The sequence below is a fragment of the Phocoena phocoena genome, chromosome 1, assembly GCF_963924675.1.
Source record: "Phocoena phocoena chromosome 1, mPhoPho1.1, whole genome shotgun sequence".
NCBI lineage: Eukaryota > Metazoa > Chordata > Mammalia > Artiodactyla > Phocoenidae > Phocoena > Phocoena phocoena.
Genome location: NC_089219.1, coordinates 107,622,842 through 107,694,930, shown reverse-complemented (window position 1 = coordinate 107,694,930; position 72,089 = coordinate 107,622,842). Strand labels below are relative to the sequence as shown.

General features: G+C 40.1%; 2 protein-coding genes across 5 annotated transcripts; one reads left to right on the top strand and one right to left on the bottom strand.

The window, feature by feature from the left end:
* The first annotated feature begins 12,393 nt into the window (after positions 1-12,393).
* Positions 12,394-27,502, top strand: PDZK1 (PDZ domain containing 1). Of its 3 annotated transcripts, none has more exons than XM_065888450.1 (8): positions 12,394-12,603; positions 13,595-13,841; positions 15,589-15,725; positions 16,959-17,154; positions 19,492-19,688; positions 24,682-24,906; positions 25,580-25,870; positions 27,449-27,502. In XM_065888450.1, the coding sequence occupies exons 1-8, from the start codon at positions 12,394-12,396 to the stop codon at positions 27,500-27,502; spliced, it is 1,557 nt and encodes a 518-aa protein (XP_065744522.1). The 3 variants fall into 3 exon arrangements, with proteins under 3 accessions (XP_065744522.1, XP_065744521.1, XP_065744523.1); XM_065888449.1 differs by having other exon boundaries at positions 25,580-25,874; positions 27,426-27,502; XM_065888451.1 differs by lacking the exons at positions 15,589-15,725; positions 16,959-17,154.
* A 1,030-nt stretch (positions 27,503-28,532) lies between these two features.
* On the bottom strand, positions 28,533-68,898 carry GPR89A (G protein-coupled receptor 89A). 2 transcript variants are annotated; one of them, XM_065874333.1, is made up of 14 exons: positions 68,702-68,898; positions 60,261-60,320; positions 58,721-58,824; positions 54,092-54,198; positions 52,833-52,934; positions 49,861-49,981; positions 49,134-49,214; positions 41,704-41,813; positions 39,691-39,779; positions 38,668-38,760; positions 32,070-32,165; positions 30,350-30,439; positions 29,336-29,401; positions 28,533-29,196 (listed from the first exon to the last, which is right to left on the bottom strand). In XM_065874333.1, exons 1-14 carry the CDS (start codon positions 68,741-68,743, stop codon positions 28,990-28,992), a joined length of 1,368 nt encoding a protein of 455 aa, XP_065730405.1. In that variant the 5' UTR covers positions 68,744-68,898; the 3' UTR covers positions 28,533-28,989. The 2 variants fall into 2 exon arrangements, with proteins under 2 accessions (XP_065730405.1, XP_065730413.1); XM_065874341.1 differs by lacking the exon at positions 32,070-32,165 and having other exon boundaries at positions 68,702-68,895.
* Between the last annotated feature and the right edge of the window lie 3,191 nt (positions 68,899-72,089).

Here is a 72,089-nt window from a genome sequence, read left to right as displayed (position 1 = left end):
CACCATCTACAGTTGCTGACTTAACATCACCAGTCTCCACCAGTTGTATTTTTCCAACAAAAGTCTAGTGATTTCTTTGTCTTACTTATGACATGGATGCATGTAAATGCTGAAGAGGCAGCATTTCTCACAAGGGTATGATGTGCAGACATGCCTGGTCAAGCTTCCTCCTTGCTGAAGTTCAAAGTGTTTTACAGCATGGAGTTTAGTGCAAAGTGAGTCACATTCAAGTTGAATGTTACCCGAGAGTTCCTGCCCTCTCTTCCCCTCTCTTCATGCCTCAATGAAACAGAAATAATTTACTGTATGGTTACATCCTAGGTTATACAAATATCCTTCCCCAGTTGCAGTAACTAGGATTAAACATTACTCCCCACTGTCTTGCTAAGTTTTCAGGTGTTGGTTACATAAGTGCCTTGTGAGGAGAGACTATGTTTTCTTTGTGGTCCGATAATGACTGCACCATTGATTCCTAACTATTAGATAAGATGGTGGTGGGTCCAGAGTACTCGTGACTAACAGTTGTAGGGTTACTGTATTTATGGAATGATCCACTACATCCTGGATTTTGGGAGACAAAGAAGACAATATTGGGGCATTTTCTTACCTGATGGTAGTCATTGCATCTGGCTGTCACTGATGACAGTGCCCTTCTGATTTTCCCTCTCTAAGAAGAATGCTGTTTATCCCACATCCTTTCTCTAATCTTTTGGAAATCCAGTGATGTTGTCTGGTGAGTGAACCTGTTCACTCATCACTCCCCAGTGACGATGATCCACCCATACATCCGTATATCAAGTGATGCTTCCCTCACTCCATCTTCTCCACCCTTTTCTGTCCCTTGGGTCCCTTGGCTGGTGTATCTTGTACTCACATCTATTAGAGCTCATCTGCTCCAGGTGTTGGGACTCTCTGGTCAGCTTAGCTCTGTAAAAGCTCCCTGGAATCTTATACCTCCTCAATATATGGCATTTGGTTCTATTTTTATAATTCCCTAGCTTTCAGACTTACATGATACTTCTGGGTTTAGGGAAATCTGAGTTTATTATTTGAGCTTGATTTCATGGAGAACAAAATCTCAGCCCTGACTTTTCAGCAGCTAAAACTAATGTTGCAGAGGTGGTCCAGAGTGAGGAGATAGAGAATCCCTGGCCTGACAGTCAAGATTCCTGCCCATCCCTAGTGCATCACTCAATCTCTTGACTGCGTCAAGAGGAAAATCAGGAAGATTGCTCAAATGTCCTCACAGGAAATGGGATTCCCATTGACTCAGGACTCTCACCAGAGAGCAGGGAAGATGGGGCACCTGGAGTGGGCTTCCCTACTCCAGATGCTATTCTCAGATTGCTTTACATGATCCATCTTCAGTAATCTTTGCTGCGTCCATATGCATTTCCTGTTTCAGGTGTATTTCTATCTCCAGCTCAGAATTAAGGAAGTCACGCATGTTCTCACAGCTGGCAAGTGGTGACACCGGAATCCAAAAGTGGGTTTGGCTTTAAAACTCTTGTTCTTTCTAATGTATTTACCCAAACTAGAATGCTGAGGGAAGATGGAAATAAAAATACAGACTCCCTTCACATCAGCTGCATACCTATATGGCCACTTTAGACTTTTTGTTAACTGGAAACTACTCTGTTCTAGACATCATTTAAGAAGACTTTTCCTGTGTCAACCCCTTAATTTGCAAAACTGCTCCCTCAGCCCCTTCTTCTTCCCTCTCCCCATTCATCCTGCCCAGCCAGTCCCTGCAGCACTTCATCTTTCCCAGGGGACACTTGTGGCTTCTCTTCCTCAAAATTCACACTGGCCCCACTGTCTCACATTCTAATGAGTTCTGGGCTCACTGCGAACATAGAAACCCTCACCTCCTAGCCTTCTGTTTGTAAACATGTCACGCTCCAACTTGGGGTAAAAGTTACCACTTTCTCCTTCTATTCTTGTTAAATATTATAGTGAGAAGAAGCCATGAGAAACCATGCTGATTGTTCTGCTATAAATTCATGAGATCTGTTTATCTCTCTAATGAAGAAATATATTTAGCCTGAGTTGTTTCTTAGAAATTTTTATTCAACGCGTTGACTCATTATAGTGAAATAATGCTTCGGCTTTGGAGAGCCTTTTTGCCAGGGTTATAACCTGCCCGTCCAGGGATTCAAGTCTGTTACTTTATGTGAAGTTTCTTAAGACTTTGAAATAGCTGCCAGATTTTAAAAATGGGGACATTTTGCATAAATCTAGACTTCCAGGTTCTCTTGAGAGATTGGAAGGTCTGGCACACTGGGCTCTTATTTCCTCATAGCGGCTGTCTTTTGGTGGTAAGTACAGCTAATCCACCATCCTCTCCTGGCCACCTTCATGGATTTATCAGTTTGAGCTCAGTGGAGATTTTGGTCCACATTCTTGAAGTTCCTGATTTGTCTTGGTAAATTGACCTCGTCTTCCTCTTTATCTCATTTTTTCCACGTCTCTCCTGCCTCGGTAGAGGTGTTCCATCTCATCAAGGCCAAACCCATTTGCTGTGCTCTCCATATCATCCCTTGATATACAAACATTAAAAATAAAACCATCCACAAACCCTGCTTTCCCCTTAAGCTGCTATCCCAACTCTCTCATTTATCTGTTTCAAGATGTAACTTTATTCATGGCCTCTGTTATTTACTAGTATTCACTTGCTTCTTAGTCCCTTATCTGTCCTGAACTTGCATTTCCTAAACTTAGCGGCATTTTCTGTTTTCATTCTCTTTACCTCTTAGCGTCATTTTGCATTGTTAACTATCCTGTCTTGAAATTCTTCTTTTAGCTTGGACTGTAAAGTCTTGGCCTTCTGATCATTCCTTCTCAGCTTCATCTTCTTGTCGCCTAGATGTCGGTATCATGCAAGGCTTTATCCTCGGCTCTCTTCCTTTCATGTTCTCACTCCCTTGTGTCACCGAGCACTGCCATGAGGACTCTAGTCCATCATCTCCTGAGCTCCAGGCTCACACTTCTGTCTACCTGCAGGATGTTCTGCCAAGTCCTCTGATGTAAAACTGCCTCAAACTGACTTTGCCATCTCATTCCTCATAGCTACACCATTTTTTTTTTTTTTTGCGGTACGTGAACCTCTCACTGTTGTGGCCTCTCCCGTTGCGGAGCACAGGCTCTGGACGCGCTGACTCAGCGGCCATGGCTCATGGGCCCAGCCGCTCCGCGGCATGTGGGATCTTCCCGGACCGGGGCACGAACCCGTGTCCCCTGCATCGGCAGGCGGACTCTCAACCACTGCACCACCAGGGAAGCCCACCATCTTTTTTTTAAATTTAATTTTTAATATTTTAATGTTTATTTATTTATTCATTCATTTTAGCTACACCGGGTCGTTGTTGTGGCATGCGGGATCTTTTAGTTGCAGCATGTGGATTTCTTAGTTGTGGCACGCGTGTGAGATCTAGTTCCCTGACCAGGGATTGAACCCAGGTCCCCTGCATTGGGAGTATGGAGTCTTACCCACTGGTCCACCAGGGAGGTCCCAGCACCATCTTTTATCTTTTTATTTTTATTTATTTATTTATGGCCGCGTTGGGTCTTCGTTGTTGCGTGCGGGCTTTCTCTATTTGTATCAAGCAGGGGCTACTCTTCGTTGCGGTGCGCGGGCTTCTCATTGAGGCAGCTTCTCTTGTTGTGGAGCATGGGCTCTAGGTGCGTGGCCTTCAGTAGTTGTGGCACATGGGCTCAGCAGTTGTGGCTCGTGGGCTCTAGAGCACAGGCTCAATTGTTGAGGCTCATGGGCTTAGCTGCTTTGCGGCATGTGGGATCTTCCCAGACCAGGGATTGAACCCGTGTGCCCTGCGTTGGCAGGTGGATTCTTAACCACTGCGCCACCAGGGAAGTCTCCTGCAGCATCTTTTTTTTTTTTTTTTTTTTTTTTGGCGATACGCGGGCCTCTCACTGTTGTGACCTCTCCCGTTGCGGAGCACAGGTTCCGGACGCACAGGCTCAGCAGCCATGGCTCACGGGCCCAGCCGCTCCACAGCATGTGGGATCTTCCCAGACCGGGGCACAAACCCGTGTCCCCTGCATCGGCAGGCAGACTCTCAACCACTGCGCCACCAGGGAAGCCCTGCAGCATCTTTTAATGGTACAATTTTTATGCCAGTAACCAAGGCATGAACTTGTGAGTTGTTTTTTTTTTTTTTTGCGGTACATGGGCCTCTCACTGTTGAGGCCTCTCCCGTTGTGGAGCACAGGCTCTGGACGCGCAGGCTCAGCGGCCATGGCTCACGGGCCCAGCTGCTCCGTGGCATGTGGGATCTTCCCGGACCAGGGCACGAACCCGTGTCCCCTGCATTGGCAGGTGGACTCCCAACCACTGCGCCACCAGGGAAGCCCTGGTTTTTTTTTTTGACCTCTTCTTTTCTAACACCCAGCCCAAGTGGGCAGCATTACTTGGAAGATGTATTAAGTCTTGAGCTGCTGTAACAGAATACCACATGACAGAATAACAGAAGCCCATGTGGCTTAAATAGAAATTTATTTCTTCACAGTTCTAGAGGCCAGAAGTCCAAGATCAAGGTGCCAGCATTGTTGGTTTCTCCTGAGGCCTCTCTCCTTGGTTTGCAGATGGTGGCCTTATTACTGTGTCTTCACATGGCCTCTTCTCTGTGTACATGCACTTCTGTGTCTTCTTATAAAGATGCCAGGCCCCACCTTTGTGACCTTATTTAGCCTTAATTATCTCTTTATAAGGCTGTATCTCCAAACGGTCATAAGGCCTCAACATAGGAATTTTGGGAGTGACAAAACTGATTCCATACAGAAGGGGAGTCTAGGAAAGTTATCAAGGGTGGTTAGTAGAAAAAACTGAGCAAGGGTAATAAATCCAGGGAAAGTATACCACTTATGGGGAAACAGACAGAATGAAAAGATGGCCACAGAATTAGGGTATCCTGGCAGCTCAGAGCTGAGAGGAGCCAAAAGCACAGCTACGTTCACATTGAGTGGTGACCTTAGAAGACTGAATTGTGCATGTACCACTCTGTGCAACGAAGCCTCTTGAACCCACAGCAAAACTGTGTGTGAGTGAGGTAAGCAGTAATTAGGGAGAGGAATAGGGACCTCTTGTATTTCCTGGACACTAGCCACGGTCAGTGTAAATAAATATTTTGGACATCTGTGTTGTACCTGTCCTGTCTGAGACCATCTCTGCATGGAGAAATCTGAGAGGACAGGATTGAAGAGTTAATACCACATCACTCAGTCCTCTCTGTAGTTCCTCCACCTCTGTCACCTCCATTCTATTCTCACAGCTGCCGGCTGGGGCAGGCCTTCATTGCATGTGAGTAGGACCATTACAAGAGCATCTTTCTTGACCTACCTCCAGTATGTCTTCGCTTCAGTCCATCCCTCTTGGAGCCCACCTCTGATCCTGTCCTTCCTCGGCTTATAACCTTTGCGTGGTCCCTGACCACCAAACTAAGGCCAGATCCCTTGGGCTGGTATTCGAGGCCTTTACAGTCTAACCTGTCATCTATGACGAAAGGACATCTTGGCTGTCCTCCTGTTGTCTTTTCTTCAGTCACGTTGAGTTTTAGCTCTTCTTTGACCATACCCAAGAACTTTCCCACTTCCATGCCTGAGGTCCACGCTATTCTTTGTGGCTAGAATGTTCTCTTCCTACTTCTGTACCTGTTGAAATCCTACCTATCTGTTGTCAATGTCTAAATCAAATCCTACCTAATGAGTGAAGCTTTCCTTAATTTGTCCCATGTTGTAGGTCTCATGGCATTTATATTCTGCTCATAGTGGTAGCTTTTTTTGTACTAAAACTTTTCCTTCACCCCCATTTAACTATAAAGTCCTTGAGGATAGAGCTGTTGTTTCACTTTATTCCATCAACCACTTAACAGTGTTTTGTGTATAAGTGTGAGGCAAATATTTGTGGCACGGACAAATGAAATCACATTTGGGGTAATATGTCTTCTTGATGTTCAGTAGAATTTTGAGGGGCCTGTGTGCATGATCCCGAACAATCTGCACCCACTTCCATATGCTAACTGGAGAATCTAATTGATTGGCCTCAGACAGGAATGGAGCTTGGGTTTCCACCCATAGCGTGATGGAGCAGGAGAAATGGCCTCAGCTCTTAGGGTGGTTAGGTTTGCTGGCCAGGGGAGGGCCCCCTCAGACTTAATTCCTTGGACCAAGAGCCCACGGGAGCTGTTAAAGGTTGTTTTCAGCTGCTGGATTCTGTTTCCTGGCTCAGAACTAGAACGTGGGGTGGGAGGCAGGGTCACAGCCTTTAGGTTGCCACAAACTTCCATGCTGCTGGCCGGGCAGGACTGTGGGCAGAGCTGGATCCTGAGGGCCTCTCCTAACCAGGCTGCCACCTTGGTTTCTCAAGTTGAGTAAAGGTGAGCTCAAGGTAGCCGTTAATATTTCACCCAACCTTGACATTCTTCTCTGACCCATGAGGGTGTTATCCCAAGACTGAGGGGAGAGAAGGGAAGCTGGGAGCAGCAAAGGGTAGTTTTGATCACTAGTTTCTTAAACTCGTGGGGATTCTAAAAATGCTTATGTTCAGGTTTCAAGCCTGGATTGAGTAAGTAGATCTGAGGCGGGGTTTAAGCATCTGTTTTTATAAATCTCTGCAGGTGATTCTGTGGGCCTGCTGGGATTGAAATTAAATTTGTAAGGTGATTGTGAGGATTAAATGAGATAATGTAGCATGCCTGACATATGGTGAGTTTTTAAACGGTAACGTGATTTATTATTACTGGCATCACCTGATGGTCTACAGATTTACACTGTCAACTAAGTAGATCTGTTCCCTCAGATGGAACCAGCTGCTGACTTTGGGTAGACAGCTCCCAGGGCTGAGGAGACGAATAAATATCCTCTAATTATTTCTGACTTCATTTTCCAGGAGTTGTCTTTTCCTTCTTCAGAAGAATTTGCTCTTCCCTGGCTTGTGTGTTAGCTGATCTATAGCAATTTCAGGATTCTTTTACAAAATAATACCTGGAAGCTTACAGGAGTTAGACAAATAACTCTGCTTTAGAGCAGGAAATAATTCGGAGAACCCTGTGTTCCATTTTGTATTGGGAGATGCTTTGTGTTCTTGTCAGGTTCCCACTGACCTTGAGACTCTCAAATATTTCTCAGGAGATCATGGATTTTTGATGAGCTAAGTGGCTTTAAGATCCCTTCACTCCTAGCCCTCCCCCGCACTGGAGGGGTACAGGGGCGCTTAAAGACATTCACGCCCATGGTATTTTTTAATGGGACCTTTCCATTTACAGCACCTATCGTGGAACAGGGGACTCTCTGACGTGCCGGGTGACAAGGCAGGCAAGCTTCACTACAAGTCCCACTGATGTGGGAATCAACTGAAATGGAGTCTCACTCTTTCTCCAACTAGCCCTGCTGAGGAAGGTCCTGTAGGTTCCAGCCCCAAACACACAAACTGAAGGGAAAATGAGGCTTCCTCTTAGCCTGGGCCAATTAAGCTGAACCCTTCTGGCTGTTTGAGTCTCACTTTTGTGGTTGTGTTCCTCTCAGGAACAGCTCCTGCCCGGACTCTTGGCTCTGTGCAGCACCGCTGGGGAGGGTGGGTGTTGACTCGGATCGTGTGTGGGTCCATTTTGATGGCTGCCTGGAGCCGGGGGACCTTGGCTACCTTGGCCTTGGGAGAGTCCCCTGGGTCCTACCAGCTATTTTTCTCCTGTGGAAAATAGCCCAGTTGCTTCAGTTCTTTCTTTGGTCACATTCACAGGTCCTACCTACCCTCCTCTGTTGTCATTAGCTATAGTTCCTAACTTCTAAAATGTACCTACTTTTTCTTCTCGACCTTGGATATATTATTGCCTTTCCTGGTAGCAATAATCGAATCCTTTTAGAAGAAGGTGGGGTCTAAAGGTATGATTAATAATAAAGTTTGATTAAAAAAATCTCTTTGGCTCTCACCACTGAGTCTTTCCTGCCCACCAGCACTTTGTTCTCCTTCCCACAGACAAGAAACTTTGTTGCCAAAAATTGACTTTTTCCCCCAGAGCTCAGAAATGGTTAGAGCTTTCTTCCATTTCCAGTATTTTATTTTGGCTGTTTGAACTGTGGAGTAAGGCCTGCTGAGGGTTTGATGGACTCCAGCCTGAATCAGGTGATCGCTGATATGGTATTACGGAAATCCATAGGCCTTCACTAATTGCATCTCTCTCCACCATGGGATTCTGATCTCTGGATTCTCAAGAAGCAGAAGATGGGGGTGGGGGCTGAAGAAATAGCAAACAGTATCCTTTTTTTTTTTTTAAACTATCACCTTACTTATTTTTAATTTTTAAAAATTGAGGCATATTTGATTTATACTATTATATTAGTTTCAGGTATACAACAGTGATTCAAGATTTTTATAGACTATACTCCATTTAAAGTTATTATAAAATAATGGCTATATTCCCTGTGCTGTACAATATATCCTTGTAGCTTATGTATTTTATACATAGTAGTTTGTACCTCTTAATCCCCTACCCCTATCTTGCCCCTCCCTCCTTCCCTTTCGCCACTGGTAACTACTAGTTTGTATCTGTGAGTCTGTTTTAAACAAACAAACAATTTATTTGTTTGCTTTTCTTTTTAGATTCCACATATAAGTGATAATATACAGTATCTGTCTTTCTCTGTCTGACTTACTTCACTAAGCACAGTACCCTCCAAGTCCATCCATGTTGTTGCAAATGGCTAAATTTCATTCTTTTTTATGGCTGAGTAGTATTCCGTTGTGTGTGTGTGTGTGTGTGTGTGTGTGTGTGTGTGTATGTGTGTGTGTGTATCACATCTTCTTTATCCATTCATCTGTTGATGGACACTTGTGTTGCTTCCATATCTTGGCTATTGTAAATAATGCTGCTATGAACATTGGGGTGTGTATCTTTTCAAATTAGTGTTTTCATTTTCTTTGGATATATACCTAGGAGTGGAATTGCTGGATCATATGGTAGTTCTATTTTTAATTTTTTGAGGAACTTCCATACTGTTTTCCTTAGTGGCTGCACCCACTTACATTCCCGCTAACAAGTGTACGAGGGTTCCCTTTTCTTCACATCCTCATCAACATTTGTTAATTGTGGTCTTTTTGATGATAGCCATTCTGACAGGTGTGAGGTGAATGATATCTCACTGTGGTTTTGATTTGCAAGAAAAGGAGGAAGAAACAGGAAACAGTAGCCTTAAATACAGAGATCCTTCCTAGTTAGGCCCTGTGTTCCAGAGTTCCAGGCATCCTTATCATGGAGCAGTGACAGAGTCTTGCTAAAGTGACTGATGCCAGCCCTGATTTAGGGGTCAGTGTAAACCAGGCTTTGGACTAGACAAACCCAGGACTGGAGCTGGACCAGAGCCCAGCCCTCGTGATTCCTAGTTGAACTGTCTCTCTACAAGATGGCACAGGAAACAAACAGTTTCAGGGCCCTATGTAAGGCCAAGCTTTGGGGGTTTTGATCAGCTTTCTCTATCGGTACAGTTGAAGGTGTTAAATATTTCATCAGTTTGGTGTGGGGGGCAGCATTAATCCTTTAGTGGCTGAATTGTGGGAAGAGCAGACAGGGTGGAAGGACGTAATCTGGGCCTGGACAGGAGCTGTTTCCCACCCAGAGTGGTAGCATTTCTATCAGTATTTTTATCGGTGTGAACTGGCTCTAATTCTCTGTGCTTCAACCATAGATGTGAAAAGAAACTCTGACCTCGAACACCTGAGGCTTCAAAGACATAAGTGCAGATCTGAGTGATTACTGTCTGGCTGTTTGAAACTTTAAAGAAAGAAAGAAACACACAAACAACTTGAGATTTTGCCCAGAAACAGGGATTTGTGTTTCCTTGTATATCAGACTCTCAGGTCTCTATTGAGATACAGGAAAACTTTGTCTCTTCTCTCCCCAAACACTGGACTGCCCTACGAGCAAGGAGGATTCATCTTCCATCCTTGAGAAAAAGAGTAAGATCCTGTGGTTGCCATTGCAGAGTGTGAGAGGGCTGAATTGCAGGGGTGGGTACCTTAGAAACAAGCATTCATACGCTGATCAGAAACATACTCATCTCTTGATGAAAACATAGCATCTAATGGCCCTTATTTTGAATAGTTTTAAGGACATGTTTCGAATTTTGTAGGATTTGGATGAGGTTTCTCTATAATTATTGATACTTCCAAATTTCAGAGGACTTTTATTTTTTTTCCCTTCAAGGCTTTTCAGGCCTAGGAAATTGAGAGCTGATAGGGATCTAGGGGTAAGTTTGGACATAGATGTAGATTCCAGTTGGAAAACGGAATGCTTGCAGGCTGGATGATCAGTAGAAAGAAAAGTCATGGGTCAGAGTCAGAGGGGCCACACACAGGTCCCTGCATGTGAGGAAGCCCCACGCTGGCGCTGCCCTCTTCTCCCCTAACTCCCTACTTTCCCCCTTTCCTCCCAAAGCAGCATCTTCCTGGCGGTTGGTCATGATAAGACAGAGCTGCAATGCTCTCCCAGGAGTGGATGGTGATCGAGGTGACTGTGGTTTCACTTTTCTCTGCCCTTGATCTTCATTGGGGTGGGCTTAGGCCTCAGGCCCTCATAAGAGATCACTTGAAACATTGTCTATTTATTTTTTTATTAAAAATTTTTTTTATTGGAGTATAGTTGATTTACACTGTTGTGTTAGTTTTGGGTATACAACAAAAGTGAATCAGTTTTACATATACATATATCCACTCTTTTTTTTTTTTTATTCTTTTCCCATATAGGCCACTACAGAGTATTGAGTAGAGCTCCCTGTGCTATACAGTAGGTTCTTGTCAGTTATCTATTTTATGTAGACTAGTGTGGAAACATTGTCCATTTATTTCTTGTTTCCTTGGCTCCTTAGTCATTCATGCCCCTGGTGGCTTGGCTGCCAGACCCTGCAATAGCCCAGGGATCGGGCCGTGGGAGGCTTTCTGCTCCATTTGTACTGTATGTTTCTGTGGGCACAGAGTCAGAGGTGGCCATCTCCAATCACAATGGCGTGGCTTCTCGGGAGCCTGGAGCACTTTGCTGTCTCTCCTCCGCCCTCCACCCCCATGCCCTGTGCGGTCATCTGCTCCTGTCCCTCCAGGAGAAAAGGATGGTTTATTCTGAGTTACTGGAGGGAGCTGTGACGAGGGGAACGTGAGGGCTTGCCGTGCAGGCAGATTAACCAGCAGAGTCTAGCCTACTGCTCTCGGGCCTCTGCTCTACACCAGCAGTTCTTGGCCTCTATTCTCAAGTGCTTAAGCCAGGAGGTGCTGGGGACCCCTGGCAGGAATCTTTTTTTAAAAAAATTTTATTGAAGTATAGTTGATTTACAATGTTGTGTTAATTTCTACTGTACAGCAAAGTGATTCAGTTATACATATTTTTCATATTATTTTCCATTATGTTTTTATCACAGGATATTGAATATAGTTCCCTGTGCCTAGCAGGAATCTGACCCTTAATGACTGGGTGCCAGGGCCCCAAGCTGTTGGTTTTCACACTTTTCCTTTCCTCCTCCTGTGGCCCAGAGCCTTGCTCTTGCAATGGGGTGAAAGGAGGGGCAGGATGGGTGGAAACGGAAGCGCTTCAGGAGGGAGAGATCTGACATGGCAGCAGGAATCCTCTCTCTGTCGGGCATCCCTACTCTGTTCTGACTGGAACTTCAGCGTCCTAGAAATCACTTTTCTATCTGTTTCCAATGTACTAGGTCAGCTCTCAGGCCTGGCTTCTCTGATTTTTAATTGTTTGAAGTCTTCCTTATCTTGTCTCACCTCACCACTCTTACTAATTCTTCAGCTCTTGGAAAAGTCATTTCTCCAGGAAGCCATTCTTAATTCTTCCCACCCCATTCCCTACCACCAAGACACTGTGTTATATTCTCCCTTATCATGCTATTCTTCCCTAGTAGATCATTCATCATGTGTTTCTGTAGAAACATGTTCTCCCTGATATGAGAGGCAAAGTATAGGTCTGTCTTGTCCACAGATTTATCTTCAATGCCCAGAACTTGGCAAGCTCTTCAAATATTTAAATGAAAGTAGACTTGGATTTTCTTAAAATTTTTAGGTAATGTATTTGGAACTAATTTCTTTTGGTCAGGGGACAAAGGGGAATTTGGTTTTGGAGCTATTGAAATGGAAGCATCTCTGTCCAGTACCTAGCCGAATACATGGGTCTGAAATTCACGTGAAAGGTCATCTTTGGGGAGAAGTAGATTTGGAAGTCACTAGCAAGTCCTGGAAGGTGGCTTCCTATACCCCGAATGTTGCTACCTGAACAGTCTGGATTTGGTGTGACAGAAGAATAGAGGTATAGGAGATGGAGGACAGATTTCTCACCCCAGTTAGATTTTCTGTCTTGTGGATTTACCCATTTGTTTTTCATCACAGAAATGGCCTCCACCTTCAACCCCCGAGAATGCAAGCTGTCTAAACAGGAAGGGCAAAGCTATGGCTTCTCCCTGCGAATTGAGAAGGACACTGATGGCCACCTGGTCCGGGTGGTTGAGAAGGGTAGCCCAGCAGAGAAGGCAGGTCTCCAGGATGGAGACAGAGTTCTTAGGATCAATGGTGTCTTTGTGGACAAGAAAGAGCATACGCAGGTAAATGGGACATTTGGGGTTCTTCTGCTTCTAGGATCTCTTCAGCTCCCGCATCTCTGCTGATTCTAGTTTTGGGGGTCAGTGGAGCCTTCCTGGCTGCCACTGGCAAGGCAGGACACCTTTACAGCTATATTCTGCCGGCTAATCAAGTCTCCCATAATTAACCAAGAACTGTAAAAATTATTCCTAGGTTTGAATAGTGTCAGGTCTAATATGCATTGCATATTTACTACATGAAAGGAACTATACTAGGCAATTTCATATTCATTATTTTGTTGAATCCCCACCACAACTCATGAGGTTCATATTACTATTCCATAGATGAGGAAGTGGGGGCTCAGTCACCTTAGCTTGCTAATGTGTTCATGTAGTGAACATGGGGGAGGGTCTGACCTTACCCCAATTCTGTCTGCCGCTAAGTGGCTGCTCTTTTCACTGTACTATGCTGTCTCCATAGACCCAGGAGGACCTGTTGTGCTCTAGGGCAGCATTTGTCCCTGGAAAGAACCAGTCCTAGTAAAAGTCCCCTGGGCTAGGGCTTCCCTGGTGGCGCAGTGGTTGAGTGTCCGCCTGCCGATGCAGGGGACGCGGGTTCGTGCCCCGGTCCGGGAAGATCCCACATGCCGCCGAGCGGCTGGGCCCATGAGCCATGGCCGCTGAGCCTGTGCTCCACAACGGGAGAGGCCACAACAGTGAGAGGCCCGCTACAGCAAAAAAACACAAACAAACAAAAAAAACAAAAGTCCCCTGGGCTAGGGTTGGGCTATTACAGTAGTGCTAGAGGCCCAGCCTAATCTGTATCTGGATCTCAGGAGGAGCCTGGGCAGAGACAGCTGGGGCACAATCGGCTAACTATTCGGGCGTCAGGGGTCAGCTAGTAGAATCTCCAGGGCCAGATAATGAGCCAGATGGTGAGCCCTCCCCCGGCCCCCACCCCGGTGGTTGATAGAGGGTTATTGTTAAAGTTAACCTTTTTCTTTCTTTCTCCTAGGTTGTGGATCTGGTCAGAAAAAGTGGGAATTCAGTGATTTTACTGGTCCTGGATGGGGATTCTTATGAGAAAGCTATGAAAAAACAAGTAGATTTGAAAGAGTTGGGTCAAAGTCAGGAGTCGAGTTTGAATGATAAGAAGCTGCCCTCTGTGATGAATGGAGGGGCACAGACTTGGACACAGCCACGGCTCTGCTACCTGGTGAAGGAGGGGAGTAGCTATGGCTTCTCTCTGAAAACTGTCCAAGGTGAGCTTGAGGGTGGGGCAGGGACAGACAGCTTTCCAGAAGGAAGATACTGTTAATGACTCCTTTGACTAATTTTCAGTTACTACGGAGATCCAACAGCAGCCTCTCTCTCCCTTTCCCTCCCTGGCCTTTCCCTTGCTTTGCACAGTTGTGCAAAGACAGCAGCACTGTGTGGGGGACACTGGGCACTCCGGTCCCCCAGTGTTTGTCAGTCTGAGCCTTTGAGGCCAGAGGGTTAGAGGGTTGATGCTTCTTCGTGGGTAAAGACGGAGGGGAGAATGGAGAAAAAGAGGCAAGAGAAGGGAGGTTCTCCACGATAGCCACTCTTGAATTAGAATGATATCTCTTTTCATCTCTCAGAATGCCCAGGTAGTCACTTATTCAAAAAATTCTTGAGTACCTATTTATGTATTAGTCACTCTTACAGTTAGGTGCTGAGGACACTGCAAAAATCCCCACCCTCCTGTGGCATTTAAATCGTACCCTCAGCTGTGGCCAAGCTCTGACGTGACTTCCTGACCTCTAGCTGAGAGGTACAGTGATTTGAGAAATCCCAACCATCAGAAAACACTAGAAGTTCTGTTTCCAGAATTTCAGAGCTGCAGGCTGACCCAAGCTCAGTTGACCATGGTTTTCTAACGATTCCACTGGCATTGAGGTTGGAACCATAGCTGTGTTAGCCTTTTGGTTCCACCTCTAAGGTTGCTCCTTCCCTGTTCTTTCTGGTATTAGAGAGGTACTGATAGTGGGTCATAACTTGGTAAGTGCTAAACAGCAGACCAATAGTAAACACAAAATAGTTTCCAAGGCTTATTTAACCTGTAGCAAGAGAAATAAACTAGCTATAAGAGGTATTTCTCAAGTTTGTCAGTTATTAAAACACAGTGATGTAGGTGATCAAGGGAAGCTTGGCATTTCTCAGAGGTTGGTTATCAGTAAAATGGTAAAAAAAAAAAAAAAGAAAGAAAGAAAGAAAAAGAAATTGTAATTCAGACTCTACTCATTTGGCCTTTGTGTAACGTCCACGGTGAATGGTTTAGGTTAGCATTATGAAGAAAATTTTTTCTTCATGACAAATACATATAGCAAGGTAACAGGAGAAATGTTAAGTATTTAAGGAAGCAGAGTTTAAATTACTGTTATTCTTTGCAAATTGTTTATGTAGTCATTATGAAGCTACCCTTTGCCTAGGCTGATATATTAATACCTTGAAAGAACTGACAGCATTTCTTTAAGAAGCACCTAAATCATACCACCTACTAATACACAATGACTGTGTGGATGTTTTCCTCTCCTCCTGTGCCTCTGTCCTCTTTAGCCTGCGTCAGTGAGATTTATTCACTCCACTGGATGTGGTGGTTGGTGATAACATTAATTAAAGAGGACAGAAGGGAGCAGACGACTTCTAATTCTACAAATGCAAAGAAAGGGAGTATGACGCAGGGATGCAGTGTGGGCATGATTTGGTACTTTCTGGTTCAAGAAGCCAGTGCCGCCTGAGATTGCTTCTTTGCATTTAGTTGGGCTCAGAAATCCTATTCAAATCAACAAAAGCCAACTGAGTAATGGCTCTGTCAAGCTTTGCGCTATGAGCTCTAATTATCATTCTAAATCAGAAGCCAAAGTCTATTTGAGTTAGCCCTAAAATTTGAAGCTCTAATATTGTATTATTGGGAGAAAACCCTTTGCTGTTGGACTTTCCGTGTAATGGAGTTGTGACACTTGTTCACCTGTTACCCTCTTTCAGGTAAAAAGGGAGTGTGCATGATTGATATAAAACCTCAAGGTGTGGCTATGAAAGCCGGAGTCCTGGCTGATGATCACTTGATTGAAGTGAATGGAGAGAATGTAGAGGATGCCACCCATGAGGAGGTGGTTGAAAAGGTACATCCCAAAGGAGTACTTTTCTTACCGTATCTTTTACTCTGCTCTCATTGGAAGTGACAGGAAGACAGGAATGGTAGTTTATGATGGGAGGACTATAATAATGGGAAGCTAACCCTTTGTATTAAGAGCAAACAGACTCACTAGTGGTATAAAGTGTTAATATAGGGTTTTGGAAAAAGGCCTTTGCTAGTTTCATGTTGTCTTGAAGACAAGTGTTCTAAAGAACAATTAACTTTATCTTTTGAATCTTATTTGTAATTGATTGGAATTAATTCCAATTTAGAGGGGGTTGGAATCCCCCTCTAAATTTATAATAAAGTGAATGTTGAGCCAATGTTACTAAAATGTTTTTATACAAGCTGGAAGAGAACCAGTGTGGTGATGAATATTGAGCTACACATGGGGAGTATTTGAAGACCTGTTATATCCCAAATCTTATGTCTAGCATGGTTCCATGACACATGGAAAACACTCAGAGGATTTTTAAAAATAAATTTATTTACTTATAAAATTTAAAAATAAATTTATTTATTTATTTTTGGCTGCGTTGAGTCTTCGTTGCTGCACGTGGGCTTTCCCTAGTTGTGGCGACTGGGGGCTACTCTTCGTTGTGGTGTGCAGTGGCTTCTCTTGTTGCAGAGCACTGGCTCTAGGCACGCGGGCTCAGTAGTTGCGGCTTGTGGGCTCTACAGCACAGGCTCAGTAGTTGTGGCACACGGGCTTAGCTGCTCCGCAGCATGTGGTATCTTCCCGGACCAGGGCTCGAACCCGTGTCCCCTGCAATGGCAGGCAGATGCCTAACCACTGCACCACCAGGGAAGTCCGTCAGAAGTTTTCCTTTGGGGTCATATAGAACCTTGAAAATTGACCAACTTTATCTTCTCTTGGTAGAAGGATCTTTCAAAGTAGACCTTTACTTTCTTTTTCAAACTCCTTTCCTAGTCTTCACCTATATACCTTTCTGGGTACACAGCTCTCACTTGGGTTCAGTTAGCATCTGTGTGGGTGAGGTCATACTTAAGAAGGCAGAAAACAACAACTGTATGAGGGAAGACACATAATACCAGTGAGGTGGTAGAAAACAGTATTACAGCTTAAACTCAGGCCTCACATCTCATATTTCCTATTGAATCTATAGACTGTGTGCCTTGATACAGAAACTTTCCTATTTCCCAGCATCATTCTTGGAGATTGATGTTGGTCCTTCCTCACCTGCGTATGTTGTTGCAGGTGAAGAAGTCCGGAAGCCGCGTCATGTTCCTGCTGGTGGACAAGGAAACTGACAAGCACCATAGTGAGCAGAAGATCAAATTCAAGAGAGAAACAGCCAGTTTGAAACTGCTACCCCACCATCCCCGGGTTGTGGAGATGAAGAAGGGAAGCAATGGCTATGGTTTCTATCTGAGGGCAGGCCCAGAACAGAAAGGTAAGGCACTAGAAGAGCAGAAAACCTGGTAGTGTAACCATCCAATTCCTCATCCTAGTCTGACTCCAGAGTTCCTTTAGGCCCCCAGCCCCCCATCAGATTCATGAAGGAAGTAGTAAGAAACTAGGAAGCGTAGCTGGGTCGGTTTAACTCCGTGCATATGGGGGCCTGATGATGGGCATCCCTAGGATTCCACAGCAGAATTACAAGGCAGAATTTTGGATCTGGGCAGTAGTATGCTGGTAAATTGGCTCTCTGGACAAAAAAAAAAGCCCTAATTTGTAGCATGTGTTGTTTTTTGTGGTGTAAATACTCCCACCATGTCTGATTTCAAGCCACCAACATGCTGTCACAGAATGCAAAGTTGAGAAGTGTTTTCATGAGCTGGTGTGAGGCAGCTCCAACACACCCCTAGGTCTGAGGCAGAGGGTGGGTTGGGATCTGGGACTTGAAGAGAACCAGGAGTCTTTCTGGTTCCTTGTAATTCAATAAGGAAAGAACTAAGGTCCTCCTACAGAAGCTGAATACATTAAAAAAAATGTAGGTTCAGGCCATGTGAACTGTTATTCACCCAGAAGTTGCTATTTTCTTTTAATCATATATTTATATTAATTTATGAAATACTAATTTGGTTCATATAATGTAAAAACCTCCTCAGGGCCCTTGAGAATCTCAAGTGAATCAGACAAGAATTCTTCAGTCAAGAAGCCTCTTGTTTAGTAGAGGAGATAAGACATGTGTGTCCATAACTGAAGGTAGATGGTGAGAAGCACCTTAATACAGGGCAGATAAAATACTGTGGAGATTCAATGTTGGAGCAAGTTTTTCTCACTAAAAATGAACTGGGAGGCCTCTTAGTAAAGGCAGCACTTGAGCTCAGGCTTCGTAGTATGAATAGAATTTGGGCAAGTTGACGGAGTGGGGACAGGAAGGCCAGTCCACGAAGACAGGATTGTGTGAATAAAGCAGGAAAACACAGGCACAGTTTTACTGGCATCTAACGTGTAGCACAGAAAACCAAGTTAGAAAGCTTGGTCGGCGAGAAATGTTGGACCTTTAGTGCGTGTTGAGGAGTTTGGACTTGTTTCTATAGTCAGTGGGGAGTTAAATGTTTTTTGAACAGTGTGAGAGAGAAGAAAAATTAAGCCTACAGTGTCTCGGGAGCTTTACACATCTCAATTACTCCTGATAATTCTGCAAGAATTGCTGAAATTGAGGACTTGAAGAAGATAGGATAATTTCTGTAAGGTCAAACAGTTAGTTGTGGTACAGCTAGGATCAAATTCAGGTCTGTTTAGTTCCAAAGCCCATGTTCACGCTGTTGCCCTGGGGAGTGACTCGGTCAGACATTGCATCAGGATGAATCTGGAGGCAGGTCTGCATTGGAGAAGGGGAGCATTAAGGACAGGGAGAGAAACTGGTAAGGTGCTGTGGCAGTTTAGGTAGAATTTCAGGTAGAGGATCTAGGACTCGAGAAGAGGAGATGTATAAAAATATTAAGGTAGCACTGAAGGACTTGGCTGATTAGACATGGGGAGTGGATGCTGAGGAAGAATCAGTTGCGAAGTGTCAGTGCCTGGGGAGATGGTGCTCCCACTAACAGGTGACCAAGATGAGGGAGACGGGCCAAGATGATTTTTGGTTTGAATACATTACATACATTGGAGGAATCTATGGGATATCCAGTTGGAGATGCCAAGCAGCTAGCTGGAAAAGTGAAACTGGAGCTTGTTAAAACTCAATGAAGGACAAAAAAAAGTGTGAGTGATCTGGAGGCATCTGGTGAAGATAGTTTAAGTCACGAGAATAAGGCTAAAGACACATCCTTGTGGCGTCCACACACAAACGTGTTCACAACTGAATTTGCCCAACTGCTACGAAAGTGCCAGCATGGGTTTCCTAGGGTCTGAATTCTTTGGTTTTGTTCATCATTCTTCCCTTCCCCCTTTTTTCTTTACGGCAACTTCTACATAAGATGTACAGATACAAGTATGCACACTGACTTCCTGGGACTTTGCTGACCCTTCTTACTGCTGAGCATGCTATTTTGTTAAGATTGAATCCCAAACACTTTTAGTAACAACATTCTTTAAAACCCTTTCATTATTAATGGCTGGGTTTGTTCTTGGAATGAGTTCTGACCAAAGAATGAGGCTGGATAGGATGTGTATTGTATAGACATCCTAGGGTGCCAGTGGGAAGGACAGGAGTTGTACTCAGCATGCCTTTTATATCTATTTTATAAGGGCTTTAGGTTCCAGCAGAAATACCCCAGGTTGTTTTTTAGTGGTCTTTCTGATAATTTTATTAAATTTTTTTTTTGGTGGGGGTGAGTAGGTCAAATCGTTAAGGACATAGATTCCGGAAGTCCAGCAGAGAAGGCTGGCTTGAAGAACAATGACCTGGTGGTTGCTGTCAACGGCGAGTCTGTGGAGTCCCTCGATCATGACAGTGTGGTGGAAATGATTAAAAAGGGTGGAGACCAGACTTCACTGTTGGTGGTGGACAAAGAGACGGAAAACATATATAAAATGGTAAGTAATACAAGGCCGCATATTCATGAATTAAGGTTGGGTCCATTCAGTCATGCCCTCAAACTTTGGCTAAGTTACCACTTTGATCTTCATACTGGAAGGGGCATAAAATCATCATAAAGGCTGCATTGAAGCTCAAATTGGTAGAGATAAGAGAATGCCAAGTGATTGGTACATGAGTTTTAAGTCCCTAGATTCAAGATTTTGAAAGAATTTGCAAATATAACTGCAGAATCTCTCTTGGTGACCTAGGAAAAACCTAGGAACAATAGCCTGGAAATAAGCAGACGTAGCCCTAACTTTCCCAAATAGGGAATAATTGGATTTTAAACTATAGACCAATACATTCTATCAATCCCGTGTAAAAGCCGAGAAAGGATTATTAAACAGTTTATAAGCCCTTAGCAAGGGAGTAGAAACACAGATTCACCAAGACCAACTGGTGTCGAACTAACCTTATTTCCTCTGATCACAACAGCTATTATCTGCACATTTTAAGGTTTTTATAACAGTTTTGTCACAAGAACTGAAGTTCACTCTAGCTTAGCAGACATTTGGGGGCCTCCTAAGGCACCATCTGCCTTGCTGGGTGTTGGTCACAAAAATGAACAAAGATGAACTTGTTCTATGTGATATGCAATAATAGAAGCATCCAAAGGTGTATAAGTGATATAGAGGGAAGAATATTATGAGAGGTGGTGGTAGTACTAGCCTCCTTTTTAGATGAAAAAAATGGAACTTAGACTAAGTGATGATTGGCGAAAGTCACACAGCTTAGCAGACTGAAGCCGGTGTGTGAATGCAGGTTTTATTATGCCATAATCCCTCCCAGCACAACATTTTGATTAGATACTTCAAGACACTTGTCTTGATGCCACTCTGCCCCTATCCAAAAAATGCAACTTAAGGTTACATTAATTGACACTTAGCTTCTGGAGATGGTAGTATTACTGTACTGAGTTGGTCAGACTATACCTGAAATTACCAGTAATGTAATCTTGGGTAAGTTACCCTCCCTGTGCCTGTTTCTTTCGTTGTAAAATGGGCATAGCTACAGTGAAGGGTGGCTATGAGTGTTAAATGAGTTAATATTTGGAGCATTCAGAATAATGCCTGGCACATATAAATGTTTGTTAAATCAATATTGTATCCAGTTCTGAGAACCTCACTTTAAGGCCAGTGTCAAGAAAGGTAACCAGGGCAGAGGTTTCGTAAGACCCTATGTGAATATTTAGCTTGAATAAGCATAGACTTTGGGGAAGAAAGAACATCTTCAAGAATTTGAAAGGTTAAATGGCAACTATATAAGGTGATGGATGTGTTAATTTAACTGGATTGTGGTAACCATTTCACAATGTATATGTCTAGCAAATCATCATGTGTACACCTTGAATATATACAATTTGTCAATTATAATTCATTAAAGCTGGGAAAATGTATGAAGCAAAAATTGACAAAATTGAAAAGAGAAGTACAGTTCTACAATAATACTTGGAGACTTCAATATCCCACTCTCAATACTGGATAGAATAACCAGACAGAAGTAAGGAACTAGAGGACTTGAACAACACAAACCAGCTAGATCTAACAGACATACACTCTATCCAACAACAGAATACACATTCTTCTCAAGTGCACAAGGGATATTCTCCAGAATAGACAATATGTTAGGCCACAAATTAAGTCACAATCGCCAAAAGATGTAATCAACCCAAGTGTCCACTGACAGATGAATGGATTTAAAAAATGTTATCTATCTATCTAATCTAGCTAATGAATTTGGAAGGCTATTATGTGCAGGAAGCAGACTTATTTTTGAGGTGTTCTATGGGGCACAGCTTGACCAAATAGAGAAGGCACAGGGAGCTAGCTTTTGGCTTAAGGACAACTGAAGCTGCCAGGAACAAGCTCTGCAGAGCAGGGAGCTCCCAGTTGGTGGAAAAAATCAAGCAGAAGTCAGGTCACTGCTGTAGCTGTTGTAAAGGGAATTCTGGCATCAAGTCCTTGTCAATGCCTCCTAAACTTATGACAGCATGACTGAACTATAATTTTAATGTTTTGGTTAATATGAGAGAAATTGGACCTAAAAAGATGCTTGTTGCCATCTTCTTCCTCCGTCTTCACTACCGCCTCCACCCCAAAGTAAGTTCCATAGATGGGTAGGTGGGAGGTGGTTGGATCTTTGATATATATCAGTGAATAAAACAAACACCTAAAACAGTTCCTGGAACATATTAGACACCCAAATATTTGAGTGAAGGAGTAAAAACTCATTAAGTGTTTAATGTTACTGTCCTCTGCCTCAAGATTAGCTGCTACTGTCAGATACAGTTGATTTGCTTGTTTGGGTAGTGACATCAGTGGTAATTTTGCATGTGATGAGTCACTTTGACAATTTTCCACATTCTATTTTATTTTTTAAATTTATCTTTGGCTGCACTGGGTCTTTGTTGCTGTGCACGGGCTTTCTATAGCTGCGGCGAGCGGGGGCTACTCTTCATTGTGGTGCGCAGGCTTCTCATTGCGGTGGCTTCTCTTGTTGCAGAGCACGGGCTCTAAGCACATGGGCTTCAGTAGTTGTGGCTTGCGGGCTCTAGAAGGCAGGCTCTGTAGTTGTGGCGCATGGGCTTAGTTGTTCCACGGCATGTGGGATCTTCCTGGACCAGGGATTGAACCTATGTCCCCTGCATTGGCAGGCGGATTCTTTTTTTTACATCTTTATTGGAGTATAATTGCTTTACAATGGTGTGTTAGTTTCTGCTTTATAACAAAGTGAATCAGTTATACATATACATGTTCCCATATCTCTTCCCTCTTGTGTCTCCCTCCCTCCCACCCTCCCTATCCCACCCCTCTAGGTGGTCACAAAGCACGAAGCTGATCTCCCTGTGCTATGCAGCTGCTTCCCACTAGCTGTCTGTTTTACGTTTGGTAGTGTATATATGTCCATGTCACTCTCTCACTTTGTTACAGCTTACCCTTCCCCCTCCCCATATCCTCAAGTCCATTCTCTAGTAGGTCTGTGTCTTTATTCCTGTCTTACCCCTAGGTTCTTCATGACATTTTTTTCCTTAAATTCCATATATGTGTTAGCATACGGTATTTGTCTTTCTCTTTCTGATTTACTTCACTCTGTATGACAGACTCTATGTCCATCCACCTCATTACACATAGCTCAATTTCGTTTCTTTTTATGGCTGAGTAATATTCCATTGTATATATGTGCCACATCTTCTTTATCCATTCATCCGATGATGGACACTTAGGTTGCTTCCATCTCCTGGCTATTGTAAATAGAGCTGCAATGAACATTTTGGTACATGACTCTTTTTGAATTATGGTTTTCTCAGGGTATATGCCCAGTAGTGGGATTGCTGGGTCATATGGTAGTTTTATTTGGCAGGTGGATTCTTAACCACTGTGCCACCAGGGTAGTCCCAATTTTCCACATTCTTTTAAATTATAAATTTATTTACTTATTTTTATTTTTGGTTGCATTGGGTCTTCATTGCTGCACGTGGGCTTTCTCTAGTTGTGGCCAGCAGGGATACTCTTTGCTGTCGGGCATGGGCTTCTCATTGCGGTGGCTTCTCTTGTTGCAGAGCACGGGCTCTAGGCACGTGGGCTTCAGTAGTCGTGGCACAAGGGCTCAGTAGTTGTGGCGCATGGGCTTAGTTGCTCCGCAGCATGTGGGATCTTCCTGGACCAGAGCTTGAACCCGTGTCCCCTGAATTGGCAGGCAGATTCTTAACCACTGTGCCACCAGGGAAGCCTCCAATTTCCCACATTTTAAAGAGAAAGAAATGTGGGAAGATTTGCAAGTATATCATTGAAAGGTCTGAAGTTAGCTGAATTAGGTAACTAGCAGGTTCTGTGCTGGTGCTTCTCTTGGTAAGAAAGGAAGATGTGATCTTGGGGTTAGTAAGACAGGTGATACCAGGACCCCAAATCCAGTTTTATCCATGTTGTTGAACAGTATGATTTGGGGCAGAGCACATGTACTCACCTTCAGTTGCTTGATTTTCTACTCATTGCCTAACAAATGTCCTGGATGCTTGTGGGCAATAATTTAACTACTGATCCAAGATCTTACTATACCCAAATATACCCTTTTAATTCTCTCAACTAAAACCCACACTCAGCTAAACTCTTCATTCTGTAACACAAACCAGTCATATGTTTCCTATTCTCTGCCTCTTTTATATTTGAGACCATCACTGCCTTCTTCACATGGATGGTCTGGGAGTTGAGATGGATTAGAAGTATTTAAAGATAGCGAGGAGTCTGGCTTAACAGAAGTGTCAGCTAATTGTTACAATAATAAATAGTAAAATAAATTGAGTACAGCAGATACAGGACTGGAGGGGGAGGGGGAGAAGCAAGTAGCAAATGGTTGGAATTGGCTTTTGTTACCATATGTGATCACATGATTGCCAACCTCCTCTACCGGCTCCCTCAGTTAATTACTGCGTGTAATTCAAATAGTGGTAAAAATAATGTCTCATGTTTCACTTTCTCTAATGTGTTTAAGGAGCTCTGAAGAGTTCTGAAGACCATCTTATTGAAGGGGAAGGGCCAGGTGAACCTGCTCTGCATGAGGTACTGGGCAAGTCACTCAATGTCTATAATCTCCTAACAGGGAGATTGCCTATGGTTTGTTCAGTGACTCGCTCACTATCATGGAATCAGAATAAACTGGCAGTTCTGTTAGACTTATTTTTGGATCCTTGTACAACATTCTATACTGCTTCTATTTTATATATATTTACATTTATTTACACGTGTTTGCACTCATTACTCTATAACCAAGCTCAATCTTCCTTTATACCTTTTCTGTTTGGGGTAGTAGAGAAATTTTACAGCCCACAGCCAGATGTATCTGGAAGAGGAGTGGAACATGGAGGATACCTTATAAATTAAACCAGCACATTTAATAAAGTGTAACTTCCCATACTTACAATTAATGGGTTTTTTCCCCCTTTATTTTCAAAAGGCTGGCTTTTCTCCATTACTCTACTATCAAAATCAAGAACTGCCTAATGGGTCTGTCAAGGAGGCTCCAGTTCCTACTCCTGCCCCTCTGGAGGTCTCAAGCCCAGATACTACAGAGGAAGTAGCAGATCATAAGCCTAAACTCTGCAGGCTGGTCAAAGGTGAAGATGGCTATGGCTTTCACTTAAATGCGATTCGGGGTCAGCCAGGCTCATTCGTCAAAGAGGTATGGTGATCTGGTTCCGGCAGCCCAACAAACAGTCACAATTAGGAGAGTCCCAGTTTCTCCCACTCACTGATGGCTCAGTAAAAAGGTTACATTGAAGGCTTACACTGAGGGTCTCACGTGGGTTCAAATAAATGCTGTTATGGTCTTGTACCCTTTAAGATAGGTACTAGTACATCCTAAGCTCACATCTTTCATTTCTTAAACATCTGTTCCACCGAATTGTCTCTATAGATACTTTCAAATCAAATACTGTAAACAGAGTGAGTTGACATGACTGTGGTGACCGTCACTAATGATTCTGGGAGTGATACTTGTTTGCTTCTGTGCATTTGGCATAATGCCCCTACCCTGCAGGGACTGACAGTGAGGAGGCTATCTCTACAGCTCTCAAGTTGGGAACAAAGAAGGCAGACCTATGAAATCTAATGCCTTCAACCCAGAAGACATATGATAGTCAACCACTGTGACACTACTCATTTGAGCACAGAAGTTGTAGCTTTCATAAGGAGAAAAGCAATAGAGCACCATTCTCAACTTCTCTACCTCAAGGAGAAATAATAACATGATTAAGGATAAATTCTCAATGTCCTCATCTCTCCTCTGAAGAATAGCTAGTCTAACATTCTGTTATCTGTGTTTGGAAGTGATAACTCAGAACCTCTGCCCACAGGTACAGAAGGGTGGCCCTGCTGACCTGGCTGGGCTAGAGGATGAGGATGTCATCATTGAAGTGAATGGAGTGAACGTACTGGATGAGCCCTATGAGAAGGTGGTGGACAGAATCCAGAGCAGTGGCAAGAATGTCATACTCTTAGTCTGTGAAAAGAAGGCCTATGATTATTTCCAGGCTAAGAAAATCCCTATCGTTTCCTCCATGGCTAATCCACTGGATGACACCCCTGATCCTGAAGAAGGAACGCCGGAGGAAGCAGAGCAAGACTCGCACACGGCAAAAGAACGAGTGAGTGGTGATGCATTTCTTTTACTGATCTAACTAACCAGAGTCTGGTAAAGTCCTTAATAAGTGCACCATGTGTCTATGTTTACCACAGATTTCCTAAAATACTAGAAAATGTCAGTGTAAAGAGAACTAGCAAATTTATTTATCGTGGCAGAGAGGAGACGGTATAAGAACAGCGAACATCTTATTTTTCATAGCATGGAGTTGATGGTAACTTATCAAAATTACAATGGGAACCACCAGAAGAAACTGAATCAGACTATTTATGTACAAATTCTGGATCTACCATTTATCAGCCTTGGGTAAATGGATTTATTCTCCGTGCCTCAGTTTCCCCACCTATAAAACAAGGATAATTTGTCAGATTGTTATCAGGATTATATTAATTAAGACTGTTAAAGTGCTTTGAGCAGTGCCTGCTTCATGGTAAGCATGAAAATGAATGGTGGTGGTTAGTGACAGCATTGTTTTTAAAATAATTGGCAGATATTCAAGTTTTATTACTGGGGAAGAGTAAGCATTATTCCATATGTATTTGGATTAGATAAATTCCTTGGTAAGTCTCAATTTCTTTTCACAGGTGAACTTGAGATCCAAAGGTAAACTGACCTAAGTTCATAAAGAAAATGTATGGCAAAGCCAAGACTCTAAAAGTTTTATATTCTGTTACATTATTTCTATTGATTGATTGGTAATATAAAAAACAGATACTCATTTTTTTGGGTTTTTTTTTTTTTTTTTGTGGTACGTGGCCACTTGCGGAGCACAGGCTCCAGACGCGCAGGCTTAGCGGCCGTGGCTCACGGGCCCAGCCGCTCTGCGGCATGTGGGAATCTTCCCGGACCGGGGCACGAACCCGTGTCCCCTGCATCGGCAGGCGGACTCTCAACCACTGCACCACCAGGGAAGCCCAACAAATACTCATTTTTAATGAATACATGCTGTCTTAGCCTGTTTGGGCTGCTAAACAAAATAGCATAGACAGGTTGGCTTATAAACAACAAACATTTATTTCTCACAGTTCTCGAGGCTGGGAAGTCCAAGATTACAGCACTGACAGATTCAGTGTCTGGTGAAGGACTTCTTCCAGGTTGCAGACTGCTGACTTTGGCCACGCCTTCACATGGAAGAAGGGGGTGCGGAGTTCCGGGAGGCCTCTTTTATGAGGGCACTAATCTCAATCATGAGAGATCTGCCCTCATGACCTAATCACCTCCCAAAGGCCCTACCTCCTAATAACATCACCCTGGGGAACAGGATTTCAACTTACCCATTTTAGGGAGATACAGACTTGCAGACCATAGCATACATGATAGCCATGGACTTTGTATTCTAGGTGTCTTTAAAAAATTCTATAATAACTCTATAGGAAGTCATTATAGTACTATATGGACATTAAGAAGTATGTTAGTGTCAAACAGCAAACTGGAAACAAAGCCAAGTATAGAATTTAGGTCACCTGGCTTCTAGTGAGTGACTCTACTCCCTGATTTAAGTCATGCAACTCTAGAATAGATCATCCATCTCCTGATGTTCACACTCTTACCACTTACAGATCCTTTGTTTTCTTTTGAACAGGCCCACAGTACAGCCTCTCATTCTTCTTCCAATTCTGAAGATACAGAGATGTGATGAGAACAAGCAATAGCTTTGGCTGATAGCTGTTTCTGGGTATTTAATAGGAATCCTTTCCTAGGGAATGAGCTACCACCGGTTTACTGTCTCTGTTAGAGAAGAACTCCTCTGGAAACCAGTTTGTCAATGTGTGATTGTCTTCTGTTGTCATGTTTTAGGGGCGGCTACTGCAGATAGCTTATTTATGGTCAACTTAGGAAAAGTTAAGGCAGGAGCCAGATACTTTTCATTTGATTTCTTTCAAGCTTCAACTTAACTACATTTCTCTGTATGCTGTTATCTCTTCTGTAGGTTCCTAGAGCACCAAAGATGATTTATAAATTTGTATGTGTGAGAACTGCTAATTAAAGTACCTGAGCAGATAAGCCTATTAAAATTATCCTTTGTAAGAATGTTGTTGTTGCTAAAATAAATGCCATTAAAAATGCCTTTTGAGTATGCTTAAATTTTGCCTGTTAGCTGATGTAACCTTAATAGTGCTTTTGTTTTTGGTAAACTTTTTATGCTTTAACCTTCATGTTGCCTCTAGAAACCCAAAACACAATAAAACTCAGAATAAGATCTTAGTAATAAAAAGAGACTTCCTGGTAATAAAATTCAGGATTTTCTTAAATTGCATATCTGAGTGTTCTACAAATTTTCCAACAGCTTCCTTTTACAGATGAAGAAATTGAGTCGTAGGATAGGAAAGTGACTTATTCCAGTTAACAGTTATTCATTGTTTTACCCCACAGCACGAGGGGCAGATGAAAAGAAAAAATGAGATATCATCACTGACTTGAATTTAGAGTAATTCACTTTTAAATAATAAGTTGAAAGGAAATCAAGAAAAATGACATACTTTGAAGTCTCTCTTGGTAGACTCTAGTTCAGTTGCATAACACTCCTTCCCCAGGACAGATAACCTCTTGGTTATTTTAAGGGGACAGGGTCCGGGGAGGAAGGGTGGGATGCCAATTCATATTAGATCACACAAGCATAACTTTTTAACCAAACTATCCTTGATAAAATGATGCTAAGTCCAAAGTGTTAACAATCTCTGATTTTAATGAGAGTCAACCTCAAGGGAACGTTATAACCTTCTCCATGTGATCCTTGACTTGAACAGAATCTCATGTGTTTGGCCCAGCTACCTTAGATCTCTCTTAGCCCAGAATTCCAGTGTATTTTCTCCCCTTAGTTTCTTGGCTCTGGCCAGTCCCACCACCCAGCATACTGCACCAGCCTCAAACCCAAACAGGGTGCTCTTGGCTGAGTACTAGCTTGGGTTACTTCTCTCTCTCATTTCTGTGATCACGAGTAGCTGATGCTACTCATGATTACAGTATCATCTGAGGAGGCAGGTGTAAGCTGGAGGTAGAATATGCTACCACAACATTTTTTTTTGTTTAAAAAATGTTAGGCCCCGGTCCCCTCCATTTTTTTCCCTCTTATATCCAAATTCTGACACCACTGGCCTGTAGCAGTCTATAATAGGCATGAGTTCAAGGTGTCATATGCTTCTCTGGTGCCTGTTTGTGGGCCAAATAGAGGAAGAGTATGCTGGAGAGAGCACTGACCAGGAAGATGACATCAAACCAACGGTGATAGAAGTTGAACTGTAGCTCTCCAAGGACCTCGGTGACTATGGTGCGGTACTCCAGAGGCATGCTCATTCGGATCAGAAGCACGGAGGAGACGAAGTACATGCCCTGCAAGTCAGATTAATCGAGAAGTCCCTCTGAATGTAGTGACAGACAAGTCCCAGGACATTGTTAAAATATTTAAAAGTATAGAGCACATTTCTGGCATTTTACAGCTGTGCACATAAAGCTAGTTCATTAAACTTACCATTATCTGTGCTAATAGCAGGACAATGACATTGGAGGACTTACTGCTGGATATGGCATAAAAGAACTGTCAAGAAAGGGAGGAGAGATGAATTTATATAGTACTGCTAGATTCCTGTGTCAAAAACATTAAGTACTACAGTTAACATTTAATTGAAAATGTCTCTTCCATGCCACAATCCTGTATAGAACCATTCATATGATTAAGGCTATAAATAAGATATTGACATAGACTGCCCCAAAAGGATCCAGTTATACTTTTCCCATATGGGTAAGTTGGTGGTTTTAGGTATTATAACATGAAAGGATTCCACCTTATCAGAAACTATGTGATACATATGACTTTAACATCATTATAAATCATTAAAACAAATTACTCCAGGCCACTCCAAGCCCTTGAAATTGTTACTAGGCTCCTGAGCTCTTCCTAAAATTGTGCTAGATGCTTGGTGATCCCTTCTTCCCTCCCAACCTCTTCTCTCCTTTCATTCAAACAATTCTTGGATTTTGAAATCCTTACCTCTTCTGACAGAGAGGATTTACCTTCCAGCTCCATGAAGCCTTCTTATGCTGATCAGAAAACAGCTGAACATTCTGCTTCTCCTACTTCCATATCCTCCTTACAAGCAACTCTCACAGTTATTCTTCTACCCTCAAATACTATCTCATTTATTCATTCCAAATACCTGCTCAGCACCTACCATGTGCCACGTTCTGTTCTAGATGCTGGTGACATATCAGTGAATGAAACAGACTGTGACCTCATTCTCAACACATAGAAACAGACTATGACCTTTGGTAACTAACTGTACTTATCTGATTGGTGTATGATGTAAATACATCATCATCAACTCATGTATTAGTTTAACTTTTTCTTTTACTCTGTCGTATGTCTTTTTAATATTTGCAACTGTTGTTTAAGATCTCAGAAGGCAGAAATGTTAATTAGGTAAAATCATCTCACAGTGCCACATGTAATTAAATTAGTACTTTTAAACTCTGTGATACAACCTACCTTGGTAAGAGTGATCAGCAGTCCTCTGATAGATGTGACAATGATTATTCCAACCAGAATGAAGGAAATGTGTTGGGACCAGAACTTCACCTGTCAACACAATAGGAAGGAAAAATATTTGTTAATTCTCTGTTCAGAGCGATGGGACAGCTAAGAAGATGCATTCTTATCACTTATGTAGCTGTGAGAGGGAACTTCATTAGCAAGTAAGTGGCAGCGAAAACATGTACAGGAAGACTGCAGTGGATATCTTAACTAGCAGACTTAAAACTTAAGGACAGAAGAAAGCAAGTGCAATGAAGTGATGAAAATAACTCTAATAACCAGAAGAAACACAAAGCTAATAACACAGCTTCAAGTGAAAAGCATGAATCAAAAGGAAACCGAATAGCAGGCTGATAATTTTAATATCTGAATGACAGTTCTCTGATCACCCAAAACTATAAGAAACTTTTCTTCTTATAATAAGAGAATATGTAGACATTCTCAGCTATAGTCTAGGAAATAGCTGACCTTCATCTGAATCACATGATGATACTTTCTTCTCCTCTTGGATTGCTTCAGAGTGAGAGGCAGCTGTGATACCCTGTGCTTGATTCAGGGCTGAAAAGCATCTGAGGGGGAGCTGCATTGCTAACATCTAAGAGATGTTATTCAGAATTATGAAATGTGAAGTACGTATATAGATGAGTTATAGATGGAATACATATACACACACAGCAGCTAGCCTCAAAGCACTGATAAGGGCATTTCTAAAAACTCACCCCAGTACAAAAGTGTAAAAGAGGAAAACACGTGTGAATAAAGAGTGAAGCATACTTTACCGTATAATTTATACACTACTTGAAGGAAAGATGGCATGCTCCTTCACATGAAAAAGGATACACTATTGATCTATCATCAAAAAAATGTGTGCTTTGAGCTGTTTCTCAAGGACTGGCGCTCAATTTGCTCTGGTGTATTTTCATTTTATCCAGCTATGAGGGGCATGTCCAGCTGAGATGGCTGGCTGGGGGTAGCATGCAGTCTGTGGCCAGGATCATAGCACAGCTAAATGGCACTCATAGGGACTAAGAACATGACATTGATCTTATTATCAAAGTGCTAATCAGCTAGAATCACTGGCTATATATATACCTGGAAAAGATACTATTCTACAAATAAAGACATTAAACTTAAATTGGGACAAGAATGTGTTTAATAACAGTAGTATTATAAAACACGTAGAAAGATGATTAAAAAAACCTTTGTGCACAGGTGACAGTTAACACTTTTAGCTCAAAACCCACATGAATTAATTGATAGTTAATTTTTTATAGCAGAAATCATTTCAGTTCTAACACGAAAACACTAATTAGTATTTAATTTTCTACCAGAGGAATCAAAGGTGAGTTATGTTTGAAGATGTCATCAAGTATCACAGAAAGAAGTATTTGAATATTTGTTACGGAGAAGCTGGTGAGTGGTAGCTGCTAGAGAAGAAGAGGAGGAACTACAGAGATAATCACTATCCATGACAATAATAATTGCCAGTCGTTACTTATGGTTTTATGCCCTTTATGAATTTGCCATAGGAATATGCCAAAATATAGAGGAGAGTGAGAAGAATGAAAGCAGAAGCAAGTACCTAGAATAAGGAGTTAGAATCTAAAGAATTGTTATTTAGAGCAGATAAAATAGAAAGAAACATAAGAAATAAGGATTTTGATACAACTCTTACATCAAATTGGATCCCCAGATAATTCACAGTGATCTCAATGCCTCTTGTGACTGGATCAGTTTTCCCAACTCGGTCAAAAACAATATTAATGGTTGCCTGCAGAGACACAGACCTTTACATTAGAGTATCTCAATAATCACCATTTAAAAAAATGATTCAAAATAATGAATTAATCACCAAATGTACCTTACAGGTAGATATTCCTAAAAATGCAATTCTACTCTCAATCCAAATCATATATAAGAAATCTATTTTGGCTATTCACACATAGGCAAACAAAAGTCCCTATCTACACTATCTTTCTTTTCTGTAGAGTCTAAAGGGGAATAAGGCTATGACATATACAAATTAATTTAATAGGATCCAGCAAGGAAACATTTTGGTAGACGAACTCAGGGTAAGAGAATCAAGGAATTCCAGGGTAATTCCCTGTGGTTATTTTCTGACAGCTGTAATATCAATCACTAAAACAACAAAAATAGAGTTATAGCTGACAAACCAACAAAGAAGATCAAATGGAATTACGAAAAATACCCAATTAATCCAAAAGAAGGAAGAAAAAAAGGAAAAAGGGGAAAAAAGAACACACGAGATGAATAAAAACATACAGCAACATGGTTGTTTTAAACTCAACCATATCAATAATCACATTAAATATAAATGGTCTAAACCAGGGGTTGGCAGACTCTGCCACTGTCATATAACTGTAGCTACAGACAATATGTAGATAAATGGGCTTGGCTGTGTTCCAATAAAACTTTTAAAATAAAAGCACGTGGTGGCTGGATTTGGCCTGTGGGCTATAGATGGCTGACTCCTGGTCCAAATATGACAATTAAATGGCAGAGAGCACCAGATTAGATAAAAAAGCAAGTTGCTTACAAGAAACCCACTTTAAATATAAAGATACAAATATGTTAAAAGTAAAAGTATGGAAAAAGATATATTATGCTAACGCTAATCAAAAGAAAGCTGGACTGTCTATATTAATATGAGACAAAGTAGATTTCATAGCAAAAAATAAAAGGGTCATTTCATAAGAATAAAAGAATCATTTCAACAAGGGGCACATAATGACATGACATACATGAAGCAAAAAAGTGATAGAATTTAAAAAAAGGCAAATCCACAATAGGTGGACATTTCAACACCCCTCTCTCAGTAATTAAGTAGTCAGAAAATCAGTAAGAGTACAGAAAACTTTAACAATACTATCAACCAACTTGACCTAATTGACACTTGCAAGCCATTACACCCAACAGGAGTAGAATACACATTCTATTCAAGTGTACATAGAACATTAATCATGGTTAGCCATATTCTGGGTCAGAAAACAAGTCTCAATAAATTTAAAAAGATTCAAAGTATATTCGCAGATCACATGAAATTAAATTAGAAAGCAATTACAGAAAGATATTCAGATGATCCCCAAATATTTTATAACATACTGCTAACCCACAAGTCAAAGAAGAAATCAAAAAGGAAATCAGAAAGTATTTTGAACTGAATGAAAATAAAAATAAACATCAAAAAAGTTGCATTTTGTGAGACGCAACTAAAATAGTACTTAGCAAGAAATTTATAGCATTAAGACACCTATATTAAAAAAAAGGTTTCAAACCAATGATCTTAGCTTCCACTTTAAGAAATTAGAAAAACAAGGCCCCCAAAAAGCAGAAGAGAAATAATAGTAGAAACGAGAAAAACAACAGAGAAAAATCAATTAACCCAGATGCTGGTTCTTTGAAAAGTTCAATAAGATTGATAAACTTCTATCGAGACTGATCAGAAAAAAAGAGAAAAGACACACATTATCAATATCAAGAATTAGAGAGATATCAATTCACATCCACTAAAATTATTATAGTTAAAAAGATAGATAATAAGTGTTGGAGAGGATGTGGAGAAATTGCAACCATCACACATTGCTGGCAGGAATGTAAATTGGTACAGATGCTTTAGAAAACAGCCTGGTAGTTTGGCAGTTTATATAGTTAGCGTAAACATATAGTTAGCGTATAACCCAGCAATTCTACCCCTACAGGTTTCTACCTAAGAGAAATGAAACATCTGTCCACATAAAAACTTACACATGAATGCTCACAATAGCATTATTTACAGTGGACAAAAAGTGGAAACAACTCAAATGTCCATCAACTGATAAGTGGATAATTTAAATTAATGTGGTATATCCATATAAGGAAATAAATATTACTCAGTCATAAAAAGGAATGAAGTACTGATAGAGGCTACCACATAGATGAACATTGAAAACATTTTGTGAAGAAGCCAATCACAAAAGATCACATTGTATGATTCTATTTACATGAAATGTCCAGAATAGGGAAATTTATAGAGACAGAAAGTATCAATAGATTAGTGGCTGCCTGAGGCTGGGGGAGAAATAGGGAATGACTGCTAGTGAGTATGGGATTTCTTTTTGGGGTGATAAAAATTGATTGTGTTGATGCTTACACACTTTGTGAATATTAAAAACCACTGAATTGTACACTAAATGGGTGAATTGTATTGCATGTGAATTATATCTCAATAAAGCTGTTACATAAAAAGAGAATGAGAGAGGTGACATCATTACAGACTTTATAAATATTAAAAGGATAATAAGAGAATACTATGAACAATCTTATGCCAATAAATTTGACAACTTCAATAAAAATGGATAAATTCTTTGTAAGACACAAGTACAAAAGTTCACTCAAGAAGAAATAGATAACCCTGAATAAACTTTATACATATTAAAAAAATTATATTTGTAGTTAAAAAACTCTCTGCAAAGAAAACTCCAGGTCTAGATGGCTGATGAAATCCACCAAACATTTAAGAAAGAAATAATAACAATTCCATGCAAACTCTTCTGCTAATTAGAAGAGAAAGAAATACTTCTCAACTTATTCTCTAAGGTTAGACACCTAAACCAAACAAAGACATTAACAAGAAAACTACATTCTGGTATTCCTCATAAACATAGATGCACAAATTCTTAACAAAATTTTAGTAAATTAAATCTAACAAAATATAAAAAGGATAATACATCATGGCCAAGTAAAGTTTACTGCAGGAATGCAAGGTCAGTTTAATATTCAAAAAGTAATGTAACACTATATTAGCAGACTAAAAAAGAAAAACCATATGATCATCTCAATAGATGCAGAAAAGCATCTGACAAAATCAAACATGCTTTCATGATTAAAAACACTCAAGAAACTATGAATAAAAGAAAATTCCTCAGCCTGATAAAGGGCACCTAAGAAAAACCGACAGCTAACATCACACTTAATGGTGTAAGACTGGATGCTTTCCCCCTAAGATCGGGATGACTGCTCTATTTAACTCTGTAACTGGAGGCTTTGGTCAGTGCAGTAAGGCTGGGGGAGGAGGATCAGAAGAAAGGTAGGATGGAATTGTTTATGTAGAAAAATCCTACGAAATTTATAAAAAGCTTCTAGAAATAATAAGGGAGTTTAGCGAGGTTGCAGAATATAAGATCAATATACAAGAATCAATTGTATATCTATATACTAGTAACACTTAGAAATTAAAATTATAAAAACATTTTCATTTATAATAGCATCAAAAAATTAAATACTTAAGAGATAAGTCTGATGAAAGTTTTGTACACTAAAAACTATAAGGGCTTCCCTGGTGGTGCAGTGGTTGAGAATCCGCCAGCTAACTCAGGGGATGCAGGTTCAAGTCCTGGCCCGGGAAGATCCCACATGCTGCCTGAACGGGCCTGTTCGCCACCAACTACAGACCCTGCGCTCTAGAGCCCACGAGCCACAACTACTGAAGCCCGTGGGCCTGGATCCCATGCTCTGCAACAGGGGAGGCCACCGCAGTGAGAGGCTCGCGCACTGCAACAAGGAGTGGCCTCTGTTTGCCGCAACTAGAGAAAACCCGTGTGCAGCAACGAAGACACGATGCAGCCAAAAATAAATAAAATAAAATTTAAAAAGAGTAATAAAAACTATAAAACACTGTTGAGAGAAACTAAAGAAGATCTAAATAAATGAAGAGTTGTACCATGCTCATGAATTGGAAAACTCATTGATCAAGACAGTGTGGTATGGGCAGAAGTAAATATATAAGATACATATAAATCTCAATAGAAAAAAAGAGAGTACAGAAACAGACCCACACACATATGGTCAATTAGTTTTTGACAAAATTGCAAAATCACCTCAATGGAGAGAGGATACTCTTTTCAACAAATGGTGCTAGAACAATTGGCTATCTATATGAAAAAAATGAACTTGGATTCATACTCCAATATCATATTAGAAAATTAACTCAAGATGGATCATGGACCTAAATGTAAAACCTAAAACTATAAAATTTCTAGAAGAAAACATATGAAAAAAATCTTTGTGACAAATCTTTAGACAAATATTTCTTTTTTTTTTGCAGTATGCGGGCCTCTCACTGTTGCGGCCTCTCCTGTTGTGGAGCACAGGCTCCAGACGTGCAGGCTCAGCGGCCATGGCTCACGGGCCCAGCCGCTCCGTGGCATGTGGGATCTTCCCAGACCAGGGCACGAACCCGCGTCCCCTGCATCGGCAGGCAGACTCTCAACCACTGCGCCACCAGGGAAGCCCTAGACAAAGATTTCTTAGATACAGCACCAAAAGCATAATCCATAGTAGGAAAAAAAAAGATAAATAGGACTTCATCAAAGTGAAGAATTTCTGGTTTTCAAAAGATACTGCTAAGAGAATGAAAAGCCAAGCCACTGACTGGGAGAAAATATCTGAAAATCACATATTTGATAAAAGGCTTCCAGACTATATTGAAAAACTCTCAAACGCAATAAAAAGAAAACAACCTAATTAAAAAATTGGCAAAAAAATTTGAATAGATACATTGCCAGAGAGGATATACAGGTGGCAAAAAGGCACATAAAAAGTTGTTCAACATCATTAGACATTAGGAAAATGCAAATTAAAATGATTCAATACCACCTCATACTTATTAAAACATCTAAGATTAAAAAGACTGACTACACAATGTTGGTGAGGATGTGGAATAACTGAAACCCTCAAACACTGCAGGTGGGAATATAAAATGGTGCAACCTCTTCGGAAAAGTTTGGCTGTTTCTTCAAAAGTCAAACATACAACTGCCATATGATCCAGCCATTCTACACTTAAATGCTTTCTCCCAAGAGAAAAGAGAGCATATGTCCAAATACAGACTTGTACGTAGATGTTCACAGCAGCTTTATTGTAATATCCCCAAACTGAAAACAAACAAATATCGATCAGCAGGCGAACAGATAAACAAATTGTGGCACATCCATACAGTGGAACACTACTCAGCAATAAAAAGCAACAGGGGCTTCCCTGGTGGCGCAGTGGTTGAGAGTCCGCCTGCCGATGCAGGGGACGCGGGTTTGTGCCCCGGTCCGGGAAGATCCCACATGCTGCAGAGCGGCTGGGCCCGTGAGCCATGGCCGCTGAGCCTGTGCGTCTGGAGCCTGTGCTCTGCAACGGGAGAGGCCCCAACAGTGAGAGGCCCGCGTACCGCAAAAAAAAAAAAAAAAAAAGTAATAGAGAGGCATTACAAAGGGGCCTGAGGAAACTTTTGGAAGTGATGATGGATGTGTTCTCTATCCTGATTGTGGTGATGACTGTTGCACAGGTATATATATATATATCAAAATTTACCAAATTGTATACTTTAAATATGTACAGTTTGTTGAATGTCAATTACATCTCAATAAAGCTGTTAAAAATGTTATGCTCTCCTAAAGGCTGCATCTCAGGAAAAGCCTTTAGTAGCTTAGTTAATTGAATACACTATCTTCATTTATCCTCTCCCACTGAATGAATCAAGATTTAAAAATGTCATCTGAATGGGTATTAGCATCAATTTATTATAACATTAGATCTGTTAAATCCAGAATCCTCCATTCATCTACACTGATCAAAATTAACTAACAAGCTGACAAAGCTCCTCTTTGTGCAAGCACAGCCCCAGTGGGAAAGTCACCGAACTAGAACGTCAAATCAGCCTTTTCTATAATCACACTGAAATCCATTAATACCTGCAGATGAGTCACAAGTAAAGACAAATAATGCAGTACATAAAATGCACATAAAGAATAGAGCATTAAGGGAGAGCCACAAAAGAATAAGAGCTGTAAGCACAGAAAATGAATTTATCTGTAGAAATATGTTTTAGAATTTACTTTTTTGGGTATATACAGATTATTGAAAAGGACAGGTGGTTTCTATTCTGAGCTGAAGGTAGGAATTGCGTTATATACAATCACGTACTCATGCGTAATATGGAAAGCAGGGTGTAGAATAAGAAACTTCAATATTCACTCTTCATATATTTCATAATCTAAGAACTTATTCATGATTTCTGACAGAAGAAAAATGCAACCTCCCTCTTCTAGGTGACCCAAAAAGGAGAGGATGAAAAAATGAGGCTCAGAGATGTGAAAGATCACATTTTCTATTGACTCAACTGGATTTGGAGTTTAGTTCAATGCCTCAACCGAACTCAATTTTCTCTCTCTGCCATTACCAGGGAAAATCACCTAAATCCTGACAATTAAAAATAATATACTTACCATGAAAATTTTCCAAACACAGTAAATAGAGAAAAAGTAACCCAGAAAATTAAAATATTTCCCCTTGAAAGTTTTGGAGTATTCTATTCTCTCCTGAGGGAAAACAAACACAAAACATGGTTAGTCTCAGCAAAATTACATTTATATTCCACAAAATTCCTGCCTCTATGAATCACTGTTCAGGCTAAGAATTAAAACCACACATGATAATAATATTAAAATAACAGTAATAGTAGTAGTGGGAAAAATTTATTGAATGATTACTTTAAGCCAGAAATTAGGATAAACACCTTACATGCATTATCTACTTTAATCTTCATAACAACTCTTATGAGATATGTTCTCTTTAATTTTACAGATGAGAAAACAGAGGCTTAGAGAGGTTAAATAACTTGCTTAAGGTTGCAGAGCTAGTGAGTAAGGGAAGTTAGGCTCAGGTCTATCTGTCTTCAAAGCCTATGTTTACCTCTATCCTACATGGCTATTCCTGTGAAGTAATCCTCAAAAAGGATTAAAATAGTTTGAACAACCTTAACTAATAGATTTTGCATATTTAAATTACACTGCATTTTAGGTGTACAAAGGAAAGTTACTTCTTGTAGTTAGGTCCCTTCTTGATCTGGATCCTTTAAAATAGCGCTAGACCACGGCAGATTGGTGTCTTACTGCTCTTACACTATTATTAACTTGCAAGAGAACAAAAAACAGAGGAGCTACCATAGGAGCTACCCTCTTGATCCTGGATCATCAGTAGGAAGTGGTGTGTGCCACCTTCCTAGATGACTAAAAGCCTCTTCTGACTATCCCACTAATTTCTATTTTTGAGAGTGTTCCATTAAGGGTTTTGCTACTGGTAGGAGCAATGTCACAAAGAGTGCAGCCATCAGTGCTTCATGGCTGATATTGAAGCTATGAGGTGCCTCTTACATGGCTTGGCCATAGAGGATGCTAAAAAGCTATTTAGTCTTGTTCTCTCTTCAATCATATTAGTAAAAACCACACTTCAGTTTCCTTGCTCTGTACCTTGGTAGCATATAGATCAGCCGTTTCCAGGAAAAGCTGCCTGCTTAGTTCTTCCAAAGCATCCACTTCCTGTTGAATAAGAGTAAGATCTGGCACAAAATGGGCATCAAGGTTTAAATCACATAGAAGTTTCAAGGAACAGCAATAAAGAAAGCATATGCTTTTGGTTTCTTCTACAGTGGGTCCTAGGAACTGCCCATATTTTCAATTTCCTGCTTATAGCCAGCAGTACTACTTTAGAACAATTTTTCCAACCTCAGACACAGGTGTATAAAGCTTTTCCATCAAGAGCGTCACCACCAAACACCTACCACTCAGTTTCTCACTAGCTCAAGTGGCTCAGAGAGGTGGTTCTGTTTATTTTTGCTTTATCTAGTTAGATTAAGTCAAATGTAATCTTTGGAATCTCAAAAGGTTACATAGTAAGAAAAACACCTATAATATAGCAAAGTTTTCTCCTGAAATATCTGAATAAACACAATGTTAGGGAAGGGAACTAATGTTTACTGAGTTCTAATACAGGCTGGGATTTATAGACATTACCTTCTTTAGTTCTTTACGATATTATCTTCTATTATTTACAACAATCCCATGAGATAGGTGTTATTATCCATTTTGCAGATAAGGAAAGTAAAGCTCAGAGAGTCAAATAACTTGCTCAAAGTCACACAGCTAATAGACATGGAAGCAAAGTCAGATCTGTCTTACTCCAAGGCCTGCTCTTTCCATTACGCTATGCCACTTTCGAAGAACTCAGTGAGGTCGTGTGATTATCCTCTCCATTTAGGAAAGGACTCAGAGATCTTAAATAATCCCGATACTTTTTTGACTTGACTTAGTGTTGCTAAGATAGCTTAAACCTAAACTTTGGCTGTTATGAATTTTTAAGTAATAAAAATAGTAAAGACAGCCCTTTCTAAAACAGAAGCATTGGCTTTAATCCAAATCCTCCCTCCTCTCTGTGAGTTTTCCACTATTACCCAAATCAGCAAATGCCCTTCAGCTCCTTCCTCAGTACTGGCTGCTGTTGGCATGGTCCAGGCCACTGAATAATGCGGTTTAATGAGTTACACGTTTGGCTCTTCCATGATTAGGCAGTAAGCTCCTTGAGGAGAGAGGCTATCCTCTGCTCATCATTTTATCCCTTAGCACTCTGCTGGAAATAGGAGATGAGAAATGAATTTAAAGTCATCTTTTTTTTCTCTCTCCTGTGGTCATCCTACTTTTTTTTCTTTTTCTTTTTCCAATTCTTACCTGCATTTCACACCAGAAAGATATGTCATAATTTATAGCAAGAATAGGTTACATTCTTTTTCTCCAGTTGAGGGACAGGGGAATCTGTTCTTCCTCAGGCCAGAGAATGAAGCAGGAATATGCTATTTTACCTCTAGTCCCCCACCCCAAATTCCAGCTTAATAACCTGGTAGCCACAAAGAGATTTGGTTACTCAATTTGGGAATCAGTTTAACACTGCAACCAGCTGGGCCAAGACAAGTCCATTATCCCAATCTCCTTGATTCTTTAAACCAAAAAGTCACTGGAGATACAGAGCTGCTTAAAATTTGTTTGTTTCTAAAACTGACTGCTTTAGAAATGGGCCCTTACAATCTCATATACAAACCATCCATCTGGGGGAGGCATTGTTTTGTGGTGGTGTTTCAGAGGTGGGAAATACAATAGTGTAGTGGAAAGAACTGAGGAGACCACAGTTCTGGTCTTATCTTTGCCACAAGCCACTGTGTGACAACTTCTCTGGGTCTATTTTCTCATCTGTAAAATGGAAAGACTGACATGTTAGGACCCCTCCAGTTCAAAGACAATGGTTTTATTATTTTATGATCTTCTATGGCTGTTGGAACGATGACTGTACACATTGTATTTCCTAAGCCCAGCCCTGGCCAGCTGAACTCTGTTGCAGTCAGGTATCTTAGAAGAGAATATCCCAATACTATTTTTTCTTCTGCCCTTGGTCCAGAGTTGAGAAAAAGAATCAAGCAGAGGGATAAAGGATACTTTCACTTCCTGGTGCTGAAGTGGTAACACTCTTTATCATTCCCCAGAATCCTGATGGTTTGTTATGCACCTCCCCCTTCTGGAACATAGTCCTCCGTGTCATTGCCATCCTGAAATAAAATATAAAACCTCAGCAAGGAAGCATGGACCCTCGTACTCCACTCTCATCCGCTTTCCAGTCTCATAACTGCTCCTTTCATTTGCTGAGCTGTTCAGGGAAGGATTCAAATTCTGGAGTCCCACTTTTCCACTGCTTACAACTGAGGGAAAAGCATACACTCCCAGAAGGAATGTGGAATAGGTGAAGGAGCACAGAATTGGAGTAGGCAATAAATTTGAGGACTGCCTCTACAACTTGGAAACTGTGAGACCTTAGAGTTTTCATTTCCTCATCTCTGGATGATTGTGAAGATCAATGAAATAATATATTTAATTATTACCATTATCATTTAAAAACAAAATAAAACAATAGCTAACATGCCTAGCTAAAGGATCAGGTACAGGGTAGAAACTCAATAAATGTTTTTTGCTTTCCTTTTTAAAAGCAGACAAAAGAAAAACAAACAAACAAACCAACAAAAACCTCGGAAAATCACATAAACCTGGCCTCTTCTAAAACACCATTCTCCCTTTAATGACAGTCTCCCCCTACTACCGAATAAATCAATGGAAAACTTGTCCTTCCTCTTGTCCTGTCAGTCTGTGGAAGGACCTACCGCTTCAGTGGTGGCTGCTGGCATTTTCCAGCCCACCACATAGAATAGGGTCCTTGTGAGGAAAAATAGAGCATTTGTGCATAAATGGCTTCTTGAAGAGTACAATAGGCCAAGGCCTACAGGCTTAAAGTAAACCAGAATGAGTCTAATAAAAAGAGTTGTAGAACTAAAGAAAAATTTAACTCAAGGTTAACCTCAAAAGGATGACAAGAGATAGAAGTGGTAAGGATAAAGAAGCAGCATTGGTATTCATGGTTAGGACCAATACAAATGGAACCAATGGTACCAAATACCAAATGGTATTTTTGTGGGCTAAATTCTTTAAGCCATTGGCTAAAATGATATTAACAATAAAGAATATTAAGTGTGTTAGCCATACTGACTTAATTGTTTCCTCCTTAAAATGACCTTTACCGGGATACTGAGTAAATGGAATATAGCTCCCAAGTTGTATCAGCCCCTTCTGCCTTCTCCTCTACGCATGTGCACCGTAACTCAGCATTATTGGAAGATGTAGAACAGCCAAGAAGAGGCTCAGACCCAGGGAGATTTTGACTTGGCGAGACTCATAAGTCTTAGTTTTCCTATTTTCATAGTTGGGAAAGCTGGAGCAAAAGGGAAGAGGTTCTATTCCACTCATTTACATCAACCTACCATGCTGGATTAAAGGAAGGCAGAGGGAGATAGGGCGCACAGAAGCGCATTTCTGTTGTCCTTAGTTTCAATGTCTATAATACAATAAACATAATGACTGTCTGTGGAGTGGAACCTCTTGAACATGTAAAGACGACAGACACTGCATTGTGGCCCCACAACAGGCAAAGAGGTAATCACTAGAAGAAGTATGCACTTGGTAGTAGTTTGCACGTAAAGAAGCTGAAAAATGTCTACTATGGTTTAAATACTCCATTCTGCCGTTTTCTGGTATCCATCGCTTCTGGTTGGAAGTCAGCAATTACTTTTTTAATTAAACATTTTCTTTTGAGATAACTGTAAATCCACATGGGGTTATAAAAAAAAAACAGAGATACCATGTACCCTTTCCCCACCTTTCCCCAATGGAAATCTTGTGGGTACAATATCACAACCAGGATACTGACACTTATAGAGTCAAAATACAGAACATTTCCATTACTACAAGGATTCCTCATGTTGCCCTTGTATAGCCCACTTCCCTCCTCCCACCCCCAGGCCTTCTTTAACCCCTGGCAACCACGAATCTGTTTCCACTTCCATTTTGTCATTTAAAAAATGTTATATAAATAGAATCATACAGTATGCACCCTTTGTGAATTGGCTATTTTACTCAGCATAATTTTCTGGAGATTCATACAGGTTGTTGCATCTATCAGTAGTTCATAACTTCTTATTACTCAGCAGTATTCTGTGGTATGGATAAACCACACTTTAACTATTTATCCATTTAAAGGGTATCTGGATTATTTCCATTTTTGGCTACTATGAATAAAGCTGCTATAAACATTAAGGCACAAATTTTTGTGTGAAGATAAGTCTTCATTCCTCTGGAAAAAGTACCCAGGAATGCAGTTGCTATGTTGTGTAATAGTTGCATGTTTAGTTTTTTTAAGAAACTGCTAAACTGTGTTCCAGAGTTACTATGCTATTCCACATTCTAACCAGCAATGTATGAGTGATCCAGTTTCTCTGCATCCTTACTAGCATTTGTTGTTGTCACTAATTTTTATTTTAGTCATTCTAATAGGTATGTAGTAATAGCTCATAGTTTTAATTGCATTTCTCTAACGGCTAATGATGTTAAAAAGCCTTTTCATGTGCTTAATTGCCATTTATACAACGTGTACAGTGAATGTCTGTGCAGGTCTTTTGCCCAACTTCTAACTGGACTGTTTGATTTTTTTTTTTTTCTCTAACTTGTGAAAGTTAGTTCTTTCTCAGATATGTGGTTTTCAAATACTCTCTCCCAGTCTGTAATTTTTCTTTTCATCCTCTTAGCAGGGTTTTTCACAGAGTGAAATTTTTTCATTTTGATGAAGTCCAATTTATCAATTTTTCCTTTTATAAATTGTGCTTTTGGTGCCAAGTCTAAGAACTCTTGTGTAGCCCTAGATTTCAAATATTTCTCCTATTTTTCTACCAAGTTTTATAGTTTTACATTTTGAATTAATTTTTGTATAAGGTGTGAGACTTACACTGAGATTCATTTAAAAAATATCTATGGATGTCCAATTGTTCAAGCACCATTTGTTGAAAAGGCTATCTTTCCTCCACTGAATTGATTTTGCAAATTCGTAAACAAATTAGTTGAGCATTTTTCTGTTGGTCTGAGTCCTCTATTCTGCTCCATTGGTCTATGTATTTATACCTCTGCCAATATAATCCTTGATTATAGCTGTATAATAAGTTTTGAAATCAGATAGACTGATACTGTTCATTTTACTTTTTCAAAATTGTTTTAGCTATTTTGAAAAAGTGTCTAGTACTTTTGTGTCTCCATATAAACTTTAGAATAATTTTGTGTGTATCTACAAAAAATCTTGCTGGGATTTTGAAATGACTTACATTAAACGTGTACATCAATGTGGGGAGAATTAACATCTTTACTATGTTGAGTCTTCCAATCTATTAAACATGGTATGTTTCTCTATTTAGACCTTTGATTTCTTTCATCGGCACTTCATAGTTTTCAGCATATAAGTCCTGTACGTGTTGTGTTAGATTTATACCTAAGTATTTCATTTTTTTTGAGTGACTGTAATTTGTACTGTATTTTTAATTTCTAGTAATATAAAAATACAATTAATTTTTGTATGTTTACTTTGTATTCTACAACCTTGTTCAGCAACCATTACTCTTTTTGTTGTTCCCCTATATTTATCATTTTTCTCTTGATGCTTTCAAGATTTTTTCTTTATCTTTTAGCAATTTGACTATATGAACCTAGGTGTAGTTTTGTGGTTCCCCTACTTAAGCCTCTTAGATCTGTAAATTAATGTTTTCCACCAAATTTGGAAGGCTTTTGGCCATTATTTTTTCAAGTACTTTTTTGGCCCCTTTCTCCTTCTTCTAGGACTCCAACTACAAGTATTTAGACTGCTTGATATTGCTTCATCCTGAGATTTTGTTCATTTTTCTTCCATCTTTGATTTCTCTATTCTTCAGACTGAATAATTTCTATTGATCTGCCTTCAAGTTCACTGATTCTTTCTTCTGCCATCTCAATTCTGCTAAGTCTACATAGTAAAATTTTCATTTCAGTTACTGTAGTATTCAGGTTTGAATTTTCTTTTGTTTCTTTTTTAAAATATAGTTTCTATTTCTCTTTTGAGACTCCTTTTCTGTTCACTAATTAATATTATGCTTCCTTCACTTCTTTGAATGTATTTATAATAGCTGTTTTCAAGTCTGTTTGCTAAATCTGTTATCTGGGCCCCCCCTGGAGTTGTGTCTATTAGTTGCTTTTTATCTTGAATATGGGTTGCACAGTTCTGTTTCTTTGTATGTCTAGTAAGTTCTGATTGAAAACTTGACATTGTAGATATTATGTTTTAGTGGCTTTGGAATCTTTTTTATTTTCTGAGGACTGCTCTTTTTTTGTTCTAGTAAGCAGTTAATTTACCTGGACTTGAAATGTGAAACTGTCATACTTACTGTGTGCAGTAACTAACGTTTCTGCTCAGCTTTTCAACTCTTAGCGGCTCTTTCTTTAGCCTGACTCTGGTGGTTTCCTCTGAGCCTGAGCAGGTTAGTGGTCAACAAAGAATTTGGGCAGATTTTATAATCAGGTTTTAGGCCTTGCTTACCCTCTCTGTGGTCCCTTTGTTTCTAGGGATCCCTCCTAAATTTCTAATTGCTTTGCCAGTCCTGAGTTGTACCTTCTGACACCTCAAGTCAAGTAAGAATTTCACTTTCTGTCATCCAACTTGTCTAACTTACATACCTGTCACTTTCTGTCATCCAACAATGTCTAACTTACATACTGTTCAGACAATGCATTCAGTCAAAGACACAACAGACTTGCAAATCTCATTAAGAGGCAATGCTATCTCTCAAGGGTAGACCCCTTTCTAGTTTCTGCCTACTTCTCAGCTCTCTGGTATTTCCTCTACACATGCATAGTTTAGTGATAAGGCAGGGATTTGGGCAGAGTTTATATGTAGATTGTAGATCTCAGTCCTTCTGCATCTCTCTTGCTTCCAAAATTTTCCCTTTAAATTTTCCAGTTACTCTGCTGATTTGAACTCTATCAATCTGTATACTTGAGTGGGCAGTGGTTGAAGAGCACTCCGAGGCAAGAAAACCACAAACATGCAGTTACCTGACACTCTTCAAATTTCTACCTGTCTCTGTTCATTTGCCATTGCCTTTGAATATTTGTTTTTAACAATTTTTCCTGTTTCTAATTCAAGGGTAGAGATAAAGTTTTTCCTCATAGTAATAGCTTGCATTAACTTTTACATACTCTACGTACTCTAGGTTTTTTGTTTTTGTATGTCATAAGCTGTGTGAAAAAGTATAAATTCAGAATTTGTGGGTTGAAAGGGATCCTAGAGACCTTTTAGTTAACCCCACCATTTTACAAATGAGAAAACTGAGACAGTTTAGTATTTGCTCAAGATGACTTAACAAGTTTCTTGTAAAGTGATTGTCTAGTTCAAGTTCTCTTCCTTATACTATGGTGTATAGTTGCATAATTGTATTTTTTATCTTCTACAAAACTACAATTTCAAAACTAATATTGTTTGTGAAAAAAGACTATACTTCAGTTATATCATAGATCTCCAAAACAAAAGCTTTAAAATCTAAGTCAACAGAAAAATCAAACAAAATAACAGGTCACTTATTTCTCTCAAACTGAAAAAAGCTGAAAGGCTTTGATCACTAACTCAGCGTATTTATACTATCTGAACTAGGTTTTTGATGAATATTTTCCAAATACTATAAACCTTATCCTCTATTCAGTGTTCCAAGTGAGAAGACAGTATGCCTCTTTCCTGCCCCCATTTTCAACCATTAACTTTTCTGTACATAACAGATACTATTTTTCGTGTATGTCATCTCACTAGGGCCCTCTGCTGTTAAATTGAAAGATGTTTTCTGGTCACTACTCTTCTGCAACTATGAGTGTTTCTGCAAACATTTTTTCAATATTTTGGTAAATAGCAAGGACATTGTATGAACCTTGAAGGTAGCAGTGTTGTCATGTTAGCTGTCTATCTGCCCTGTTAGCTCCACTGGGTAAAGAACTGTGATAATTAGGTTAAGTTGGGAGGCTGATTCTTCTGAGAGCCACTCAAATTAGTAAGACCTACGGCAGGACCACAAACCATCCCAGACCCTGACTTAACAAGGTCTATAGGGGTACATGTATAGATCAGAGCCAATTCCTCAGCATGACTAGCGATGAAATGGCTTAAAAGTGCACGTCCACAGTGACATGGGTCATGACTTTATATTCATCTCTCTATATAAATAAAATAAATATAGTCCAAGGGAGAATGACCATGGGAATCAAAATAGTATGTTCCTATACAAGTATCTTTTAATATTGAACAATGTTGCTCTTGTTGTTATATTCTAAAAATCTACATTTATATTCATTCATGTAAAATAAACTGTAGAGCATGAATGTGAACAAAACATATATAAGTAAACAAATGTATACACATGTGTATCTACTTCCACTCCCTTAGTAAAGATGTATACAAATGGAGATAAATAATTAGTTGGTGAATCTGGACCTCTTTATCATTCTAATGTTTATTGTTCTCTCTTATATTGTCTTCTTTGACTTGATTATGTATCTTACTACAGTAAAGTGTTGAAAGAAGAAACATGAAATGGAAAAACACTCATGCAATTTAAAACTTCTATGACATCATTTTTATATGAGTACTAATAACTCTAATAAAAACAGTAGACCAATAAGCTTCATGAAGGTAGGAGCTGATTACCTCGCTCATCATTCTATCTCTATGTAGTATTCAGCATTTAGTACAGTGCCTCGCATAAAGTAGGCTTTCTATGTAATTATTAAGTGAATGACTATATGAATGAATAAATAAAGGTAAAGTATTAAAACCAAATGATTGTCCTGCTGAGATTATTAATAAGTTAGATAGTTTTCCTTGGCTATGTATAGTTCACTGTTCTAAGAACTCTACATGTTAGTCAACTCATTATTATTATTTCCATTTTACAGATAAGGAAACCAAGACATAAAGAAATAAAGCAACTAGCTCAAAGTCACACTGTGAGTTGTAGGCCAAAGATTCAGATTCAGATAGTCTGAATCTAGAGCCTATGCTTTTACCCGCTGTGATACAGATTTCTAGAAATGTCACCTCAAAAACACACATTTTAAAAGTAGTTTTTAAATAATAAAAACAACAATAGCTGGAAGACTTGAAGGATTTTTTAAAGTAGTTGGAGAAAGGGAAGTTGAAATAAGGCATGAAAAAGTTTGTAAAAATGTAGCACAATAGACTTTTAAAACATCCAGTGTAGAATACCTTCAAATATAAAAGTTATTCTAAAATTTATCTCAAGAGAATTTATCTAAAGTTAGGAACTAAGGTTGAATTTGAAAATTTTCTTTCACATAAGATTAGACACTAAGTCTTTGATGGTTCCCTAACTTAAAAATGAAATGAGATGAAATTCCCTGTTAGCACCAATTCATGTCAAATTTCCTTGTTGAAAAATTCTAACAGCATTAATGTGCTGATATCTTACCTTTTCTTTTTGCTTATGATCATATCCATGGTTTGGAGTAGTCGCCGTTCCAGGGCTACAATATCTGTGTCAGTCACATTCCTATAATAAGCACAAGCTGTTAGCAAAGTTTTGGGTTCCATCCCTGGGCATAATACAAGGCAGCTGGAGAAACACATAAACCTCAATTGTTACCCTATAATTCAAGGAACTGTATTTTTTCTGAGGAATATTAAAATAACTATAATAAGCAAAAATGTTTTTGTTGTCATTTTTTAATAGCTAATTCTTCTGGGGCCTCAGGGGAGTAGAAGGTAACTAGCTCTCTTATAGACTTGCTTAACTTTGATCCAGTGACATTTAGGATATACGTGTATGCACAGTTTTAACTTGGCATTGTCAACTACTGTTCTACTTTTGGGAGGAACTGATTTGCTGAGGTTGAGACTAGCTCACATTGCTGTCCACTAAAAATGTGTCTTTAAAAAGTGGGGGTGAAAAGGGGGTGGAGAAGATCAGACTGAAATTGCCATTTTAAAAATAAATAAATGTAGGACAAATAACAAGGGCAAGCAATGTAAGTGATAAGACTTATTTGAAAGATTCCTAGGTCAATGCCCATAAGGACAGAGAAGAGTAAAAAGGCAGTGTCATAGATCTAACATTTAAGTATTAATGATGGTGGCACGATGTGACATATGTATTAATAAGTAATGGGAAAAAAGAAAAGAGACAAAACTCTTGTTACCTGAGGAAGTAGGACAGGTAAGTGTATGGGCAGTTGACAGCACCAAATCCAGAAAGAAGAGCCATGAGAGTCACTCCAATCACACCTACCCGGCTGATGAGTTGTTCTATGGACAAGATCCCTAAAAATATCAAAGCACATTAATGTCAGGTGATACAGGTAAAACGGCTTTCACCTGCACAGCAAAAGGAAACATCACTGAAAACAGCAACCATTACTTTTAGCTAACTTACATAAGCTAAATTTTCATTATTAATATGTAGATTTTTCTCTAATAAATATGTCTATTGATTTTCTTCTTATCTCAAATGCTTCCAGAATCATTCTATTCTTGGGTAATGGTAATAGTAAAATAATAATAATAACAACACTTATAAGTAACACTTATTGTCTATTTATTCAAGGTAGTGTGAACTCTAACAAAGGTAGTACTTTTAGTAAAAGGTTTGGCAAAAAAATTAGGAAAGCAAATCTGCTGGAAAAGTATAAATAGCAGATACTACTTCTTACTATAGTTAACTTCAATCTATACATTTTCCCCTAATGTCATAAGCTCTTTACCTACCTTTGTCTTATTCATTTTTGCCATCAATACACACATAATGCATCTAATAAATGGGCCTAATTTATAGAATGAGTAATTCAAATGTAAGTACGTGAGTTTTTGATACTCAGTTGTATTCTAATTATCAATTGTTTCCTATTATTTGAGAAGGCTGAAAATCAACTTGGTAGTTAAAATAAATGCTATTGTTGATGTACTGGGGATACATGAGAGAAAGCAATGCTAAGAATAACTCAGGAAGTTTAGTGTCACAGGAAAAAACTAGTTTAAGTTTGTTTTCACTTCCTATTTCTAGGATAGAATCACTTCAGCCAACCACTCCTAAGGCCTAATGCCAGAGCTGCCATTCAGGAATTCTACTAGCTTTGAAGCTGAACTTCCAATATTTGAGTCCTCTTGTGCCTGTATTTCCACTACACCATTTTAGAGGTCATTATGACTGCTGGTCTCTAATCTTTTGCCTCCTCCAACCTTCCATTTCCTTCTTTGCTGAGCTTGGACTCCAAGCTTGTTTGCTTTAACTTCTTTCTCCAGGACTTTCAGTCCTCTACTCTTCTCCTGAAGCACTGATCCTGCAAACTCCCAACTCTGGATCAGTCTAACACTCTGCCTTCCCTGTGCCCATGACTGAGCTGCCCCAAACTGCTAGAATGCATACTGACACTGATGCCATTACAAGTGTATGGTCTCCAGTCTTAACAGAAATCACACACTACTAAGGAATCCTTTTCTTGCCCTTGGTCAGCCATTTCTCCCCCTACCCCTCAGCAGATACTCTTTAACTCATTTTTCCAATCTGTTCTTTTTAGCTAATGTGCTTATTATATAAGAAAGAAGTTATTAGACATAAACTACCTTCATTCTACTATAAATATTTGCATCTGTAATCATCCTTCCAACTTGCCCCCCTCAGAACAAGATGGTGTCCAAAGCTAAGACTTCTCTACCTGCGCTTTTGATCTAATTTCCCTTCCACCTCCTCCAAAATCTTGTTCCATTTCCTGTCCTCTTATCTCTCATATCTTCAATCTTTCCTCCTTTGCTGGTTCTTTCCTTTCAGTTTCAAGCCTCTTTCCTAAGAAAAAGTCTGTCCTTGGCCTTGAGTTTACATCTAGTTACCAATCCTCTCTATCTACCCCTTAATAGCCAAGCTTCTTTCACCTCCATTTATTCTTCAGTTGGCTGCAATTCAGCCTTTAACCCATTCTTCTTCACCCAATGAAAAGTACTTTCATTAATAATTGTAATGACAATAGAATAGGTAACACTCACCAAGCACCTGTTATATAACAGGTACTGTTTTAAGTATTCTACTTACAATTAATTTAATCCTCATAACAACCCTATGAGGTGGATATTATTGAATATCACATTTTACAGATGAGGAAATTGAGGCACAGAGAGGTCAAGTAACTTAGTCAAGGCCACACAGCTAACAAGGGGCAGAGTCAGGATTAAAACCCAAACAGTCTAGCTCTAGAGCTTGGACTCTTAGCCATTATTATAATATGGTCACAAATTTTCTTCTGGTTGCAAAATTCAACAACATTTTCCAATCCTTGTTTTATTCAATCACTTACGACATTGAATCATTCCTATTTAAAATTATTTTCCTTTTTTGGCTTTCATACCACAATTTCCCTTGGTTTTCCCATTTCCTTCTCTACTTGATTTTTCTTGGTCTTTTTTTTTTGCTCTGCATGGGCCAGAATTCCTTCTTTCATTTCTGTCTATACATTTTCCTTGGATGATCTTGCCTGTTTCCCCAGTCTCACCTAATGGCATTTAGCTGATGTCTAACTTTTCAGATTCCGGAAATTATCTCCAAGAGGACAGATAAATCCATACCTTTTTCCTAAGTTCCTGACTTGTGTATCCAATTACCTACTGAATATCACTTAGATGCACACAGGCAACTCAAATTCAACATATCCCAAACTAAAATTATCTTCCTTCTTCTGTATTACTTATCTCAGCAAATGACACCACCAGCTATCTAGTCACCCAAATAAAAAATCTATACCGCTAGTCTCCATTCTGTCTCTTACTCACTCTTGAATACACCAGTCTTTTTTTACCTCAGGGCTTTACATGATGTTTCCTGTGCCTTCCTGCTGGGTCTACCTTTGACCTTGTCCTTTAAATCTCAGCTTGAATACCACCTCCTCAGAAAGGTTGCCGCTAAGGCCTTGCATTAAATTTGATATCCTTATCTGCATTATTCTCTATCATAGCAACCTGTTTGCTCCGTGATGATAATAATCACAATTGGCAACTATGTGTTTATATATTTACTATATATTTACTATGTGTATATATATTTGATATTTATAACTCAAAATTGATTTTTTTCAAATTAGAAAATTATAAACAACACTTTCCCTCTCCCCACCACATATACACTCACCATGTTTTGGGCTGAGAATGGGAAATGGATCTCCTAGTTTCCAGAAGAAATACATAAAGGTCAACCATAAGAGACAGGAAAAAAGCAGTCGCTGTTTATGCACTAAGAAAGAGGAGACAAGGTGAAATAGATATATGATAAAGAGCTTTCTCTACATAAGTTTATGGGATCATTCTAATTAATATTTGGTTGGCTTGCTCACTTGGCAAATGAATGATGGAACAATATAAGTTTTAGAAATTGTTTTCTAAACCTCTTACCATCATAAGAGAAATTTGGCTGAAATTAAGATGTGGGTTGAGTTAGGGGAGACATTTCTTTTTTTTTAAGAATGCAAGAATTCTTGGGTTTCCCTGGTGGTGCAGTGGTTAAGAATCTGCCTGCCAATGCAGGAGACACGGGCTTGAGCCCTGGTCCAGGAAGATCCCACATGCTGTGAAGCAACTAAGTCTGTGCGCCACAACTACTGAGCCTGTGCTCTAGAGCCCGTGAGCCACAACTACTGAGCCCTTGTGCTGTAGCTACTGAAGCCCGCGCATCCTAGCGTCTGTGCTCCGCAACAAGGGAAGCCACTGCAATGAGAAGCCCCTGCACCACAACAAAGAGTAGCCCTCTCTCCCCGCAACTAGAGAAAGCCTGCGTGCAGCAACGAAGACCCAATGCAGCCAAAAATAAATAAATAAATAAATTAAGAATGCAAGAAGTCTTTTAAAATGACAGTTAAAGGGGGGGAAGGTCATTTTCTGATAAAGTACTAATAACAATTCCCAGTACAAATCAGAAAGTACAAATAGTACCCTGCATTGGAAAAATGAAAGGAAAGATATTATAGTAGAAACAAATAAAGCTGTGGCAGGACAAATAACCTAATCATTCATTCAGTATTTATTTTGTACCAATCTTTTTTTTTTTTTTTTTTTTGCGGTACGTGGGCCTACTCACTGTTGCGGCCTCTCCCACTGTGGAGCACAGGCTCCAGACGCACAGCCTCAGCGGCCATGGCTCACGGGCCTAGCCGCTCCGCGGCATGTGGGATCTTCCCAGACCAGGGCACGAACCCGTGTCCCCTGCATCGGCAGGCGGACTCTCAACCACTGTGCCACGAGGGAAGCCCCTTGTACCAATCTTTTAAAGATGCTGTGTATGAGGTGCCCTCAAACAATAGTAGCTACTGAAAGTAATATAGAAATGAAACTCTCTACACCCTCAATCCCTAAGAATACTCATCTTATGTGCTGACCTGAGGGTAAAATACTCACATAGTCGGATGTTGCTCACAATAAAATAGCCAATGTAAAAAGGCACCATGAAAACCAGGATCAACAGAATTACACACAGGTTCATTTTCCAGTGAAAATAACGGGAGCTGAAACAAATGTCAAAGAATATCACTAGGAGGGGAAGAGGGCAGCTACTTTCACTCTCTTTAGTCTTTCAAAGGATCTCTTGCTCTTTGAACTCAATACTGAATATATTCCATCTAATTAGTCAACTAGGTTGTTACTATCTGCTCATTTATAGAGATTAAAAAATACAAAGTTCTGAAAGGTATATATGGCCATCTTAACCTCCTAAGAATTTTACTTATTAAATTGAGAATGTTAATGCTCTAGTCATATTCATAGACAATATATAATAACATTTATCAATATATATTATTGGTAGAATGACTTGTTTCACTTACCACTGGGAGTCCTATTTCAATATGAGTTAAAAGAAAATAAATGTTAATATGTGTTATAAAGACACATAAATACTTCTTCTGTACTCTCAGTATAAACATCTGATTTGCATGACCACTTTTACTACTGCTTATAAAATATATTTTACTTATTGATTAAAATATTTTTAGGGCTTCTTTTTATAACAATTTATTGAGACATAATTCACATGTTTAAAGTGTACAATATAATGGTTTTTAGTGTAGTCACATCATTGTGCAACCATCACTACAATCAATTTCAGAACATTTTTCTCACTCCATGATGAAACCCAGTACCCATTAGCAATCACTCCCCTTTCCTTTCAACCTCCCCAGCCCTAGGAAACCACCAATATACTCTCTGTCTCTATGGACTTACATATTCTGGACATCTCATGTATGTGGAATCATGTAATATGTGATCTTTTGTGACTGACTTCTTTAACTTAGCATAATGTTTTCAAGGTTCAACAATGTGTAGCATCTATCGATACTTCATTCCTTTTTATGGCTGAATAATATTCATACCATTGTATGAATATACCACATCTTGTTTATCCAGTCATTAGTTGGTGAACATTTGGGTTGTTCTACTTTTTAGCTATTATAAATAGTAATGCTATTATAAATAGCAATGCTATAAATATTCATATAGGAGTTTTTTGTGTAGACATGTTTTAATTTCTCTTTAGGTATCTACCAGGGAGTGGAATTGCTGGGTCATATACTAACTCTATATTTAATTTTTTGAAGACTGCCATTATTTTGCAAAGTGGCTGTATCATTTACCTCTTACCCATAGCAAATGAGGGTTCCAATTTCTCCACAGCCTTGTCAACACTTGTTATTGTCTTTTTGGTTATAGCCATCCTAGTGGGTGTCAAGTGGTGTTACATTGTGGTTTTGATTTGCATTTCCCTGATGGCTAAAGACGTTGAGCATCTTTTCATGTGCTTATTGTCCATTTGCATATCTTATTTGGAGAAATGCCTATTCAGATCCTTTGTCCATTTTTTAATTGTGATATCTGTCTTTTTATTATTGAGTTATAAGAGTTCTTTATATATTCTAGATTGAAGTCCCATAGCAGATTCATGATTTACAAAAATTTTCTCCAATTTGTGGGATATCTGTTCACTTTCTCGATGGTGTCAAGTTTATTGATTTTAAACTTACTTAAAACTAGGCCTTGTTTCAAAAAAGGTTAAGTGGTTAAGTGGTTTATGAGTACATATAAAATACAGGATGATGAAATAAACTATAAGGAAATAAGAAAGGAAGGAAAAACAGTGGCAAAATATAGGTAGAATATCAGGGCAGGCCTGATGGTTATTATGAAAATGCTCACCATAAAGTTCTAGAAACTTGCTACAGGTGGGTCATAAATTTAGCTTTACGTTTTCTAATAGTCAATGTAAAATAGAAAAATTGATCAGTTAGATAAATCATAGTGCATGTAAGGAAAAACAAATTACATAAAGTAAGCATAATTACTACTGATTTATTATTACTGAATTATTACCATGATCATATTGAAATTTCTCCAAAGATTTCATAAAGAAGAAAATATGAGGGCAATTAACAATGTTCTTCACAACATCCTTTCAAGAGAAACACTGATGAGTTTCAGAGGGCTATTTCTTCTGCTTACTCCTTAGTGTAGATGGCAGGAATCATAAAATAAAGAGCTATTCAGTAAAGGCTACCCTACAGAGAGCCAATACCATTTGGTTTAGATAACCTGACAGCTTTTGCTCATCTGGATTACCCACTTTTGAGCATATGGAGAAACAAACAATATGCACATCCTCCAGGCAATCATACTTAGTATTTCAGCTAAGTTTCTGAAAGATATTGGGAGGCAGTGGGTTTGAAATGACACGTGTAATCCATATTGCCAATTAAAAGCAAACCATATATTTTAACTGTCATTTGAGCTGAGGGTAAAATGACATTCTCTTGAGAAAATTAAGGATACCAACAAGATTACATATTTGAATAGGAGGCTATACCACTTCTGTTTAGAGAGGAGCCAAAAGAACACTCTTGGTCAGGTCCAAGATTTTCCTTTGAAAAGTATTCTGAATAGTCATTGCACAGGTAATAATATATGATCACAGTCCATAATTCTGTTACATAGTAGGACCAAATGTTAGTATGAAAAGATAGGTATAACTGAAGACATGTCTCAGCCTACCCAATCCCCCAAAAAAGCACCTAAAGAAGAACGAGATTTTAGCAATGCTACTTCCATACTCTTTAAGATAAGCTATTTGAGGAATATAAATCCAAGTAACTGAGTGAGGTGTCTTACTATATGGGATTGTTAATTATAAATGAGTCAAAAGTTGCGGGACATCAGCTACCAAAAACAATAATTTTGGTTTTAGACTATTTGAGTCATAGTCCTTTCTACACTACTTAGATCACTACTTATGGCCAGCCAGGCACCTGTTTTTATAAATGAAGTTTTACTGGAACACAGTCACACCCATTTGACTACATATTGCCTATGGCTGCTTTGGCTCTACAACAGCAGGGCTGAGTAGTTGCAATAGAAACGGTGTGGCCCACAAAGCCTAAAATATTTACTATCTGGCTCTTTACAGGAAAGGTTGCTGACCTCTGCTTAGATATCAGTAAAACTTCCAGATTGTGATAATAAATTTTATTTTCTAGTTTTATTGAGAAATAACTAACATAGACCACTGTATAAGCTTAAGGTGTCCAGAATGATGGTTTGACTTACACATGCTGCAAAATTATTACAAAAGGTTTAGTTAACATCATTCTCTCGTATAGATACAAAAAAAAAAATCTCCTTGTGTTGAGAACTCTTAGGATTTACTCTCTTAAATTTCCTATATATCACACAGCAGTGTTCTAGAACTTATTTACCTTATAACTGGAAATTTGTACCTTTTGACCACCTTCCTCCAATTCCCCCTACTCAAACACCCCGCCTCTCGCAACTACCAATCTGATCTCTTTTTCTATGAGTTTAGTGTTCTTATTTTTGTTTTTAGGTTCCACATGTAAGTGAAATCATACAGTATTTGTCTTTCTCTGTCTGACTTATTTCACTTAGCATAATGCCTTCAAGGTCCATCCGTGTTATCACAAATGGTAGGATTTTTTCATTTTTTATGATTGAATAATATTCCATTGTATATACATTCCACACTTTATCCATTCATCCTTTGATGGACACTTAGGTTTTTTCCATATCTTGGCTATTGTAAATAATGTTGTTATGAACATGGGGTGCAGATATTCTTTTGAGTCAGTGTTTTAATTTCCTTTGGATATATTTCCAGAAGTGGAATTGCTGGATCATATGGTAGTTCTATTTTCAGTTTTTTGAGGAGCCTCCACACTGTTTTCCATGGTGGCTATATCAATTTACAATCCCATCAGCAGTGCACAAGGGTTCCCTTTTCTCCACATCCACACCACTATTTGTTATCTTTTGTCTTTTTAAATTTTTTGAAAAATTTATTTATTTATTAATTTTGGCTGTGTTGGGTCTTTGCTGCTGCGTGTGGGCTTTCTCTAGTTGTGGTGAGAGGGGACTACTCTTCATTGCAGTGCGTGGACTTCTCATTGCAGTGGCTTCTCTTGTTGCGGAGCATGGGCTCTAGGCACACAGGCTTCAGTAGTTGTGGCGTGCAGGCTCAGTAGTTGTGGCTCACAGGCTCTAGAGCGCAGGCTCAGTAGTTGTGGCACACTGGCTTAGTTGCTCCATGGCATGTGGGATCTTCCTAGACCAGGGCTCAAACCCGTGTCCCCTGCATTGGCAGGCGGATTCTTAACCACTGTACCACCAGGGAAGCCCTCTTTTGTCTTTTTGATGTAGCCACTCTAACGGATCTGAGGTGTGGTTTTACTGTTTTCATTGTGGTTTTAATTTGCATCTCCCTAATGACTGGTAATGTTGAGCATTTTCTCATGTACCTGTTGGCCTGTAAACCTTCTTTGGAAAAATGTCTATTCAGGTCCTTTGTCCATTTTTAAATTGGATTATTTGGTTTTCTTGCTATTGAGTTATATCAGTCCTTTATATGCTTTGGATATTAACCCCATATCAGACACATTTTTTCAGATATGGGATCCCAGTATATCTTGCACCATAAAGAAAGTAACATAGGTCTCTTTAAGAGGATAGCTAATTAGTACTCTTACTCACCTGCTATTCAATACTCCTAAGATTTCAAAGATGATGAGCTCAAACATGGTGCAAGAAAATGCAAAAGTCACAGAGAAGATCACCTGTACCACATACTGACGCACCTGTTAAAAGTCAAATAGAGACTAAAAGTCACTTCCTTATGTGAAATATTGAGTTGATAACCTTCTGGTTACAAGTCAGAAAACTTATATTAAGGAAATTCTCAAGTTGTTAGAAACAGGGCCATGACAGTAACTAGTCTGGGGCTAAAGAAATAGATGAAAGTAGGTAGTACTTCTAATTCATGGGTCACTATTATCATCCTCCTCCTGTGGATGAAAAATTTAAAGCACAAGAAGATGAAGTGACAGGGTCAGAAGCAGCATTTAGAATTCCTGATGCACACTGACAAAAAAAATTACAGATTTATATATACAGGTTAGTGCTAAAAGGGTTACTTCAACATTCTGCAGACCTTGGACCAGTATTAGAACCTTCCCTAGGAGGCCTTAAAGTATTGAGCAGAACAGAATCTCTGGAATTCTGGGCTATTTCAGACAATAACTCAAACTCCCTGGGGAAGTTTAATGGAGAACATACTAGAAATGACCCCAGATAGTCCATAACCATTGAGCTTATTACTAAATGAGAAAGATTAATTAGGAAATGTCCAGTGTAGGCTGTTGTCTTTCTGAATTCAAGGCTTAAGATACGAATCGAACCAACCTTAGAATTTGGTATTAACTTAGGATGTACGATTGGTAATTAACACTGAAGGCCAGATACCAAATGAATGAGCACATTTATGAGACATTATAAGTTAAATTCTCTCCCAAAGAATAACTATCTGCTATTGGTATATATACTGATATGACTAAGGCATGATATTTCTTGATCCTGGCTCCTGGGCTATACACAACTTGCCTTAAAAAAAAAAAATCAACTAAGCTTGATTATATTCTCCAATTTAAGAATTATATAGTGGCAAAAACTTCCCATCTTGGGAGTAAACGTGATTCTTCTTTTTTTTTCTTGACCATCATAGGTCATGGAAGTTCAAGCATAACTCATTTTGTTTTTAATTGAAGTATAGCTGATTTACGATGTTTCATGTGTACAGCTGATTCAGATATATATATATATATATATATATATATATATATATATATATATATACATTTTCAGATTCTTTTCCATTATAGGTTATTACAAGATACTGACTACAGTTCCCTGTGCTCTACAGTAGGTCCTTGTTGTTTATCTACTTTATATATAGTAGTGTGTATATCTGTTAAAACCAAACTCCCAGTTTACCCCCCCCAACCCCCCACTTTCCCCTTTGGTAACCGTGAGTTTGTTTTCTACGTCTGTGAGTCTACTTCTGTTTTGTAAATAAGTTCACTTGTATCATTTTCTTTAGATTTCACATATAAGTGATATCACATGATATTTGTCTTTCTCGAACGTGATTTTTCTTTAATGGAGGTATTTTTCTTGTCTCATTTAAAACAATCTAAATTCATATAATATTAGCATAATCAAAATGATCTCTTCTCACCTCGTAGTCCTTAAACAGTTGTCGCATGAAAAAAAGCCACCCAAATCCAAAGAAAAATATCTGGGGGAGAAAGAAGATAGAAGGTCAATATAAATAATCTTTTGATAAATGTCTTCTACAGACTATTTTACGATAAAAGGTCGCCTAACTAAATAGCTTATTTCAGAGATTAAAGACGACATCCACCCATATAAGATCTACTTATTAAAGTCCTCAACACTGGGACTAGATGTTGAAAGGCTCTTCAATTTTTGAAATTATCCTTGTTTAAGTTAGACAAAAAATTAAAGTATATATTTTTCCTGTAATCTTATGATAATCATTTTATGAGCCAGAGAAATTAGCAAATAAAAAAGGAGTCGCTGAAACTTGCTTCTTACAGATGATTCTTGCTTACAAGTATTTAGAAAAACAAAACAACTTCAAGGAAAAGAAGTTATTTTTAAGATTTTTTTTAAAAAAGGAAAGTAGTGGGGCTTCCCTGGTGGCACAGTGGTTGAGAGTTCACCTTCCGATGCAGGGGACGCGGGTTTGTGCCCCAGTCCGGGAAGATCCCACATGCCACGGAGCGGCTAGGCCCGTGAGCCATGGCCGCTGAGCCTGCGTGTCCGGAGCCTGTGCTCCGCAAACAACAGTGAGAGGCCCACGTACCGCAAAAAAAAAAAAAGGAAAGTAGTAGACAGAGTGATATTTTCTATATGTTTTGGACCTTTCTCTGATTCTCCACCATCTTGCCTAATCCACTAAAGTGGTTTCCATCTCAGTATAAAGCCAAAAGATCGCAGGATCTCACGTTGTCGGTTTTGGTTCAAGCTGGCATCAGAGACAGTAGCCACATGACAGCTCTGTTCAGCTTTCTAAAGCTCATTTGTTTTCCACTGGTAAATAGAACTTTCTCTACATACACACACTCTGACACAACTCCTCTTTTCTTCTTATATTGGCTAGGAACTTTATTGAAGAATAACATTTTTTTTAATTATAGTTGCTTTACAATGGTGTGTTAGTTTTTGGTGTACAGCAAAATGGTTCAGTTACACATATATATACATATTCTTTTCCATATTCTTTTCCATTATGGCTTATTACAGAATATTGAATATGGTTCCTTGTGCTATCCATTAGGACCTTGTTGTTTATTTTATATATATAGTAGTTTGTATCTGTTAATCCCAAACTCCTAATTTATCCCTCCCCCATCCCTTTTCCCCTTTGGTAACCATAAGTTTGTTTTCTATGTCTGTGAGTCTGTTTCTGTTTCATAAAAAAGTTCATTTGCATCATATTTTAGATTCCACATATAAGTGATATCATATGGTATTTGTCTTTCTCTTTCTGACTTACTTCACTTAGTATGATAATCTCTAGGCCCATCCACTTTGCTGCAAATGGCATTATTTCAGAAAAAAAAATCTTTTATGCCTTCCCACTGACTTTAGGAGCAAGTGTGAACTTTTGAGCATGGTTTAGCAGACTCCTCCTCCTCTTGTTGTGTCCCTCCTACCCACCAAATTCATATTTTCAGCCACATGGAACTGCTTTTGCTTCTTTAGATACAACATTCTTTCATACCAAGACCTTGGCAGATGTTATCCTCTGATGGGAACTTCTCTCCAGTCCCCTCCCTACTTATCCTACAGATCGCAACTTAATTATTACTACCTCTTGAAGGCCTTCTCTGGTCTCCCAAATACAGGTAACTTGCTCTTTTTATATAATCCTATTCTACCCTGTATTTCCCTTACAAAAGCGCTCACCACACAGTTTTTTAATGTCTAATTTAAATACATGCTTTTTTTTTTTTTTTTGCGGTACGCGGGCCTCTCACTGCTGCAGCCTCTCCCGCTGTGGAGCACAGGCTCCGGACGCGCAGGCTCAGCGGTCATGGCTCATGGGCCCAGCCACTCCGCGACATGTGGGATCCTCCTGGACCGGGGGCACGAACCCGTGTCCCCTGCATCGGCAGGTGGACTCTCAACCACTGCACCACCAGGGAAGCCCAAATACATGCTTTTTAAAAAGGCATTAGACTGTAAGTTCTGTGAGGATAAGGATCATGTTTGTCTTGTTAATCTTTGTATCTTCAGCACACAGCACAATGCCTGGCACATAGCAGGCTCTCTCCATAAATGTTTGCTGAATGGATAAATGGTCCACAGTGAAAGATGTTTTGTTCTTCAGGAACATTCAATCTCAATTTTTTGGTAATAACTTCTATGTGCTGTGCTAGGTGCTGGGGACAAAAAGATGAGTAAGATAGTTACTACCCTCAAGGAGGTATAGTATAGTGGCAAAGACACTAAATAATCATAATGTGAGACATACACATGATATTGTAAAAGAATATGAAAGAGCAAAACTAAACCAGTCTGGCAGGGGGTTAGGACACATTTTTCTGGGGATGATAATACCTTAGAATGAAGGAGGATTTAATTTAGGGTTAAAACCTGATATCATGTGCAAATTTGGGGGTTATATGCATTTCTCTAGAGAGAGGTTCCAAGGTATTCACCACACACTCAAAGGTTTCCACCATCCCTAAAATATTAAACAAACAAACACTCTTAAAAGATGAAAAAGACTTAGGCAGGTAAAAGACAGGTAGTGGGGGTAGAAGGACAGGGCTTTCTTTTCAGACAGCAAAGAGCATGAGTAAAGGCACAAAGGTAAGAAATATTGGGTTGGCCCAGAAGTTCGTTTGGGTTTTTCCATAAGATGTTATGTTACGGAAAGACCTGAACGAACTTTTGGGCCAACCCGATAGTATGGTATATACTGGTAACTACACACGGTTTGGTGCTGCTGGAAGATAAAATTCAAAGAAAGAAGTGGTTAAAAATAAGGCTAAGAGAGGAGGAACAGAGAACTAATGACTGAAAGCCCTGGAGGCCACTGTAAAGAGCTTGGATCATAGTCTGTAGGTGATGAGGAGTTATTTAAATACAGAAAAGACATGGCTGGGTTTATTTTGTATAGAGCATTATGGTAGCTATTTGAGGGAAACAACACTGTAGAAAAAGAAACATGATAGGAGGTTGTTGCAGCAGTCCTGATGAAAGATGATATAGGCCTGAATTAAGACATCTGTGGTTAGAGAGGAGGCAACAGATCTGAGTACTTAGAAGGTAAAATCAGCAGGGAGGAATCAAAAGTGACTAGTTTGGGATACAGGATGAAGAGTGAGGCCACCCACTTTACACAAAGACTACTGCAAGAAAACAAAGGTTTGGGAATGAGGGTGGGAGATAGGACTATGATGGATTCACTTTTAGATGTGCTAAGTGCTTGAGGGCAATCCAAATTGACAAAAAAGACAGATTAGGAAGGTAGGGCTGAGATGCACCTAAGAGCTGAAACCACCAAAGAATATGAGATCACCCAGGAATATTATGTAGAGTGAAGAAGGCAATATGCCAGGAAGAAAACAGTAGAGGGAAGGAATGGGAAGAAGAGACCAGGAAGGAGACAGAGGAGGAATGGTCAGAGAAATAATAGGCACCAGGACACCGTGGTATCCTGAAGCAAAGGAAATAGAGTTTAAAGGAGTGTTAAATGAAGCAGAGACGGGCAATAGAACCAGCACTGAAAATGCTCAAAGGACTTGGTAACTTGTAGGTCAATGCTGACCTTTGGAAAACAGTTTGAGTAGTGAGGTGGAGGCAGCAACCAGACTCTAGTGGGCTGGGGATGCCCGCGGCGGGGAGGTGGGGCGGGGGCGGGTAAGGCAGTAGAGACAATAAACACAAATCACCCAAGGGACAGCCAAGAATGAGACAGAGAGAAAACAGAGAGTAGCCTAAAGAAGCATGTGGGGTAAAGAGAAACATTTACAGGCCAAGGGGAAGAAAGCAGTAAAGAGATAAACAAATATGAGAAGGAACTGATAGAACACTGGAGGTGAGTTGATGATGTTATTCATTTATTATTATTAGCAACAGCTACCTTTTACTGACCATGTGGTATATTCCAGGAACTCTAAGTGCTTAGCCTTGCAATCTCATTAATCATGAAAACCAGATAAGGCAGTTTGATTGTCTTCATTACAGCGAAGGCTGAGGCTTAACAGAAGTTAACCCATTTATAGTAAGTTTCAGAATTAGGATTCAAGCTGAAGTTGGGGTGGCCGACTCCAAAACTTGTGCTTTTAACCACTTCCCAATAAGCTCCTCCATGATCAAAGGCACAGGTGGAAAACATCGCCTTAAACAGGAGTAAGGGGCACCTTATTTTCTCACATGGGAGGAAAGGAATTGGGAATGGTTGTGGATATAAATAACTGCTTAGATTAAGATATAGGAAATAGAAGGAGCTCATACCTCTTGGCCTCAGTTTTGTTGATAAAGTAGGAGGCAAGGTGGTCTGCTAAGAGTAGGAGAGGTGAAAATGGAAAAGGGAGCTTTGAAAAGAGTGATAAAGACTCAGAGAAATTATGAGGGGAAGGAAACAAGCAGCTGATTAAAGTCAAGAAAAAAAATGATTCAGTGAGCTAAGGGTGTCCATAAACTTATGGCACTGGCAATCTGCACAGTTGTATGATTTTCTACAGAAGGCTTTAGGCCCCTGAGTTAGTAGTAGACAAACTATAGCAGTGATCCGAGCGTGGACTTTTATACGTAGGTAAAGAAACAAGAGGGTATGAGAAAGCAGCTTGGATCCATGAATCCAGACCGAGTAGAAAAGAAAGAGGGTGAATAGATTAGGAGAAAATACCCCTAGACTACCTGGGAGATCCTTTGGCTATTATAAATCATTACCAGGGGCTTCCCTGGTGGCACAGTGGTTGAGAATCTGCCTGCTAGTGCAGGGGACACGGGTTCGAGCCCTGGTCTGGGAGGATCTCACATGCCGCGGAGCAACTAGGCCCGTGAGCCACAACTACTGAGCCTGCGCATCTGGAGCCTGTGCTCCGCAACAAGAGGAGGCTGCGATAGTGAGAGGCCCGCGCACCGCGATGAAGAGTAGCCCCCGCTTGCCACGACTAGAGAAAGCCCTCGCACAGAAACAAAGACCCAACACAGCAAAAATAAATAAATTTAATAAACTCCTACCCCCAACATCTTAAAAAAAGAAAAACATTACCAGTGGAGACATTTAAATTTATAGTTTAGAGGCCATATTTAAATGACTTCTGAAGTCATGACTGCAGATGGAGAAGTTAGAAATTTAGGGAGTAGTGTATATGGTGGAGATGGATGAAAAAAGAATAAAATATTTCACTAAGAGCACTCTGAAATGGGATTTAGACAAGGAAAAGAAAACAAGTGAAATTGATAAGTCTATATGAGGGGGTGGGAAACGGAAGAAAAAGAGAAAGAGATACATACCTTTATATTTCATTGTGGGCTCCTTTCACATTGAAGAAACACTTAAAAAGAGTTTTACACAACTAATATAAAAAAAATACCAGGAGAATTCAAGAAGTCCAAGATTAATATGAATTCTGGCAAGATTACAGAGGATCTAAAAAGCATGCAAAAGGTAAAAGCGATTTCAAACATTTTTGCAAATAAAATAGAAAGTGCACAGCTCTTATTCAAAAAGAATATTTTTGAAATTGTGCAGTCTTGACCTTGGGACTTAAGAGTGTACTTTGGAACTGATAAGTCTTACAACTGTAGAGAAGGCTGAAAACAGAGGTTAGATAACAGTTGCTTTTACAAAAAATAACTCCTACATTGAAAATTAGCTACAGATTTGAAAAAAATAGATGGCCATTGGCAGGACAGTTATTAAAGAACTGACAATAAAAGATCCCTTTCTTGGATCATTTATTTACACTTTTATTTATTTAACAAATATTTATTAGTGTCTAATACGTGCCAGGCCCTAGGGGTAGAATGGCAAACAAGAGAGCATGGACACTGCCTTAAGAAATTTATAATCTACGGAGGAGATAGACAAGTAATTATGAAACAATGTGATAGTGCTGTTATAAGTGAAGCGGGCAAAGGGTACTAGGAAAACATGTATAGGGACATCTAGTCCAGTCTGGAAGAGGTTTTTTGGATATCCATGTTGAGATCTGAAGGCTGAATAGGAGTTAGCCAGGAGAAAGAAGTGGAGGGATATGGGGAAAAGGTCCAGAAAGAGAACAGACTGGTGGAAACCTGGAGGCATGGTAGCATGGCCAGGTTAAGGAACGAAAAGAAGTTTAGTAAGGCTAGTGTGTTATAAGTTGAAGTGAGAAATGGTGAGGGCCAAGGCTGAAGTGAAGAGGTAAGAGCTGGGTCTCATCATAAGAGACCCCATAAGCCACATTAAGGATGTGAACTTTATCCTGTGACAATCTCTACACCAGGATGTTGCCTGAGGCAGACCAGCTTCAATATGTGACCTCTGATTTCAGATTTCGTTTCAAATAAATCTTTCAGTTCATACAAAACAGGAAAAATGAGGGGAAGGTGTTTCTAAGGTACTCACACCTCTCCAGAAAGGTGCTTTTTATTAAATATTTACTAGGACTACTATGTGCCAGAAACTGATCTAGATGCTGGGGAATACAGCAGAAACAAGACAGAGAGTATCCTGGACCTCATGGAGTTTACATCTAACGAACACAAACAAACACGTGATAGATATGAAGAAGAAACTAAAACTGGGACATGAGACAGAAGATGGCTGGAATGGAGGCTACCTTGACTGGGGGTAGGGCATCAGGTAAAGCCTCCCTGAAGTGACATTTTTACTGATACCTAAATGATGATGAAGTAGCCACATAAATATGTGAACAGAGAACAATTCCACACAAAGGATTCTTCGGGTCTTAGTTCCTCACTTGTAAAGAGCAGGCTTGAGAATTAAATTTAATATTGCATGTGAATGCATGTGTGAAAGTTAAAGTATTATATGGCATACAAGATCAGAAAGCCACTTTCTTGGTTCAACTTATCAATCAATTATATCCTTGTTAAAAATGGTTATAACCATCTTAGTGTTATAATGTAATGCCAATTTCCTCACTGACATTCTTATTTTTATTCTGAGTGAAAAAAACGCTACTTAAATATTGTCATTTTTCTTGAGTTGGTACTAGGGCTAAAAATAACCCTGAGTTGTCATAAAGGGCAACAGGAAGCCTTGGAAAAGTTAGAAAAGCAAGAGAATTACATGTCCAGATTTTTGTACATTGATGCATTTGAAAATTATGCAGCCAACAAAAACTATAGTTATGAAAACTTACAAAGAATGGTAATTTTAAAAACAAAAAATTTATCGTATCAGGATGTTCCTTGTTTCATGCTCTCTAAAATGTTTTAATAAAACATTTTAATAAAACATTAATAAAACAATGTTTTAATAAAAGGTTTTCAAGAAACAAGGACAATGCTCCACTCTGAAGACAGAAGCATTAGGATAAAGCAATACAAAAACAGAAAAAAAAATACCCCTAAGATTTAGTTTACTTTAAACTCCCAGAAGGAACGGTTCTGTCATGTGCCACTTAAAAAAGAACAATTAAGAAAGAATACTTTAAATTACTGGAAAAATGGGGGTGGGGTGGAGGGAAGATCAGTAATTAGGTAGTCTGAGCTTCTACAAATTTTATCAGTTGGCCAACAAGTATTTATTGAGTGCTCACACTTGGAGGGAGGATAGAGCTATGAAGAATGTATCTCAAAAAATAAATTCATAAACAAATACATAAATATCAGTGCTATGATAAATGCTGTGAAGAAAATAAAAGAGTAACTCAATGAACTGACATGGTAAAAGCAAAAGGCTCACTAGATGAAGTTTCTACAGAGCAGGGACAAGTCTGTCTTATTTTAGGTTTGTATCCTCAGAACTTTATATAATGCTCGATAAAAAGTTTGCTGACTGTACGAATGAATGAAGGTGGCCAATCGGGAAGGAAAAAGGGTTAGGAAAAGATCCGAAAGCGTGGGCAGCAAATAGAGGATGAAGGATGGAGGTGTTACTGTACAAACGAAACCTGATACTTATTAGATCTCTGAAGTGACGGCGGCAAATTTCTCCGCATCCGGATTCAGGATTTGACAGCTAAACCAGCAAAGCCTTCACGTGTCCCCAGGAGCCAGCAGGGATTGGCGAGTCGCTCCCTCCGCGCCCGGAACCCCACTCTTCCCTAATCCATGAATCAGCGGCGCAGTCCAGAGCTTCGGGGCGCTTTGGGGGCAGCTCGCTTCTCATGGCATCCGCTCTGAGAGCTAAGGCCACCTGACCTCTCTCAAAAGTGAACGGAAAACCTGGGGGTGGGGTGGGAGGCGCGGACCGCCGCAGGACGCCTCCTGACAGCTAGGGGACAGGGAACCAGGTGCAGCAAATCCCACACTCTCCCCGAGCTCTGGACACGGGTGAGGCGGGCACTGGCCGCGGGCGAGAAGACCGAGACCCCGGGCCAGCCCGCATCGCTGAGGCCCGGAGGAGACGACTCGGGAAAGGGAGGCTGAGGAGTCCTGGGGCAGAACGCGGTGGCTCACCTGGGAGGTAATCATGATGCTGGAGTCGATCAGGAAACTCATGGCGAAGTATAAGGAGGGCTCGTGTCTCCAATTCCCACTCCCCAAGGCCACAGCACGCTCTGACCACGGGCCCCCTCACGCTGGCAGCTGTCGCCCGCGGGCCACTGCCAGGACCTCCGCTCGCCAGCCCGACGCCATCAAGCTGCGCCCCAGCCAGCCAATCAGCAGCTACGTCCAGCGTTTCCCGCCTCGGGCTAGGAGTGGGCGGGTGCTGAGGAGCTGAGGGCCAGGGGAGGGGCCAGGGAGGGGCCGCTCTGGGGGCGGGCCTTAATTAGAGGTGGCCTGGCTAAAAGGGGCGGGATACAACAATGTGGTCTGAAAATTCAAAAGCAGATGTATTGCAAGGTAGCGTTTCCATTTCTGAGGCTAAAGGAGGTGGGGCCTGAGCTAACATTTTAAGTGGTAATTTTATTTTATAATGGTCATAGCTAATAAGATGAAGTTAATAATAATGATTATTATTATATTGAGTTAGACCATTTTAAAAAAATGAGTTAGACCACAAATCAGGCATCGTGTTCTAGATGTTACAACTTATACTTGGCTCCACAAACAACTGCATAAAGAGGGAAGAGTGGAAAGGCAGGTTTTAGCAAATATAGCTAACCCAGTAAATTTCTGATGTGATAACAATAAAAGCACACCATCTTTAACAAGGGAGGGATCCATCTCATTGTACTTGATGCCCATCAGACCACACCTGGAGTATTGCATTCTTTTACCACGCGGAGGCAAGTAGATGTATTGGAGAATGCTCAGAGGTGAGTCACCAGATGAGGACAGATGAAAGGAATCGAAGAAAGAAGACTCAGGAACATTGACAGCTGTCTTCATTTGAAAGAATGGATAGACTTGATATGGCCCCAAGAGATATTTGTAGGGCAAAGGACTGGAAGTTAAATGAAGATAGATTTAATTCAAAACAAGGAATAATCCTTTAAGAGTCTGAAGAGTTATTTTAGGAAATAATCTCCCCCACCCCCTCCACCCATGTTGGAATTGCTCACATGTAGACTGAATCACTACTTCATCCATTCAATACTCATTGCGTGAAGGCTTAATGCACAGCTGTAGGGCTTATCCTTTCCCACCAGGACTCTACCTATTCCTTGTAGTCCCTGTAGTCTTGTCCTGAAGCCGGCTCCAGCTGAGGGCAATCACCCAGTGTGGGATTCAAGGCTGCAGTCAATACTGGAAGCACAGCCTTGAGTGGACCTGCATCTTCGACCAGAGTGCTTAGATTACTGCAATCTGAGTAACTGAGACTCAGATTTATTACACACAAGGGAATGTGTCTTTCATTCTTAGACTTGAACTCTACTCATACTAAGCAGCCCAAACTACCTATCAGATGTCCAATCCTCAATCCCGAAGGCGAGGGAGCAGTGGAGGCAGCCCTACTAAGGGAGAGTCTTCAACCAGAGAACTTTGTGTCCCTGGCTACATCTATCAGGGAAGCAGTAGCATCTGTGTAGGCATATGATGAGTTAGACTGTCATCTATCAAGACTGTGGGATAGTGCAGAATGCTGGGTTAACCTATTAAGGCAAACAGTTTACCTTGGTGGCTTACTGGAGTGCATGGTGGGGATCAGGGTCTCAATGAATCTGGCAGCAGAAAAAGGTATGCAATCTCATTGGCCCCAGGGCTGTGTAAAACTCTGAAAGACACCATTCAGGATTCTCCCTGTTGTTAACAACTGTATCCAGGTCAAGGACAGGCACGGATGACCCAAAGAACCACTGCCCCCTGCTTTTGATGGAATGTCTCCAGAAAACCTTCGCACTAGATTAACGTCCAATTGACTGTCCTTTCAAAGCAGGTCTCTTTCCTGGTGGTGGTGGACTCTGTCACCAAGATGGCTTGTCCTCTTACCCTTACCTCAGTACTGTTCTCCCAATTCACGCTAGCTGCTGCAGTCCTGTTCAACAGTGAGATCTGCTTCTGCCTCCATGGACTGTCAAGCCACCTGGGCTCTAACAAAGCCCCCTGTTTGTATCCATTTTCCAAGGATGCTTTCCAAAATAGTTCATGTTCGTAGTTGCTGGCCATTGTTTACCATTCATCTAGAGATTGACAGCCAGACAGCCACATAGATCTACTCTTAAAGAGTCTGCTGACAACATGACCAATCTGTGTCCCTTGGACCAGTGTTTGTTCACATCAATTTTTTGCACTCTTTTTCATAGCAGCTACAGCACCTATCTTCTCACACCATCCAGCACCATCCACATCCTGACAGCTAACTATATTCCCCTCTTCCTCCAAATTCATACAAAAGACTGAGCCTAGGAGCTGACATAAACACTAGCTCCTTGGGAAACATCCTAGCACCTCTTCTCCTGCCCATGCCAGTGGCTGGATGACTTCTGTTAGGAATTTTCATTTTAAACTTTTTGTTATGATATAGTAGTAGATTCACATGCAGTTGTACTAAACGTACAAATGGATTTTTGAGATATATGACATCACCAATTCCATGGCATCCTACTCCAGTTGTCTTCCTCCATGTATAGCCATCCTACCATGTAGCTTTCCTTGCTATGTCAGGTTCACTGAGACCTTGAACCCCACTCTATATCCCAGTAATCCACCAAGGTAGGCTGGCCATGAAACCCCAAATATTCAGAGAGGAGACATTTCCTTCCCAGTGGTCCCAAGGACAGCATCTATACTTGGTACCTAAAAAGTGTATAGGTGCAGTTTTCTCAAAGTGTGGTGCTGTAACTGCTTGGGAAGCTTGTTTAAAATGTAGATTCCTAGGCCTTAAGGCAGACCTGTGGACTCAGGATTTCTGAGGGTGGCTCCCAGGAATCTGCATTTTTAACAGCTTCCATACACACTGACAGAACTGGAGGACTGGTTGTGAGACTCTGCTTCCCACCTCAAAGGCCTTCTTCAATGGGGAAAGGTCAGCTCTGGTTTGCCTGGAGAAAGGGGACCGAGGGCCAGAGTGTTTTTTGTGTGTGTGATTTTTTTAAATTGATTTATTATATTTTTGGCTGTGTTGGGTCTTCGTTGCTGCACGCGGGCTTTCTCTAGTTGTGGTGAGTGGGGGCTACTCTTTGTTGCGGTTCATGGGCTTCTCATTGCGGTGGCTTCTCTTGTTGTGGAGCACGGACTCTAGGCACGTGGACTTTAGTAGTTGTGGCACACGGGCTCAGTAGTTGTGGCTCACGGGCTCAGTAGTTGTGGTTCGCGGACTCTAGAGCGCAGGCTCAGTAGCTGTGGCGCACGGGCTTAGTTGCTCCACGGCATGTGGGATCTTCCCGGACCAGGGATTGAACCCGTGTCCCCTGAATTGGCAGGCAGATTCTTAACCACTGAACCACCAGGGAAGACCCTA

Bases quoted from the DNA above. Each gene is read 5' to 3' on its own strand.
- PDZK1 (XM_065888449.1), top strand. From the start codon at position 12,394: ATGGCCTCCACCTTCAACCCCCGAGAATGCAAGCTGTCTAAACAGGAA. The intron at 19,689-24,681 runs GTAAGTAATACA...TATTTTCAAAAG, and splicing joins CGGAAAACATATATAAAATG to GCTGGCTTTTCTCCATTACT. The intron at 24,907-25,579 runs GTATGGTGATCT...CTCTGCCCACAG, and splicing joins CAGGCTCATTCGTCAAAGAG to GTACAGAAGGGTGGCCCTGC.
- GPR89A (XM_065874333.1), bottom strand. From the start codon at position 68,743: ATGAGTTTCCTGATCGACTCCAGCATCATGATTACCTCCCAG. The intron at 58,825-60,260 runs GTGAGAAGAGAT...GACTTTTAACAG, and splicing joins AACTGTTTAAGGACTACGAG to GTGCGTCAGTATGTGGTACA. The intron at 32,166-38,667 runs GTAAGTATATTA...GTGTCTCTGCAG, and splicing joins GTGTTTGGAAAATTTTCATG to GCAACCATTAATATTGTTTT.